This window comes from Triticum urartu, chromosome 6 (genome assembly GCF_003073215.2).
Source record: "Triticum urartu cultivar G1812 chromosome 6, Tu2.1, whole genome shotgun sequence".
NCBI lineage: Eukaryota > Viridiplantae > Streptophyta > Magnoliopsida > Poales > Poaceae > Triticum > Triticum urartu.
The window spans coordinates 201,964,812-202,036,900 of NC_053027.1; positions in this window are offsets into that span (position 1 = coordinate 201,964,812).

The following is a 72,089-nucleotide window of genomic DNA, read 5'->3' on the forward strand; positions in this document are numbered from 1 at the left end:
TTATCATAACATACTTTGTAAAAATTTCAAGATTTTATCACGTTTTGACTTTCCAGAAGAATCCAGACAATGATAAAAAACTTTATGTTTTCAAACAACAACATATGGACTTGCAAAATAAGCATGGTAAAGGATATACTTGACATTTTTATTGAAATAAAAGATACAAAACACTATTCTAAATAAAAACAAGGAAATTCTAACAAAATAAAATGACGCTCCAAGCAAAACACATATCATTTAACGAATGATAATATAGCTCCATGTGAGGTTACCGATAATGTTGAAGACGAAAGAGGGGATGCCTTCTGGGGCATCCCCAAGCTTAGTTGTTTGGGTATTCCTTGAATATTACCTTGGGTGCCTTGGGCATCCCCAAGCTTAGGTTCTTGCCACTCCTTATTCTTCTCATATCCACATCTCACCCAAAACTTGAAAACTTCAATCACAAAAAACTTAACGGAACTTCATGAGATAGGTTAGTATGATAAAGACAAATCATTCACTTTGGTAATGTCAACGACAAGATTCATAATTGTTCTCACAAAATACCTACTTTATATTATCATTTACACAACTTATATTGAGCAATATAAGCCATAGAAACTAGAAAACAAGCAAACTATGCATTGAAAACCGAATCTGTAAAAAATAGAACATTCTGAAATGATCTGGACAATGACCATACTTATGTTACTCCAAAAAATTGTGAAAAATTATGACATCATAGGAAATTTGTATATAAATCATCTGTTAAAAATACATAATTTTATCTAGTTCTAGTGAATTTAAACAATTTTGTTACTAGAATCAAAAGTTTCTGTTTTTGCACAGAATCAAGTCAACTATTATCCACACTAACCCAAAGGCTTTACTTGGAACTTTATTGAAACAAAAGCTATAAAACATGATTACTACAGTAAATTAATCACATGAACACACAAAAATAGTAGGTAAAAGTGTTGGGTTGTCTTCCAACAAGCGCTTTTCTTTAATGCCTTTTTAGCCAGGCATGATGATTTCAATGATGCTCACATAAAAGTAAAGAATTGAAACATAACAAGAGCATCATGAAGCATATGACTAGCACATTTTATTCTAACCCACTTCCTATGCATAGGGATTTTGTGAGTAAACAAATTATGGGAGGAAGAATCAACTAGCGTAGGAAGGCAAAACAAGCATGACTTCAAAACTTTCAACACATAGAGAGGAAACTTGATATTAGTGAGATATGTAAAAGCATATGTTCCTCTCTCACAATAATTTTCAGTAGCATAATGAGTGAATTCAACAATATAGTTATCACATAAAGCATTCTTTTCATGATCCACATGCATAAATTTTTTATTACTCTCCACATAAACAAATTTATTCCCATGAATAGTAGTGGAAGCAAACTCAACAAAATAACTATCATGTGGTATTTGATTGGCATAATCAATTTGAGCATTAAAGTCATGATGACAAGTTTCATGGATATCATTACTATTTATAGTATACATATCATCACAATAATCATCATAGATAGCAACTTTTTTATCATCGTCAATTGAAAGCTCTTCCAAAATAGTGGATTCATCATTAAGTAAAGTCATGACCTCACCAAATCCAATTTTATCAATATTGTAATAAGATTCAACACCCTCCAAAATGGTGGGATCATTATTACCTAGAGTTGACACTCTTCCAACCCCACTTTCATTAATATAATCATCATAAATAGGAGGCATGCTATCATCATAATAAATTTTCTCATCAAAACTTGGGGGACTAAAAATACCATCTTCATCAAACATTGCATCCCCAAGCTTATGACTTTGCATATCATTAACATCATGGATATTCAAAGAATTCATAATAACAACATTACAATCATGCTTATCATTCAAAGTTTTTATGCCAAACATTTTATTGAATTCTTCTTCTATCAATTGAGCACAATTTTCCGATCCATCATTTTCAAGAAAGACATGATAAAGATGAATCATATGAGGCAACCTCAATTCCCTTTTTTGTAGTTTTATTCTATAAACCAAACTAGTGATAAAACAAGAAACTAAAAGATTCAATTGCAAGATCTAAAGATATACCATCAAGCACCCACGTCCTCGGCAGCAGCAGCAGAAAAGAGCTTGATGTCTACTACGCAACTTTATTATTGTAGACTTGTGTTGGGACTCCAAGCGTAGAGTTTTGTAGGATAGTAGCAATTTTCCCTCAAGTGTATGACCTAAGGTTTATCAATCCGTGGGAGGCATAGGATGAAGATGGTATCTCTCAAACACCCTACAACCAAATAACAAAGAGTCTCTTGTGTCCCCAACACACCAAATACAATGTTAAATTGTATAGGTGCACTAGTTCAGTAAGAGATGGTGATACAAGTGTAGTAATGATAGTAGATGTTGATTTTTGTAATAGGAACAATAAAAAACAGCAAGGTAGCAAGTAACAAAAGTGAGCAAAAACGGTATTACAATGGTTGAAAATGAGGCCTAGGGTTCATACTTTCACTAGTGCAATCTCTCAACAATTCTAATATAATTGGACCATATAACCATCCCTCAACGTGCGATGAAGAATCACTCCAAAGTTCTTATCTAGCAGAGAACATAAAATGGAATTGTTTGTAGGGTATGAAACCACCTCAAAGTTATCCTTTTCGATTAATCTATCGAGCTATTCCTATAAGTGTCACAAACAGCCCAAGAGTTCGTACTAAAATAACACCATATGATGCACATAAACCAACTCTAATGTCACCTAGATACTCCAATGTCACCATGAGTATCTGTGAGTTGATTATACAAAATGCATCAAACAACTTCAGATTCATAATACTCAATCCAACACAAAGAACTTCAAAGAGTGCCCCGAGATTTCTACCAGAAAAACAAAGACGAAAACGTGCATCAACCCCTATGCATAGATTAACCCAATGTCACTTCGAGAATCCACGAGTTGAGTGCCAAGACATACATCAAGTGCTCTCAAATCCATAAAAATATTCAATCCGGTAATAATGAAATCTCAAAGATAAAACTTAATTCATCGCAACAAGATAGAGAGGGAGAAACACCATATGATCCAACTATATTAACAAAGCTCATGATACATCAAGATCGTGCCAAATCAAGAACATGAGAGAGAGAGAGAGAGATTAAACAAAATGCTACTGGTACAAACCCTCAGCCCCGAGGGTGGACTACTCCCTCCTCATCATGGTGGCCGCTGGGATGATGAAGATGGCCTCCGGTGATGATTTCCCCCTCCGACAGGGTGCCGGAATAGGGTCTAGATTGTTTTTTGTGGCTACAGAGGCTTGCGGCAGCGGAACTTCTGATCTTGGGTTATTTCTGGGGGTTTCTGTATTTATAGGATTTTTTGGCATCGGTATCACGTTGAGATGGGCCTCAAGGGGCCCACTACCCACCAGGGCACGCCAGAGGGGGGTGGCGTGCCCTGGTGCCTAGTAGATAGCAGGGGGGCCCTCCTGTGGTTCTTTGCTCCAATATTCTTCATTTGTTCCATAAAAAATCTCCAAAAAGTTTTGTCCAATTCTGAGAACTTTTATTTCTACACAAAAAACAACACCATGGTAGTTCTGCTGAAAGCAGCGTCGGTCCGGGCTAGTTCCATTCAAATCATACCAAAACCATATAAATTTTTTGTAAACACGACATGAATACTTCATAAATTATATATACATTGGAGAAATATCAGAGGGTAAGGGCTACGCGAATCCACTGAGGGCTCCACCCATGAAGGTGAAGGAAATATGCCCTAGAGGCAATAATAAATTTGTTATTTTATGTTTCCTTATATCATGATAAATGTTTATTATTCATGCAAGAATTGTATTAACAAAAAACTTGATACATGTGTGGATACATAGACAAAACATCGTGTCCCTAGTAAGCCTCTACTAGACTAGCTCGTTAATCAAAGATGGTTAAATTTCCTAACCATAGACATGTGTTGTCATTTGATGAACGGAATCACATCGACAAGACCCATCCGTTAGCTTAGCATATTGATCGTTCAGTTTTATTGCCATAGCTTTCTTCATGTCAAATACATATTCCTTCCACTATTAGATTATGCAACTCCCGGATACCGGAGGAATACCTTGTGTGCTATAAAACATCACAACATAACTGGGTGATTATAAAGATGCTTTACAGGTATCTCCGAAGGTGTTTGTTCAGTTGGCATAGATCGATATTAGGATTTGTCACTCCGAGTATCGGAGAGGTATCTCTGGGCCCTCTCGGTAATGCACATCACAAGAATCCTTCCAAGCAAAGTGACTAATGAGTTAGTTACAATATGGTGTATTACGTAACGAGTAAAGAGACTTGTCGGTAACGAGATTGAACTAGGTATGTGGATACCGATGATCGAATCTCGGGCAAGTAACATACCGATGGACAAAGGGAATAACGTATGTTGTCATAAATGGTTCGACCCATAAAGACCTTCATAGAATATGTATGGGCCAATATGAGAATCTAGGTTCCGCTATTGGTTATTGACCGGAGAGGTGTCTCAGTCATGTCTACATAGTTCTCGAACTCGTAGGGTCCGCATGCTTAATGTTCGATGACGATTTAGTATTATATGAGTTATGTGATTTGGTGACCGAGTGTTGTTCGGAGTCCCGGATGAGATCACGAACCTAACAAGGAGTCTCTAAATGGTTGAGAGGTAAAGATTTATATATAGGACGATAGTATTCGGACACCGGAAGTGTTCCCGAGGGTATCAGGTACATATCGGGTCACCGGAAGGGGTTCTGGGCACCCCCAACAAAGATATGGGTCTTATGGGCCAAGAGAGGGACAGACGAGCCCACAAGGGGCTGGTGCGCCCCCATATAGGCCGAAATAGGAGGAGAAGGAAAGAGGGGAAGGGAAAAGGGAAGGGGAGGATTCGGCCTCCCCCCTCTCTTTCCTTTCCCCTCTGGTTAATAAGGAAGGGGGGCAAATTGGGGAGGATCCCAAGTAGGTTTCCTCCTACTTGGGGTGCCCCCTTGGCCGCCTCTCCTCCCCTCCAACCTATATATATGTGGGGGCACCGCTAGAACACACACCAACAATTGTTAGCCGTGTGCGGCGCCCCCCTCCACAGTTTATGCTTCCGGTCATATCTTCGTAGTGCTTAGGCGAAGCCCTGTGTCGATCACTTCACCATCACCTTCACCATGTCGTCATGCTGACGGAACTCTCCCTCGACACTTTGCTGTATCAAGAGTTCGTGGGACATCATCGAGCTGAACGTGTGCAGAACTCGGAGGTGTCCTACGTTCGGTTCTTGATCGATCGGAATGAGAAGAAGTTCGACTACATCAACCACGTTGTCAAACGCTTTCGCTTACGGTCTACGCGGGTACGTGACACACTCTCCCCCTCTCATTGCTATGCATCTCCTAGATATATCTTGCGCGAGTGTAGGAATTTTTTTGAAATTGCATGCTACGCTTATCAACGGTGGCATCCGAGCCAGGTCTATGCATAGATGATATGCACGAGTAGAACACAAAGAGTTGTGGGCGGTGATCATGATATTGCTTACCACCAACGTCTTATTTTGATTCGGCGGTATTGTTGGATGAAGCGGCCCGGACCAACCTTACATGACCACGTTCATGAGACTGGTTCCACCGACAGACATGCAACTAGTTTTGCATAAAGGTGGCTGGCGGGTGTCTATTTCTCCAACTTTAGTTGAATCGAATTTGACTGTGGCCGGTCCTTGTTGAAGGTTAAAACAACAAACTTGATAAATCACCATTGTGGTTTTGATGCATAGGTAAGAACGGTTCTTGCTAGAAGCCCGTAGCAGCCATGTAAAACTTGCAAAAACTAAGTAGATGATGTCTAACTTGTTTTTGCAGGGCATGTTGTGATGTGATATGGTCAAGACATGATATGGTATACGTTATTGTATGATATGATCATGTTTTGTAAAAGTTACTACAACCGGCAGGAGCCTTATGGTTGTATATTTATTGTATGAAATGCAAACGCCATGTAATTACTTTACTTTCTCACTATGCATTAGCGATAGTTGTAGAAGCAATAGTTGGCGAGACGACCACGACGCTATGATGCAGATCAAGGTGTCAAGCCAGTGACGATGGAGATCATGAAGATGCTTTGGAGATGGAGATCAAAAGCATAAGATGATGATGGCCATATCATGCCACATATTTTGATTGCATGTGATGTTTATCTTTTATGCATCTTATTTTGCTTAGTACGGCGGTAGCATTATAAGATGATCCCTTAACTAAATTTCAAGGTATAAGTGTTCTCCCTGAGTATGCACTGTTGCGACAGTTCATCGTGCTGACACAACACGGGATGATCGGGTGTGATAGGCTCTACGTTCACATACAACGGGTGTAAGACAGTTTTGCACATGCGGAATACTCGGGTTAAACTTGATGAGCCTGGCATGTACAGACATGTCCTCGGAACACTGGAGACCGAAAGGTCGAACGTGAATCATATAGTAGATATGATAAACATAGAGATGTTCACCATTGATGACTACTCCATCTCATGTGATGATCGAACATGGTTTAGTTGATTTGGATCACGCATCATTTAGATGACTTTAGGGATGTCTATCTAAGTGGGAGTTCTTAAGTAATTTGATTTTGAACTTAATTTATCATAAACTTAGTCCTGATAGTATTTGCATGTCTATGTTGTAGATCAATAGCTCGCATATAGCTCCCCTGTTTTATTTTTGATATATTCCTAGAGAAAACTAAGTTGAAAGATGATAGTAGCAACGATGCGGACTGGGTCCGTGATCTGAGGATTATCCTCATTGCTGCACAGAAGAATTATGTCCTTGATGCATCGTTAGGTGACAGACCTATTGCAGGAGCAGATGCAGATATTATGAACGTTTGACAAGATCGATATGATGACTACTTGATAGTTTAGTGCGCCACGCTTTACGGCTTAGAACCGGGACTTCAAAAAAGTTTTGAACGCCATGGAGCATATCAGATGTTCCAAGAGCTAAAATTGGTATTTCAAACTCATGCCCCTGTCAAGAGGTATGAGACCTCTGACAAGTACTTTGCCTACAAAGATGGAGGAGAATAGCTCAACTAGTGAGCATGTGCTCAGAACGTCTAGGTACTACAATCACTTGAATCAAGTGGGAGTAAATCTTCCAGATAAGATAGTGATTGATAGAGTTCTCTAGTCACTATCACCAAGTTACTAGAACTTCGTGATGAACTATAATATGCAAGGGATGACGAAAACGATTCTTGGGTTCTTCACGATGCTGAAATCAGCGAAGGTAGAAATCAAGAAAGTGCATCAAGTGTTGATGGTTAACAAGACCACTACTTTCAAGAAAAAGGGCAAAGCAAAAGAAAGGGAACTTCAAGAAGAATGACAAGCAAGTTGCCACTCCCATGAAGAAGCCCAAAAGGTAGACCTAAGCCTGAAACTGAGTGCTTATACTGCAAAGGGAATGGTCACTGGAGGTGGAACTACCCCAGATACTTGGTGGATAAGAAGGATGACAAGGTGAACAAAAGTATATTTGATATACATGTTATTTATGTGTACTTTATTAGTGTCCATAAGTAACCCTAGAGTATTTGATACCGGTTCAGTTGCTAAGACTAGTAACTCGAAACAGGAGTTGCAAAATGAACAGAGACTATTTAAAGGCGAGGTGACAATGTGTGTTGGAAGTGATTCCAAGGTTGATAAGATCACCATTGCACACTCCCTCTACCTTCGGGATTAGTGTTGGACCTAAATAAATGTTATTTGGTGTTTGAGTTGAGCATGAATATGATTGGATCATGTTTAATGTGATACGGTTATTCATTTAAGTCAGAGAATAATTATTGTTCTTTTTTCATGAATAAAACCTTCTATGGTCATACACCCAATGTAAATGGTTTATTGAATCTTGATTGTGGTGATACACATATTCATAATATTGATGCCAAAAGATGCAAAGTTGATAATGATAGTGCAACATATTTGTGGCACTGCTGTTTAGGTCATATTGGTGTAAAGTGCATGAAGAAAATCCATGCAGATGGGCTTCTGGAATAACTTGATTATGAATTATTTGATACTTGTGAACCATGCCTCATGGGCAAGATGACTAAAACTCTGTTCTCCGGAACAATGGAGCGAGCTACTGACTTACTTGAAATAATACATATTGATGTATGCGGTCCGATGAGTGTTGAGGCTCGCGGCGGGTATCGTTATTTTCTGACCTTCACAGATGATTTGAGAAGATATGGGTATATCTACTTAATAAAACACAAGTCTGAAACATTTGAAAAGTTTAAAGAATTTCGGAGTGAAGTGGAGAATCATCGTAACAAGAAAATAAAGTTTCTACAAGCTGACCGCGGAGGCGAATATTTGAGTTACGAGTTTGGCCTTCATTTAAACCAGTGTGGAATAGTTTCACAACTCACGCCACTTGGAACACCACAGCGTAATGGTGTGTCCAAACGTCATAACCGTACTTTATTAGATATGGTGCGATCTATGATGTCTCTTACCGATTTACCACTATCATTTTGGGGTTATGCATTAGCGATAGCTGCATTCACGTTAAAAAGGGCACCATCTAAATCCATTGAGATGACACCGTATGAACTATGGTTTGGCAAGAAACCTAAGATGTCGTTTCTTAAAGTTTGGGTTGTGATGCTTATGTGAAAAAGCTTCAGCCTGATAAGCTCGAACCCAAATTGGAGAAGTGTGTCTTCATAGGATACCCAAAAGAAATTGTTGGGTACACCTTCTACCACAGATCCGAAGGCAAGATCTTTGTTGCTAAGAATGGATCCTTTCTAGAGAAGGAGTTTCTCTCAAAAGAAGTGAGTGGAAGGAAAGTAGAACTTGATGAAGTAATTGTACCTTCTCTCAAATTGGATAGTAGCTCATCACAGAAAACCGTTCTAGTGATGCCTACACCAACTAGAGAGGAAGCTAATGATAATAATCATGAAACTTCAGATCAAGTTACCACCGAACCTCGTAGGTCAAATAGAGCATGTTCCGTACCAAAGTGGTACGGTAATCCTATTCTGGAGGTCATGTTACTAGACCATGACGAACCTACGAACTATGAGGAAGCGATGATGAGCCCAGATTCTGCAAAATGGCTTGAGGCCATGAAATCTGAGATAGGAGCCATGTATGAGAACAAAGTGTGGACTTTGGTTGACTTGCCCGATGATCGGCGAGCCATAAATAATAAAAGGATCTTCAAGAGGAAGACGAACACTGATGGTAGTGTTACTATCTACAAAGCTTGACTTGTCGCAAAAGTTTTTCGACAAGTTTAAGGTGTTGACTACGAAGAGATTTTCTCACTCGTAGCGATGCTTAAGTCTGTCCGAATCATGTTAGCAATTGCCGCATTTTATGAAATCTGGCACATGGATGTCAAAACTGCATTCCTTAATGAATTTCTTAAAGAAGAGTTGTATATGATGCAACCAAAAGGTTTTGTCGATCCTAAAGGTGCTAACAAAGTGTGCAAGCTCCAGTGATCCATTTATGGACTGGTGCAAGCATCTCGGAGTTGGAATATACGCTTTGATGAGGTGATCAAAGCATATGGTTTTATACAGACTTTTGGAGAAGCCTGTATTTACAAGAAAGTGAGTGGGAGCTATGTAGCATTTCTGATAGTATATGTGGATGACATATTGTTGTGATCGGAAATGATATAGAATTTCTGGGTAGCATAAAAGGATACTTGAATAAGAATTTTTGAATGAAAGACCTCAGTGAAACTACTTAAATATTGGGCATCAGGATCTATAGGGATAGATCGAGACGCTTAATAGGACTTTCACAAAGCACATACCTTGGCAATTTTTTGAAGAAGTTCAAAATAGATCAGTCAAAGAAAGGGTTCTTGTCTATGTTGCAAGGTGTGAAGTTGAGTAAGACTCAAAACTCGACCACGGAAGAAGATAGAGAGAGAATGAAAGTCATTCCCTATGCCTCAGCCATAGGTTCTATAAAGTATGACATGTTGTGTACCTGACCTATTGTGTACCTTGCCATGAGTTTGGCAAGGGGGTACAATAGTGATCCGGGAGTAGATCACTTGACAACGGTCAAAATTATCCTTAGGTACCTAAAGAGGACTAAGGAAATGTTTCTCGGTTATGGAGGTGACAAAGAGTTCATCGTAAAGAGTTATCTCAATGCAAGCTTTGACACTGATCTAGATGACTCTAAGTCTCAATCTAGATACATATTGAACGTAGGAGCAATTAGCTAGAGTAGCTCCATGCAGAGCATTATAGACATAGAAATTTGCAAAATACATACGGATCTGAATGTGGCAGACCTGTTGACTAAACTTCTCTCACAAGCAAAACATGATAACACCTTAATACTCTTTGGGTGTTAATCACATAGCGATGTGAACTAGATTATTGACTCTAGTAAACCCTTTGGGTGTTGGTCACATGGCGATGTGAACTATGGGTGTTAAATCACAGGGCGATGTGAACTAGATTATTGACTCTAGTGCAAGTGGGAGATTGAAGGAAATATGCCCTAGAGGGAATAATAAAGTTGTTATTTTATATTTCCTTATATCATGATAAAAGTTTATTATTCATGCTAGAATTGTATTAACCGGAAACTTGGTACATGTGTGGATACATAGACAAAACACTGTGTCCCTAATAAGCCTCTACTAGACTAGCTCGTTAATCAAAGATGGTTAAGTTTCCTAACCATATACGTGTGTTGTCATTTGATGAATGGGATCACATCATTAGGAGAATGATGTGATGGACAAGACCCATCCGTTAGCTTAGCATATTGATCGTTCAGTTTTATTATTGCTTTCTTCATGTCAAATACATATTCCTTCGACTATGAGATTATGCAACTCCCGGATACCGGAGGAATACCTTGTGTTCTATCAAACGTCACAACATAACTGGGTGATTATAAAGATGCTCTACAGGTATCTCTGAAGGTGTTTGTTGGGTTGGCATAGATCGAGATTAGGATTTGTTACTCCGAGTATCGGAGAGGTATCTCTGGGCCCTCTCGGTAATGCACATCATAAGAAGCCTTGCAAGCAAAGTGACTAATGAGTTAGTTACAATATGATGTATTATGGAACAAGTAAAGAGACTTGCCGGTAACGAGATTAAACTAGGTATGTGGATACCGACGATCAAATCTCGGGCAAGTAACATACTGATGGACAAAGGGAATAACGTATGTTGTCATAAACGGTTCGACCAATAAAGATCTTCACAGAATATGTAGGAGCCAATATGAGCATCCAGGTTCCGTTATTGGTTATTGACTAGAGAGATGTTTCGATCATGTCTACATAGTTCTCGAACCCGTAGGGTCTGCATGCTTAACGTTCGATAACGATTTAGTATTATATGAATTATGTGATTTGGTGACCAAATGTTGTTTGGAGTCTCGAATGAGATCACAGACCTGACGAGGAGTCTCAAAATGGTCGAGAGGTAAAGATTGATATATAGTACAATAGTATTCGGACACCGGAAGTGTTCTGGAGGGTATCAGGTACATATCGGGTCACCAGAAGGGGTTCCGGGCACCCCTGACAAAGATATGGGCCTTATGGGCCAAGAGAGGGACAGACCAGCCCACAAGGGGCTGGTGCGCCCCCATATAGGACGAAATAGGAGGAGAAGGAAAGAGGGGAAGGGAAAAGTGAAGGGGAGGATTCGGCCTCCCCTTCTTTCGCTCCCCCCTTTCTTTCCTTTCCCCTCCGGTTAATAAGGCAGGGGGCGAATTGGGGAGGACCCCAAGTAGGATTCCTCCTACTTGGGGCACCCCCTTGGCTGCCTCTCCTCCCCTCCAACCTATATATATGTGGGTGCACCGCTAGAACACACTCCAACAATTGTTAGCCGTGTGCGGCGCCCCCCTCCATAGTTTACGCCTCCGGTCATATCTGCGTGGTGCTTAGGTGAAGCCCTGCACGGATCACTTCACCATCACCGTCACGACGCCATCATGCTGACAGAACTCTCCCTCGACACTTTGCTGGATTTCCCGCAAAAAAAGACGCTTTGCTGGATCAAGAGTTCGAGGGACGTCATCGAGCTGAACATGTGCAGAACTCGGAGGTGTCGTACGTTTGGTTCTTGATCGGTCGGAACGAGAAGAAGTTTGACTACATCAACTGCGTTGTCAACGCTTCCGCTTTCGGTCTACGAGGGTAAGTGGACACACTCTCCCCCTTTCGTTGCTATGCATCTCCTAGATAGATCTTGCATGAGCGTAGGAATTTTTTTGAAATTGCATGCTACGCTTACCAACAGAAGGGTCCACGAAGAATCAACCTTGTCTATTCCACCATGGCTTACGGCCATGAAGGACTAGTCTCACTCGGGTAGATCTTCATGAAGTAGGCGATCTCCTGGCCCTTACAAACTCCTTGGTTCAGACTCCACATGAACTTGGAGGCTCCCTAGTAACACCTAACCAATCTAGGAGAGACCACTCTCCAAAAGGTAATAGATGTTGTTGTTGTTGATGATAAACTCCTTGCTCTTGTGCTTTGAAAGGTAGTCTCCTCAACACTAAATCACTGTCTCACATTTTTGGCTTGGGTAGGAGAGGGATTGGAGTGGAAAGCAACTTGGGGAGGCTAGAAATCAAGGTTCCAATGGTTGGATTGTAATCTCTTGATCTCAAATCATGAGTAGGTGGTTCTCTCTCAAAAAATGAATGGTGGAAGTGTAGTTTCGTTCTGATGGCTCTCTCTCAAATAGTAAGTGGGGGTGGAGGGGTATAAATGGTATTCACCAAGAATCCAACTGTTACAACCTTTTGACTCAACTCGGTGACACCGAAATGAAAATCTCGGTAAGATTGACCTGTGTAAAAGATTTGAACATTGGGCATCTCGGTGAGACCAAATGGAACAACTCGGTGGAACTGATGTGCAATGACCTAAGAGAGACCTCATTTTGGCAGTTCCGGTCAAACCAACCCGGTAATTCCGAAAAGGTGTGAAAGGGTTACAAAAGCTTGGTCACCTCATTTCGGTGGGACCGAACTGAAGGAAATATGCCCTAGAGGCAATAATAAAGTTGTTATTTATATTTCCTTATATCATGATAAATGTTTATTATTCATGCTAGAATTGTATTAACCGGAAACTTGATACATGTGTGAATACATAGACAAAACATAGTGTCCCTGGTATGCCTCCACTTGACTAGCTCGTTAATCAAAGATGGTTAAGTTTCCTGACCATAGACATGTGTTGTCATTTGATGAACGGGATCACATCATTAGGAGAATGATGTGATGGACAAGACCCATCCGTTAGCTTATCATAATGATCGTTAAGTTTTATTGCTATTGCTATCTTCATGACTTATACATATTCCTTTGACTATGAGATGATGCAACTCCCGAATACCAGAGAACACCTTGTGTGCTATCAAACGTCACAATGTGACTGGGTGATTATAAAGATGTTCTGCAGGAGTCTCTGAAGGTGTTTGTTGGGTTGGCATAGATCGAGATTAGGATTTGTCACTCCAAGTATCGGAGAGGTATCTCTGGGCCCTCTCGGTAATGCACATCACAATAAGCCTTGCAAGCAATGTGACTAATGAGTTAGTTGCGGGATGATGCATTACAGAACGAGTAAATAGACTTGCCGGTAACGAGATTGAACTAGGTATAAAGATACCGATGATCAAATCTCGGGCAAGTAACATACCGATGACAAAGGGAATAATGTATGTTGTCATTGCGGTTTGACCGATAAAGATCTTCGTAGTTATGTAGGAACCAATATGAGCATCCAGGTTCCACTGTTGGTTATTGACCGGAGATGTGTCTCGGTCATGTCTACATAGTTCTCGAGCCCATAGGGTCCGCACGCTTAACGTTCGGTGACGATTTGTATTATGAGTTATGTGTTTTGGTGACCGAAGTTTGTTCAGAGTCCCGGATGAGATCACGGACATGACGAGGAGTCTCAAAATGGTCAAGAGTTAAAGATTAATATATTGGACGATGGTATTCGTGTTGGGGAACGTAGTAATTTCAAAAAAAAATCCTACGCACACGCAAGATCATGGTGATGCATAGAAACAAGAGGGAATCGTATCGTCCACGTACCCTCGTAGACCGTAAGCGGAAGCGTTATGAGAATGCGGTTGATGTAGTCGAATGTCTTCACGATCCGACCGATCCAAGTACCGAACACACGGCACCTCCGAGTTCGGCACACGTTCAGCTCGATGACGTCCCATGAACTTCGATCCAGCAGAGCTTCACGGGAGAGTTCCCTCAGCACGACAGCATATTGATGGTGATGATGTTGCTACCGACGCAGGGCTTCGCCTAAGCACCGCTACGATATGATCGAGGTGGATTATGGTGGAGGGGGGCACCGCACACAGCTAAGGGATCAATGATCAACTTGTGTGTCTAGAGGTGCCCCCTGCCCCCGTATATAAAGGAGCAAGGGGGAGGCCGGCCGGCCCTCTATGGCGCGCCAGGAGGAGGAGTCCTCCTCCTAGTAGGAGTAGGACTCCCCTCTTTCCTACTCCTACTAGGAGGGGGAAAGGAAGGGGGAGAGGGAGAAGGAAATGGGGGCACCCCCCCCACTCTCCTAGTCCAATTCAGACCAGAGGGGGAGGGTGCGCAGTCTGCCCTAGGCTAGCCCTCTCTCTCTCCACTAAGGCCCATTATTTCTCCCGGGGGGGTTCCGGTAACCCTCCGACACTCCGGTTTTCTCCGAAATCACCTGGAACACTTCCGGTGTCCGAATATAGTCGTCCAATATATTGATCTTCACATCTCGACCATTTCGAGACTCCTCGTCATGTTCGTGATCATATCTGGGACTCCGAACAACCTTCAGTACATCAAAACACAAAAACTGATAATACCGATCATCACCGAACTATAAGCGTGCGGACCCTACGGGTTCGAGAACTATGTAGACATGATCGAGACACATCTCCGGTCAATAACCAATAGCAGAACCTGGATGTTCATATTGGCTCCCACATATTCTATGAAGATCTTTATCGGTCAAACCGCATAACAGCATACGTTGTTCCCTTTGTCATCGGTATGTTACTTGCCCGAGATTCGATCGTCGATATCTCAATACCTAGTTCGATCTCGTTACCGGCAAGTATCTTTGCTCGTTATGTAATGCGTCATCCTGCAACTAACTCATTAGTTACAATGCTTGCAAGTCTTATAGTGATGTGCATTACCGAGTGGGCCCAGAGATACCTCTCCGACAATCAGAGTGACAAATCCTAATCTTGATCTATGTCAACTCAACAAGTACCATTGGAGACACCTGTAGAGCACCTTTAAAATCACCCAGTTACGTTGTGACGTTTGGTAGCACACAAAGTGTTCCTTCGGTAATCGGGAGTTACATAATATCATAGTCATAGGAACATGTATAAGTCATGAAGAAAGCAATAGTAGTAAACTAAACGATCAAGTGCTAAGCTAACAGAATGGGCCAAGTCAATCACATCATTCTCCTAATGATGTGATCCCGTTAATCAAATGACAACTCATCTCTATGGTTAGGAAACTTAACAATCTTTGATTAATGAGCTAGTCAAGTAGAGGCATACTAGTGACACTCTGTTTGTCTATGTATTCACACATGTACTAAGTTTCCGGTAAATACAATTCTAGCATGAAAAATAAACATTTATCATGATATGAGGAAATAAATAATAACTTTATTATTGCCTCTAGGGCATATTTCCTTCAGTCTCCCACTTGCACTAGAGTCAATAATCTAGATTACACAGTAATGATTCTAACACCCATGGAGCCTTGGTGCTGATCATGTTTTGCTCGTGAGAGAGGCTTAGTCAAGGGTCTGCAACATTCAGATCCGTATGTATCTTGCAAATCTCTATATCTCCCATCTAGACTTGATCGAGGATGGAATTGAAGCATCTATTGATATGCTTGGTTCTCTTGTGAAATCTGGATTCCTTTGCCAAGGCAATTGCACCAGTATTGTCACAAAAGATTTTCATTGGACCCGATGCACTAGGTATGACACCTAGATCGGATATGAACTCCTTCATCCAGACTCCTTCATTTGCTGCTTCCGAAGCAGCAATGTACTCTGCTTCACACGTAGATCCTGCCACGACGCTTTGTTTAGAACTGCTCCAACTGACAGCTCCACCATTCAATATAAACACATATCCGGTTTGCGATTTAGAATCGTCCGCATTAGTGTCAAAGCTTGCATCGACATAACCATTTACGATGAGCTCTTTGTCACCTCCATAAACGAGAAACATATCCTTAGTCCTTTTCAGGTATTTCAGGATGTTCTTGACCGCTGTGCAGTGATCCACTCCTGGATTACTTTGGTACCTCCCTGCTAAACTAATAGCAAGGCACACATTAGGTCTGGTACACAACATTGCATACATGATAGAGCCTATGGCTGAAGCATAGGGAACATCTTTCATTTTCTCTCTATCTTCTACAGTGGTCAGGCATTGAGTCTTACTCAACTTCACACCTTGTAACACAGGTAAGAATCCTTTCTTTGCCTGATCCATTTTGAACTTCTTCAAAACTTTGTCAAGGTATGTGCTTTGTGAAAGTCCAATTAAGCGTCTTGATCTATCTCTATAGATCTTGATGCCCAATATGTAAGCAGCTTCACTGAGGTCTTTCATTGAAAAACTCTTATTCAAGTATCCTTTTATGCTATCCAAAAATTCTATATCATTTCCAATCAACAATATGTCATCCACATATAATATTAGAAATGCTACAGAGCTCCCACTCACTTTCTTGTAAATACAAGCTTCTCCAAAAGTCTATATAACACCATATGCTTTGATCACACTATCAAAACATTTATTCCAACTCCGAGAGGCTTGCACCAGTCCATAAATGGATCACTGGATCTTGCACACTTTGTTAGCACCCTTTGGATCGATACAACTCTTCTTCCAAAAATCCATTCTGGAATGCAGTCTTTACATCTGTAGGATCGAAAGTATGTCTAGAGGGGGGATTAGACTACTTGACAAAATAAAAATCTATCCTTTTCCCAATTTTAGTCTTTGGCAGATTTTAGCTATCTTAGCACAAGTCAAGCAATCTTAACACAATTCAAGCAAGCATGCAAAGAGTCTATGAGTAGCAGAAAGTAAAGCATGCAACTTGCAAGAATGTAAAGGGAAGGGTTTGGAGAATTCAAACGCAATTGGAGACACGGATGTTTTTGTCATGGTTCCGATAGGTGGTGCTATCGTACATCCACGTTGATGGAGACTTCAACCCACGGAGGGCAGGGGCGGATCTGGGCCCCAGGCCCGGGGCGTGGCAATTTTTTTTAGTTATTACCTAGCTATACTTTTCAATGGGCCCGGGGCCTAGCCCAACACACAACCAAGGCCCAGGCCAGCCTCTCCATCTTCGCACTTGCACACAGCCTCGCCCACACACACCTCGCAAGCAGGAACTGCACACGAGTTCCAGTGCGCAGCCGCCGCTGCCCGCTGGTGATTCCCCTCGGCTCCGGCGCTCCCAGGTCGTCCCAGGTCCCTCTGTTGCTCACATGCTCGCCGCTGGCCCACTCCGCCGCTCGCCGGCTCTCTCTGCATGCCAGCTCTGCTCCAGGCTCCGGCCTCCCCTGCCCTGGTCTCCGCCTGTCCGCCACACCCAGCCGCACTGTGTAGGGACTGCCGGCCTCAGGACTGGCCGCACCCTGACTGGCTGCACCACCGTGTATCCCCACACTAGTTCGGTAATATGTGGATATGCATTGTCCAACTGCCTTGCTGTTGTTCTTAAAATTTTGTAGATTGAACATTTTTAGATCTGCTTTGCTACTGCACTACTGCTTATCGTTGTTGCTGTTGTCAAACATTCAGTTTCACTTGAATTATATTCGAATGTGAATGTTGCTGTTGCTGCGGTTAATATTAATTTTATTTCATTTTGTTAAAATAAAATATGAAGAGATATTTTTCATCCATGGCCGCTACAGAACTGTCTACACCCAGAGATATTTTTGGTGTAATTGAGCCATATTTGAGGTAGCTATAGCCTGATGGACCTAAAGTTTTCCTGTTGCGACGGAAAAAAAATTGGACCCGGGGCTTGCTCCAATCCTGGATCCGCCACTGACGGAGGGTAACGGTTGCGCGAGTCCATGGAGGGCTCCACCCACGAAGGGTCCACGAAGAAGCAACCTTGTCTATCCCATCATGGCCATCGCCCACGAAGGACTTGCCTCACTAGCGGTAGATCTTCACGAAGTAGGCAATCTCCTTGCCCTTACAAACTCCTTGGTTCAACTCCACAATCTTTGTCGGAAGCTCCCAAGTGACACCTAGCCAATCTAGGAGACACCACTCTCCAAGAAGTAACAAATGGTGTGTTGATGATGAACTCCTTGCTCTTGTGCTTCAAATGATAGTCTCCCCAACACTCAACTCTCTCTCACAGGATATGGATTTGGTGGAAAGAGGATTTGAGTGGAAAGCTACTTGGGAAGGCTAGAGATCAAGATTCATATGGTAGGAATGGAATATCTTGGTCTCAACACATGAGTAGGTGGTTCTCTCTCAGAAAATGTGTATTGGAAGTGTAGGTATGTTCTGATGGCTCTCTCCACGAATGAAGAGTGGGTGGAGGGGTATATATAGCCTCCACACAAAAACTAACCGTTACACACAATTTCCCAATCTCGATGAGACCGAATTGAGAAACTCGGTCGGACCAATTTAGCAAACCTAGTGACCGTTAGGATTTTCGGTGGGACTGAGATGCAACTTGGTAGGACCGATATGGTTAGGGTTAGGGCATAACGTAATCTCGGTGTGACCGATTACACAAACTCGGTGGGACCGATTTTGGTAATAAGCTAACCAGAGAGTTGGTCAGGTAAACTCGGTGGGACCGATCGCTCAATTCGGTGGGACCGAAATGTTACAAAAGGAAAACAGAGAGTTTACATTGCAATCTCGGTGGGACCGATCGCTCATCTCGGTAGAACCGAAACGTTACGAAGGGAAACAAAGAGATAACAACCCCATCTCGGTGAGACCGAAATTCCTATCGGTGAGAACGATTTGCCTAGGGTTTGTGGTAGTGGCTATGACATCTAAACTCGGTGGCGCCGGATAGAAAGAATCGGTGGGTCCGAGTTTGACTTTTGATTTAGGTCATATGTGGATGTGGGAAGGTAGTTGAGGGTTTTGGAGCATATCACTAAGCACTATGAAGCAAGAACCTCATTAAACAACACCTCATCCCTCCTTGATAGTATTGGCTTTTCCTATAGACTCAATGTGATCTTGGATCACTAAAATATAAAATGTAGAGTCTTGAGATTGAGCCAATCTTTTTGTCCTTAGTATTTTGAGGGGTCCACTTTCCTCATCCATGCCATGCCATGCCATTCATTGAGCTTTTCCTGAAATATTAATCTTGGAATAGCATTAGCTCAATGAGCTATATGTTGTTGGGAATTACCAAAACCACCTAGGGATAGTTGCACTTTCAATCTCCCCCTTTTTGGTAATTGATGACAACATATAGATCAAAGCTTCGACAAATGATAGTAAGAGTGAAAAACATTGTCGCTTTGAAAAGTATGTGAAAAGCAAGAGCTCCCCCTAAATTTGTGCATAGTTTATGATTTGCTTTCGACTGCAAATGCACAGAGAGTTAGGCTCATGGGTTATTCTTCCATGTCACATACATCTTGGTGGAGCGCTCAAAATGATAATAATTAAATACATGCACTCATCACCAAGCAAAGTGAATGATCATATAGGGATAAAATGATAATGTCATCAAACAAGCATTAAAGTAGCATATGATCAAACACATGATCATCCAAGTATCACGCAGACAGAAAGTATCTCAAACAGGCAAAGCAAATAAAGTTCAACCACCAAAGCAAGAGAGAATAAAAAGCAACGCTCTCTCTCGAAGCCTATGATCTATACATTTTTCTCCCCCTTTGGCAACAAGTTGCCAAAAAGTTCCTAGAAAATGCATAGCACTAAATCGTCTCTCAGGCTTGGTCTTCAGGTGGTGGTGTCCGGATAACTCCAAGAACGAAGGCTTCAATCGAAGTAGATGGAGCTGATGGAGTAGGTGCTGGAGCTGGTGGCACTGAAGCTATGGCTGGTGCAGATGAAGTGGCTCTGGTGTCTGGAACAGGCACTGCAGCAGACCTCTGAGCTCTAGGCACTCTGGCAAATGCATCAGTGGTTGTCTTGCCCTTCCTCTCCTGCATATCATCTTGAAGTTGCACCACAACAGACTGGATCTCAGTTACCTTCACATCCAAGTCATAAAACTTTTGCTCCACGATCCTTTCCAGGCTCTCCTGGTTTTGAGTCAGGGTGGCCAGTCCCTTCTCAATCCTTAGAGTGGAGGCAATCAGGTAGCCAAGCTGATCTTGCTTGCTCTTCAGAAGATACTGAGATGCTTCTTCAGTAGTTGGCATCCTTGCAGCCTTTTCAGCCTTTGCCTTCTCCTTCTTGGCTTGTGCATGCACAGAAGATGGTTCATTTTCATCCATCACCACAGTGTTGTCCTCAAATTCTGGGTAGATGGGCAGGTGCTCCTTGTCCAGCAGATATGTGCCAGTGCCCATCTTGGAGTTGATCAGCTCCTGGATCTGTGGGGCATACCCACAACTCCTCTTCTGATCTGCAGTTGTCCTCTTTATGGTTTCAACTATAAGACTCATGACCTTTAAATTCTGTGGGACATCAAAGATGTGAAGCAAATTTATTTCATGGCCTCTAATCATCTTGTGATCACCTGACTTTGGCAAGAGAGCGTGCCTGAGGATCCAACTGATAGTTGGCAAGCCTGACAGAAGGTAATGAACAGATCCAAACTTGTGTATCTCAAGAGCAGCATCTGGGACCTCCTTGTACATGTGTGCCATGGTGTTGTGATCCTTCTTCTTGTTGGCATAGACATCAAAGTCATCTTCACTCTCTTTTGGAGCATTGATCAATTTCGCCCATTCAGCAACCGTTGACTGGTACCTCGTACCTTCAGACATCCAGACAATCCTTCCATCTAGGTAGAAGTGAGTTGTGGAGTAGAACTGCATGATGAGCTCATCATTCCATTTTGTGAGCTTCTGAGCCACAAACTCATCAACTCCACACGCCTTGAAGCTGTCATATACACCTGGATAGTGTTCATCATTCTCCCTGATGTACTCCCAGTCGACCCACCTCATGTCACACACTATGGGCTTCTTGTCAAGCAACACTGTCTCATAGAAATCCTGATGTTCTTTGGTATGGAACCTGTAGTCCACAGCAATTCTCCTTCTGGTGGCATATGGATCTGACTCTCTCCATAGCCTCAATCCTGAGTCCTTCCTGATCTTCATGTTCTCTACAACTGGATGAGCATCATTGTGATCTGCAATTTTTGGCTTTAGCTTCCTCAAGACATGTGACTCATCATCTTCTTCTTCCATTTCAGCTTCAGGCACTAGGGCCTTGTTCTTCTCCTCAGCAGGGATGTTCCTGGTGCTCCTCTTTGGTTTTGGCTTTGGAGCTGGAGCAGCAGCCTTAGGAGCAGTCTTAGGCTTAGATGGAACAGCCCCTGCCCTGATGGCATCACCCATAAGCTTCTAAGCTTTGGGTGCTGGTGCAGCATCTTCTTCCTCTTCCTCTTCAGAATCTCTCATGATTGAGGATCTCCCAAGCACTCTTTCAGTGGTCTTCTTGACCCTCTATTTCCTCTTCTTCCCTTCTGCAGCAGCTTCTTTGGGTTCAGATTCCAAAGGTACTTGAGTAGAGGCTCTATCTTTAGACATGGGAATTCTCTTTGCAGGCACTTTGGTCTTCATACCAGGCTTAGTGGCAGCAGCAGTGCTATATTCCTTCTTAACCACTTTCTTCTTGGAAGTGGCCTCATCCTCAACTGTCACATAGTCTTCTCCTCAGATTCAGAGTTTTCTTCTTTCTGGCCCTGGTGGCAGCTTTGGTAAGTTTCTTGTGCTCTGCTACCATCATTGAGCTGCTAGAGGGACTTAGTGCCCTCACTCAAGTGAACCTGCTCTGACTTGTTTGCTGTCACTCTGATTCAGATATCGCACACTGACAGCAAGCCCTGAATAGATTATATGAGGTAGAGTGGATGAGCATCACAAAATGCAGAGGTTTTTGCAAAGAATGAGTCAAAAACTTAGTTTTAGTTCACAGAAAGCATTACGATCAACTGATTTGTAAACTCGGTTATACGAGCAGCTGTTTGAACTAAACTAGTGAACTCGTCAGATGGGTCCCAGTTCGGTTGGCACCGAGACTGCTAGGTTTCATAAAGTCCTTAACTCGGTTCACACCGATTTGCATTCTCGTCAGACGAGAAATCACATGTGCAATGGCTGAGCGATCGTGTACGAGTCCACCAACTCGGTGGGTCGAGGATGGTTCGGGAAACCTAACCCTAAAATTCTCAATCACGACTAAACTACAGAGTTGTTTTCGACGGATAGAATGATCTCAATCATGCAGATACAATGGAGAAACACATGTGCTAGGATCAGATAAGGATAGCACAGTGATCGGTTCATACCCTAGTCGGCGATGAACTCGCTACGGCGCAACGGCGGGGTTGAATTCCGTTGACGGCGGCGGAGACCAGCGGCAGGAGGCGGCTAGCGACGGAACGATCCGGAGACCCTGAGCAGAGCGGCTAAGCGCGGTCGAAGGAGGTTCGGAAAATTTTCCAAATTTGGACCCGTGGATATATAGCCCGACCTGTCGGTGTGACGAGTTAACACTCGGTGGCACCGAGATGCATACTGCAAGCAGTTACTGCAACTCGGTGTGACCGAAAGTCAATCAGTGCACCGAGATTGAAAACCTAGATCGACCTAGTGATCTCGGATGACCGAATGGGTGAATCGGTCAGACCGAAACGCACAAGAAGTTGAAGTTTAAGTCTAGACGATCGGGACCTCCGAGTGCTCCTCCACAGAGTAGTGGTTCGATCTGACTTGATCAAATTTTGTGATGCTGCATTGAATAGAGTTTGAGACGAGAAAAGCATAGATAGCTAGAGAAGTTCTAGGCATTTTGCTCATCCACTTGGCCAAAGAAAAGGAACCATCAATCAAAAACAACAGTGATGTCTCGATGAGGAATTATGCACCAATATTCTCACACAATAAATTGGACAAATGAAATATGTGCAAAGCATGCACAACAATTAAGCATATCAAGCAATAGCGAATGACTAGGTCACATATATGAGTATATGACTTAGGAGTCAAATGAGACATTTGATCATAGGTCATACTCATCGTTTAGCACAAGTGGGGTTACACTTTTACATAGCATTTGTGTTCACACCATTAGAGTTGCTTTTACTCAATTTTTAGAGTAAAGCTCCCCCTAGATGTGAGATCCCCTAAGAGGATGAACTAACTTGGGTTTTGTCAATGATGACTTCATGTAGTTTTAAAGATGTGGATGCTCTATTGATGTAGATCATTTGAGCTATCCTTTGAGTAGTTTGCACCTTCAATACCTACACGTGTAGTCCCACAAGGAACCAACATGGATATCCATACATAGAGTGATGCACACACAAGATGATGTCTATTGAAAGCTTTAGGTTACATGTCCTTGTCTTACCAACAAGAGGTTTGTGACTCCTTTGAACTAGTGCAAGATGCGGAAGTTGATTGCACTTGTCTGCCAAAATGATAAGAGTGAAATATGTTGGCGGAATCACCCTCAAGAACTCTCTAGTCTTCTTCCTCGGATCACACCATCTTGATGGGAATCCTTCGGAGTTGTAGTTGTACTTGATGAAGTGAACTTGATGTAGTCTTGGGAACCCACTGACCAAGGCCTTAGGCTTCTTCAAATGCATCAATTCCTCTTGAAGCTTGTCCTTGCCTTTTTGCTTGGTCTTGTGTGAAGGTCATCTGACTTTGTCCCTTTGAAATGAAGTAGGATCATACTTCTCTGTGAGAACAAACTTGTCTTGGGGTATTGATCTCTTCCCACCAACTCCATTGGCATTGAACTTTCGTTCGAAACAATCCTGATTCTTCTGGTGCCTTCCTCCTGCGTACAATTTCCTCAATTGCTTACTCCCGGCAAGGCTCTTGTAAACACCTTTCTCTATAATTCCCTTCAATAAGCTATTTTCTTGCTCAAGTGTAACTTGGCTAAGAGAATCATTAGTGGAATCAAGAGAACTACTAGAAGCAACAATATTGGATTTAGCATGATCATTGTTACTACTAGAGGAAGAATCTTCTTGTTCTTGTTACTAGACTTGACTTGAGGCATGTAAGTGGATAAGAGTAAACGCTTGGCAATGTAAGAAGAACTTTTCTTGCGAAGATCATCATTGATTGCCTTTAAGAACTCATGCTCTTGCTCAAGATTGAGCTTCTCAAAACGTAATTTCTCATGAGTCCTTAAAAGTTCTCGGTGATCTCCTAAGATAGTTTCATGAGCTAACTTAAGAGTGTTTAGTTCTTTAGTTAGAGACTCAATCTTCTCCTTATCATTGTCATCATTTCATCATAGTATTCATCCACTCTTAGTTGTCAACAAATAAATCTTAATCTACCTAACAAGTCATCTTCATCACTATTGAATCAACATACCTCGGGGTGTGATACCTTTGGAACTTTGGCATGAAGCATCTTCCAATTCCTTCATGGTGATCAAATATGTCGTAGGGAGGTTGGTTGACACCAGTGCTAGACCGGCAACACCTCATCTGAGTTATATTCGGAGTCGGAGTGATAGCTTCTCTCGGAGTCATTGTCGGAGTCGGAGCGGATACCCATTCACCAAACATGGGCTTGATGTCTTTGTTTTGTGTAGCTCCTTTGATGACTTGGCCTTCCTTCCGAATCCTGCTTCTCCGTGAGTCTTCATTCATAATCGATCATCCCTACTCTTCTCTCCCTTGATGTGATTCTTCTCTTCTACTTCTTCTTTGGGAGATCTTCTCTTCTCTTGGGGAGCCGTACACTCATTGAGTAGTGTCTGTCTTCACAATTGTAGCAGTTCACTCTCGACTAGAAAGATCTTTGTAATGTAGGACCTTGACTTGAACTTCTCTTTTGCTTCTATCTTGTAAGAATTGTTGAGTTCTTCCATTAAGCTCCATTCTTCATTGAAGTTTGTTTTCACTTGATGATGTGGGGCTTCGCATGGCTTTGTAACCACCACTTGATTTGTTTGAAGTCTCCTTATCCTTGAGTGACATCTCATGAGCAACATTCTTCCATGACTTCCGTTGGCTGAGATCTTTGTAATTTGCATCATTTGATCAATGTGCATATGTTATCGTATTTTCCATCCAGGCTCTTAGGATCTCTTGATGATGAATTTGGCCGGTCATCTCTTCACTTCCTAAGCCGGCATCTCATTGTGATAAAGCAAGCTAGAGTACATTCAGGCGACACCTTCACATCCTTCATTTTGACCTTGTCAAGTTGACTTGAAGCACATCAAACTGGATTCCTTGACGGAGTTGGTACCTTCGTGCATATCAACCAAAGTATCCCAAATTTCCTTTTGCATTCTCAAGACGGGCTGATTTTGTTTTCTTCGGGCACAATCCGTTGAAGATGATACCACAAGCTTGAGCATTGTATTGTAGCATCTTCAACTCATCTGCGTAGCTCACGATCGATATCCTCCCCATCAAGAATTCACTTGCAAACAACACACACAATAGCCAAACGGCAGGGTATGCCAAAGAAAATATGCATTTCATCTTTATGCTTCAACTAGCAAAATTAGTACCATCAAAAGTAAGACTCTACGGTGGTAATTTCCCTCGCCTAGACGCCATACTCTCCTAGGTTGTGAAACCAAGGCTATGACCACCAAAAGCTATGGAAATCAAAGCAAATGGAGACCAAGGCTCTGATACCACTTGTAGGATCAAAAGTATGTCTAGAGGGGGGATTAGACTACTTGACCAAATAAAAATCTATCCTTTTCCCAATTTTAGTCTTTGGCAGATTTTAGCTATCTTAGCACAAGTTTAACAAACACAATACATATCAAGTAAGCATACAAAGAGTATATGAGCAGCGGAAAGTAAAGCATGCAACTTGCAAGAATGTAAAGGGAAGGGTTTGGAGAATTCAAACACAATTGGTGACACGGATGTTTTTGTCATGGTTCTGATAGGTGGTGCTATCGTACATCCACGTTGATGGAGACTTCAACCCACGGAGGGTAACGGTTGTGCGAGTCCATGGAGGGCTCCACCCACGAAGGGTCCACAAAGAAGCAACCTTGTCTATCCCATCATGGCCATCGCCCACGAAGGACTTGCCTCACTAGCGGTAGATCTTCACGAAGTAGGCGATCTCCTTGCCCTTACAAACTCCTTGGTTCAACTCCACAATCTTTGTTGGAGGCTCCCAAGTGACACCTAGACAATCTAGGAGACACCACTCTCCAAGAAGTAACAAATGGTGTGTTGATGATGAACTCCTTGCTCTTGTGCTTCAAATGATAGTCTCCCCAACACTCAACTCTCTCTCACAGGATATGGATTTGGTGGAAAGAGGATTTGAGTGGAAAGCTACTTGGGAAGGCTAGAGATCAAGATTCATATGGTAGGAATGGAATATCTTGGTCTCAACACATGAGTAGGTGGTTCTCTCTCAGAAAATGTGTATTGGAAGTGTAGGTATGTTCTGATGGCTCTCTCCACGAATGAAGAGTGGGTGGAGGGGTATATATAGCCTCCACACAAAAACTAACCGTTACACACAATTTCCCAATCTCGATGAGACCGAATTGAGAAACTCGGTCGGACCAATTTAGCAAACCTAGTGACCGTTAGGATTTTCGGTGGGACTGAGATGCAACTTGGTAGGACCGATATGGTTAGGGTTTGGGCATAACGTAATCTCGGTGAGACCGATTACACAAACTCGGTGAGACCGATTTTGGTAATAAGCTAACCAGAGAGTTGGTCAGGTAAACTCGGTGGGACCGATCGCTCAATTCGGTGGGACCGAAATGTTACAAAAGGAAAACAGAGAGTTTACATTGCAATCTCGGTGGGACCGATCGCTCATCTCGGTAGAACCGAAACGTTACGAAGGGAAACAAAGAGATAACAACCCCATCTCGGTGAGACCGAAATTCCTATCGGTGAGAACGATTTGCCTAGGGTTTGTGGTAGTGGCTATGACATCTAAACTCGGTGGCGCCGGATAGAAAGAATCGGTGGGTCCGAGTTTGACTTTTGATTTAGGTCATATGTGGATGTGGGAAGGTAGTTGAGGGTTTTGGAGCATATCACTAAGCACTATGAAGCAAGAACCTCATTAAACAACACCTCATCCCTCCTTGATAGTATTGGCTTTTCCTATAGACTCAATGTGATCTTGGATCACTAAAATATAAAATGTAGAGTCTTGAGCTTGAGCCAATCTTTTGTCCTTAGTATTTTGAGGGGTCCACTTTCCTCATTCATGCCATGCCATGCCATTCATTGAGCTTTTCCTGAAATATTAATCTTGGAATAGCATTAGCTCAATGAGCTATATGTTGTTGGGAATTACCAAAACCACCTAGGGATAGTTGCACTTTCAATCTCCCCCTTTTTGGTAATTGATGACAACATATAGATCAAAGCTTCGACAAATGATAGTAAGAGTGAAAAACATTGTCGCTTTGAAAAGTATGTGAAAAGCAAGAGCTCCCCCTAAATTTGTGCATAGTTTATGATTTGCTTTCGACTGCAAATGCACAGAGAGTTAGGCTCATGGGTTATTCTTCCATGTCACATACATCTTGGTGGAGCGCTCAAAATGATAATAATTAAATACATGCACTCATCACCAAGCAAAGTGAATGATCATATAGGGATAAAATGATAATGTCATCAAACAAGCATTAAAGTAGCATATGATCAAACACATGATCATCCAAGTATCACGCAGACAGAAAGTATCTCAAACAGGCAAAGCAAATAAAGTTCAACCACCAAAGCAAGAGAGAATAAAAAGCAACGCTCTCTCTCGAAGCCTATGATCTATACATTTTTCTCCCCCTTTGGCAACAAGTTGCCAAAAAGTTCCTAGAAAATGCATAGCACTAAATAGTCTCTCAGGCTTGGTCTTCAGGTGGTGGTGTCCGGATAACTCCAAGAACGAAGGCTTCAATCGAAGTAGATGGAGCTGATGGAGTAGGTGCTGGAGCTGGTGGCACTGAAGCTATGGCTGGTGCAGATGAAGTGGCTCTGGTGTCTGGAACAGGCACTGGAGCAGACCTCTGAGCTCTAGGCACTCTGTCAAATGCATCAGTGGTTGTCTTGCCCTTCCTCTCCTGCATATCATCTTGAAGTTGCACCACAACAGACTGGATCTCAGTTACCTTCACATCCAAGTCATAAAACTTTTGCTCCACGATCCTTTCCAGGCTCTCCTGGTTTTGAGTCAGGGTGGCCAGTCCCTTCTCAATCCTTAGAGTGGAGGCAATCAGGTATCCAAGCTGATCTTGCTTGCTCTTCAGAAGATACTAAGATGCTTCTTCAGTAGTTGGCATCCTTGCAGCCTTTTCAGCCTTTGCCTTCTCCTTCTTGGCTTGTGCATGCACAGAAGATGGTTCATTTTCATCCATCACCACAGTGTTGTCCTCAAATTCTGGGTAGATGGGCAGGTGCTCCTTGTCCAGCAGATATGTGCCAGTGCCCATCTTGGAGTTGATCAGCTCCTGGATCTGTGGGGCATACCCACAACTCCTCTTCTGATCTGCAGCTGTCCTCTTTATGGTTTCAACTATAAGACTCATGACCTTTAACTTCTGTGGGATATCAAAGATGTGAAGCAAATTTATTTCATGGCCTCTAATCATCTTGTGATCACCTGACTTTGGCAAGAGAGCGTGCCTGAGGATCCAACTGATAGTTGGCAAGCCTGACAGAAGGTAATGAACAGATCCAAACTTGTGTATCTCAAGAGCAGCATCTGGGACCTCCTTGTACATGTGTGCCATGGTGTTGTGATCCTTCTTCTTGTTGGCATAGACATCAAAGTCATCTTCACTCTCTTTTGGAGCATTGATCAATTTCGCCCATTCAGCAACCGTTGACTGGTACATCGTACCTTCAGACATCCAGACAATCCTTCCATCTAGGTAGAAGTGAGTTGTGGAGTAGAACTGCATGATGAGCTCATCATTCCATTTTGTGAGCTTCTGAGCCACAAACTCATCAACTCCACACGCCTTGAAGCTGTCATATACACCTGGATAGTGTTCATCATTCTCCCTGATGTACTCCCAGTCGACCCACCTCATGTCACACACTATGGGCTTCTTGTCAAGCAACACTGTCTCATAGAAATCCTGATGTTCTTTGGTATGGAACCTGTAGTCCACAGCAATTCTCCTTCTGGTGGCATATGGATCTGACTCTCTCCATAGCCTCAATCCTGAGTCCTTCCTGATCTTCATGTTCTCTACAACTGGATGAGCATCATTGTGATCTGCAATTTTTGGCTTTAGCTTCCTCAAGACATGTGACTCATCATCTTCTTCTTCCATTTCAGCTTCAGGCACTAGGGCCTTGTTCTTCTCCTCAGCAGGTATGTTCCTGGTGCTCCTCTTTGGTTTTGGCTTTGGAGCTGGAGCAGCAGCCTTAGGAGCAGTCTTAGGCTTAGATGGAACAGCCCCTGCCCTGATGGCATCACCCATAAGCTTCTGAGCTTTGGGTGCTGGTGCAGCATCTTCTTCCTCTTCCTCTTCAGAATCTCTCATGATTGAGGATCTCCCAAGCACTCTTTCAGTGGTCTTCTTGACCCTCTATTTCCTCTTCTTCCCTTCTGCAGCAGCTTCTTTGGGTTCAGATTCCAAAGGTACTTGAGTAGAGGCTCTATCTTTAGACATGGGAATTCTCTTTGCAGGCACTTTGGTCTTCATACCAGGCTTAGTGGCAGCAGCAGTGCTATATTCCTTCTTAACCACTTTCTTCTTGGAAGTGGCCTCATCCTCAACTGTCACATAGTCTTCATCCTCAGATTCAGAAGTTTTCTTCTTTCTGGCCCTGGTGGCAGCTTTGGGTAAGTTTCTTGGGGTGCTCCTGCTACCATCATCTGAGCTGCTAGAGGGACTAGTGCCCTCACTCAAGTGAACCTGCTCCTCTGACTTGTTTTGGCTGTCACTCTGATCAGACATATCGCAAACACTGACAGCAGACCCTGTGAATAGATTATAGATGAGGTAGAGTGGATGAGCATCACAAAATGCAGAGGTTTTTGCAAAAGAATGAGTCAAAAACTTAGTTTTAGTTTTCCACAGAAAGCATTACGGATCAACTGATTTGTAAACTCGGTGATACCGAAGCAGCTGTTGGAACCTAAACTAGTGAACTCGGTCAGATGGGGTCCCAGTTCGGTGGCACCGAGACTGCTAGGGTTTCATAAAGTCCTGAACTCGGTCACACCGATTTGCAATTCTCGGTCAGACCGAGAATCACATGTGCAATGGCCTGAGCCGAATCGGTGGTACCGAGTTCCACAACTCGGTGGGTCCGAGATGGTTTCGGCGGAAACCTAACCCTAAATTCTCAATTCACGACTAAACTACAGAGTGTTTTCGACGGATAGAATGATCTCAATCATGGCAAGATACATGGAGAACACAATGTGCTAGGAATCAGATAAGGATAGCACAGTGATCGAGTTCATACCCTAGTTCGGCGATGAACTCGCTACGGCGGCAACGGCGGGGTTGATTCCCGTTGACGGCGGCGGAGACCAGCGGCAGGAGGCGGCTAGCGACGAGGAAGACGATCCGGAGACCCTGGAGGCAGAGCGGGCTAAGCGCGGGTCGAGGAGGTTCGGAAAGTTTTCCAAAATTTGACCCGTGGATATATATAGCCCGACCCTGTCGGTGTGACCGAGTGGAACAACTCGGTGGCACCGAGATGCATAACTGCAAGCAGTTACTGCAACTCGGTGTGACCGAAAAGTTCAAATCAGTTGCACCGAGATTGAAAACCTAGATCGACCTAGTGATCTCGGTATGACCGAAATGGGTGAATCGGTCAGACCGAAACGCACAAAGAAGTTTTGGAAGTTTAAGTCTATGACGAATCGGGGACTCCGAGTGCTCCTCACACAGAGTGGTTCGAATCTGACTTGATCAAATTTTGTGATGCTGCATGAATAGAGTTTGAGACGAGAAAAGCATAGATAGCTAGAGAAGGTTCTTAGGCATTCTTGTCCATCCACTTGGCCAAAAGAAAAGGAAACCAATCAATCAAAACAACAAGTGGATGTCCTCGAATGAGAAAATTATGCAACCAATATGCTCACACAATAAATTGACAAATGAAATATGTGGCAAAGCATGCACAAACAATTCTAGCATCTATCAAGCAATTAGCGATGACTAGGTCACATATATATGAGTATATTGACTTAGGAGTCAAATGAGAACATTTGATCATAGGTCATACTCATCGTTTAAGCACAAGTGGGGTTACCACTTTTACATAAAGCATTGTTGTGTTCACACCATTAGAGTTGCTTTTACTCAATTTTTAGAGTAAAGCTCCCCCTAGATGTGAGATCCCCCCTAAGAGGGATGAACTAACCTTGGGTTTTGTCAATGATGACTTCATGTAGGTGTTAAAGATGTGGATGCTCTATGTTGATGTAGATCATTTGGAGCTATCCTTTGGAGTGAGTTGCACTTTCAATACCTACACGGGTTAGTCCCACAAGGAACAAACATGGATATCCATAGACATAGAGTGATGCACACACAAGATGATGTCTATGAAAGCTTTAGGTTACCATGTCCCTTGTCTTACCAACAAGAGGGTTTGTGACTCCTTGAACTAGTGCAAGATGCGGAAGTTGATTGCACTTGTTCTTGCCAAAATGATAAGAGTGAAATATGTTGGCGGAGTCACCCTCAAGAACTCTCTAGTTCTTCTTCTTCGGGATCCACACCATCTTGATGGGAATCCTCGGAGTTGTAGTTGTACTTGATGAAGTGGAACTTGATGTAGTCTTGGGAACCCACTTGACCAAGGCCTTAGGAGCTTCTTCAAATGCATCAATTTCCTCTTGAAGCTTGTCCTTGCCTTTTTGCTTGTGGTCTTGTGGTGGAAGATCATCTTGAACTTGTGTCCCTTTGAATGAAGTAGGATCATACTTCTCTTGTTGAGGAACAAACTTTGTCTTGGGGTATTGATCTTCTTCCCACCCAACTCCATTGGCATTGAACTTTCGTTCGAAACCAATCCCTTGATTCTTCTGGTGCCTTCCTTCCTTGCGTACAATTTCCTCGAATTGCTTACTCCCGGCAAGGCTCTTGTAAACACCTTTCTCTATAATTCCCTTCAATAAGCTATTTTCTTGCTCAAGTGTAACTTTGCTAAGAGAATCATTAGTGGAATCAAGAGAACTACTAGAAGCAACAACATTGGAATTAGCATGATCATTGTTACTACTAGAGGAAGAATCTTTCTTGTTCTTGTTACTAGACTTGACTTGAGGCATGTAAGTGGATAAGAGTAAACGCTTGGCAATGTAAGAAGAACTTTTCTTGCGAAGATCATCATTGATTGCCTTTAAGAACTCATGCTCTTGCTCAAGGTTGAGCTTTTCAAAACGTAATTTCTCATGAGTCCTTAAAAGTTCTCGATGATCTCCTAAGATAGTTTCATGAGCTAACTTAAGAGTGTTTAGTTCTTTAGTTAGAGACTCAATCTTCTCCTTATCATTGTCATTCATTTCATCATAGTATTCATCACTATAGTTGTCAACAAATAAATCTTCATCACCTAACAAGTCATCTTCATCACTATTGAAATCAACATACTCGGGGTGTGATACCTTTGGAACTTTGGCCATGAAGCATCTTCCAATTCCTTCATTTGGTGAATCAAATATGTCGTAGGAGTTGGTTGACACAAGTGCTAGACCGGCAACACCTTCATCTTGAGTATATTCGGAGTCGGAGTGATAGCTTCTCTCGGAGTCATTGTCGGAGTCGGAGCCGGATACCCATTCACCAACATGGGCTTGATGTCTTTGTTTTGTGTAGCTCCTTGATGACTTGTCCTTCCTTTCCGAATCCTTGCTTCTCCGTGAGGGTCTTCATTCATATCGATCATCCCTACTCCTTCTCTCCCTTGATGGTGATTCTTCTCTTCTACTTCTTCTTTTGGGAGAATCTTCTCTTCTCTTGTGGGGAGCCGTACACTCATTGGAGTAGTGTCTGGTCTTCCACAATTGTAGCAGTTTCACTCTCGACTAGAAGATCTTTTGTAATTGTAGGACCTTGACTTGGAACTTCTCTCTTTGCTTCTATTCTTGTAGAATTTGTTGAAGTTCTTCACCATTAAGCTCAATTCTTCATTGAAGGTTTGTTTCTCACTTGATGATGTGGGGGCTTCGCATGAGGCTTTGTAACCACCACTTGATTTGTTTTGAAGTTCCTCCTTATCCTTGAGTGACATCTCATGAGCAACAATTCTTCCAATGACTTCCGTTGGCTTGAGATCTTTGTAATTTGGCATCATTTTGATCAATGTGCATATGTTATCGTATTTTCCATCCAAGGCTCTTAGGATCTTCTTGATGATGAATTTGCCGGTCATCTCTTCACTTCCTAAGCCGGCAATCTCATTTGTGATAAAAGCAAGCCTAGAGTACATTTCAGCGACACCTTCACCATCCTTCATTTTGGACTTGTCAAGTTGACTTTGAAGCACATCAAACTTGGATTCCTTGACGGAGTTGGTACCTTCGTGCATATCAACCAAAGTATCCCAAATTTCCTTTGCATTCTCAAGACGGCTGATTTTGTTGAATTCTTCGGGGCACAATCCGTTGAAGATGATACCACAAGCTTGAGCATTGTATTGTAGCATCTTCAACTCATCTGCGGTAGCTTCACGATTCGATTATCTCCCATCAAAGAATTCACCTTGCAAGCCAACACACACAATAGCCCAAACGGCAGGGTTATGTCCAAGAATATGCATTTTCATCTTATGCTTCCAACTAGCAAAATTAGTACCATCAAAGTAAGGACCTCTACGGTGGTAATTTCCCTCGCTAGACGCCATACTCTCCTAGGTTGTGAAACCAAGGCTATGACCACCAAAAGCTATGGAAATCAAAGCAAATGGAGACCAAGGCTCTGATACCACTTGTAGGATCAAAAGTATGTCTAGAGGGGGGATTAGACTACTTGAACAAATAAAAATCTATCCTTTTCCCAATTTTAGTCTTTGGCAGATTTTAGCTATCTTAGCACAAGTCAAGCAATCTTAACACAATTCAAGCAAGCATGCAAAGAGTCTATGAGCAGCGGAAAGTAAAGCATGCAACTTGCAAGAATTTAAAGGGAAGGGTTTGGAGAATTCAAACACAATTGGTGGCACGGATGTTTTTGTCGTGGTTCTGATAGGTGGTCCTATCGTACATCCACGTTGATGGAGACTTCAACCCACGGAGGGTAACGGTTGTGCGAGTCCATGGAGGGCCCCACCCACGAAGGGTCCACGAAGAAGCAACCTTGTCTATCCCATCATGGCCATCGCCCACGAAGGACTTGCCTCACTAGCAGTAGATCTTCACGAAGTAGGCGATCTCCTTGCCCTTACAAACTCCTTGGTTCAACTCCACTATCTATGTTGGAGGCTACCAAGTGACACCTAGCCAATCTAGGAGACACCACTCTCCAAGAAGTAACAAATGGTGTGTTGATGATGAACTCCTTGCTCTTGTGCTTCAAATGATAGTCTCCCCAACACTCAACTCTCTCTCACAGAATATGGATTTGGTGGAAAGAGGATTTGAGTGGAAAGCAACTTGGGCAGGCTAGAGATCAAGATTCATATGGTAGGAATGGAATATCTTGGTCACAACACATGAGTAGGTGGTTCTCTCTCAGAAAATGTGTATTGGAAGTGTAGGTATGTTCTGATGGCTCTCTCCACAAATGAAGAGTGGATGGAGGGGTATATATAGCCCCCACACAAAAACTAACCGTTACACACCATTTCCCAATCTCGGTGAGACCGAATTGAGAAACTCGGTCGGACCAATTTAGCAAACCTAGTGACCGTTAGGATTTTCGGTGGGACTGAGATGCAACTCGGTAGGACCGATATGGTTAGGGTTAGGGCATAACATAATCTCGGTGTGACCGATTACACAAACTCGGTGGGACCGATTTTGGTAATAAGCTAACCAGAGAGTTGGTCAGGTAAACTCGGTGGGACCGATCGCTCATTTCGGTGGGACCGAAATGTTACAAAAGGAAAACAGAGAGTTTACATTGCAATCTCGGTGGGACCGATCGCTCATCTCGGTAGGACCGAAACGTTACGAAGGGAAACAGAGAGATTAAAATCCCATCTCGGTGAGACCGAAATCCCTATCGGTGAGACCGATTTGCCTAGGGTTTGCGGCAGTGGCTATGCCATCTGAACTCGGTGGCGCCGGATAGAAAGAATCGGTGGGTCCGAGTTTGACTTTTGATTTAGGTCATATGTGGATGTGGGAAGGTAGTTGAGGGTTTTGGAGCATATCACTAAGCACTATGAAGCAAGAACCTCATTAAACAACACCTCATCCCTCCTTGATAGTATTGGCTTTTCCTATAGACTCAATGTGATCTTGGATCACTAAAATATAAAATGTAGAGTCTTGAGCTTGAGCCAATCTTTTGTCCTTAGTATTTTGAGGGGTCCACTTTCCTCATTCATGCCATGCCATGCCATTCATTGAGCTTTTCCTGAAATATTAATCTTGGAATAGCATTAGCTCAATGAGCTATATGTTGTTGGGAATTACCAAAACCACCTAGGGATAGTTGCACTTTCAATCTCCCCCTTTTTGGTAATTGATGACAACATATAGATCAAAGCTTCGACAAATGATAGTAAGAGTGAAAAACATTGTCGCTTTGAAAAGTATGTGAAAAGCAAGAGCTCCCCCTAAATTTGTGCATAGTTTATGATTTGCTTTCGACTGCAAATGCACAGAGAGTTAGGCTCATGGGTTATTCTTCCATGTCACATACATCTTGGTGGAGCGCTCAAAATGATAATAATTAAATACATGCACTCATCACCAAGCAAAGTGAATGATCATATAGGGATAAAATGATAATGTCATCAAACAAGCATTAAAGTAGCATATGATCAAACACATGATCATCCAAGTATCACGCAGACAGAAAGTATCTCAAACAGGCAAAGCAAATAAAGTTCAACCACCAAAGCAAGAGAGAATAAAAAGCAACGCTCTCTCTCGAAGCCTATGATCTATACATTTTTCTCCCCCTTTGGCAACAAGTTGCCAAAAAGTTCCTAGAAAATGCATAGCACTAAATAGTCTCTCAGGCTTGGTCTTCAGGTGGTGGTGTCCGGATAACTCCAAGAACGAAGGCTTCAATCGAAGTAGATGGAGCTGATGGAGTAGGTGCTGGAGCTGGTGGCACTGAAGCTATGGCTGGTGCAGATGAAGTGGCTCTGGTGTCTGGAACAGGCACTGGAGCAGACCTCTGAGCTCTAGGCACTCTGTCAAATGCATCAGTGGTTGTCTTGCCCTTCCTCTCCTGCATATCATCTTGAAGTTGCACCACAACAGACTGGATCTCAGTTACCTTCACATCCAAGTCATAAAACTTTTGCTCCACGATCCTTTCCAGGCTCTCCTGGTTTTGAGTCAGGGTGGCCAGTCCCTTCTCAATCCTTAGAGTGGAGGCAATCAGGTATCCAAGCTGATCTTGCTTGCTCTTCAGAAGATACTAAGATGCTTCTTCAGTAGTTGGCATCCTTGCAGCCTTTTCAGCCTTTGCCTTCTCCTTCTTGGCTTGTGCATGCACAGAAGATGGTTCATTTTCATCCATCACCACAGTGTTGTCCTCAAATTCTGGGTAGATGGGCAGGTGCTCCTTGTCCAGCAGATATGTGCCAGTGCCCATCTTGGAGTTGATCAGCTCCTGGATCTGTGGGGCATACCCACAACTCCTCTTCTGATCTGCAGCTGTCCTCTTTATGGTTTCAACTATAAGACTCATGACCTTTAACTTCTGTGGGATATCAAAGATGTGAAGCAAATTTATTTCATGGCCTCTAATCATCTTGTGATCACCTGACTTTGGCAAGAGAGCGTGCCTGAGGATCCAACTGATAGTTGGCAAGCCTGACAGAAGGTAATGAACAGATCCAAACTTGTGTATCTCAAGAGCAGCATCTGGGACCTCCTTGTACATGTGTGCCATGGTGTTGTGATCCTTCTTCTTGTTGGCATAGACATCAAAGTCATCTTCACTCTCTTTTGGAGCATTGATCAATTTCGCCCATTCAGCAACCGTTGACTGGTACATCGTACCTTCAGACATCCAGACAATCCTTCCATCTAGGTAGAAGTGAGTTGTGGAGTAGAACTGCATGATGAGCTCATCATTCCATTTTGTGAGCTTCTGAGCCACAAACTCATCAACTCCACACGCCTTGAAGCTGTCATATACACCTGGATAGTGTTCATCATTCTCCCTGATGTACTCCCAGTCGACCCACCTCATGTCACACACTATGGGCTTCTTGTCAAGCAACACTGTCTCATAGAAATCCTGATGTTCTTTGGTATGGAACCTGTAGTCCACAGCAATTCTCCTTCTGGTGGCATATGGATCTGACTCTCTCCATAGCCTCAATCCTGAGTCCTTCCTGATCTTCATGTTCTCTACAACTGGATGAGCATCATTGTGATCTGCAATTTTTGGCTTTAGCTTCCTCAAGACATGTGACTCATCATCTTCTTCTTCCATTTCAGCTTCAGGCACTAGGGCCTTGTTCTTCTCCTCAGCAGGTATGTTCCTGGTGCTCCTCTTTGGTTTTGGCTTTGGAGCTGGAGCAGCAGCCTTAGGAGCAGTCTTAGGCTTAGATGGAACAGCCCCTGCCCTGATGGCATCACCCATAAGCTTCTGAGCTTTGGGTGCTGGTGCAGCATCTTCTTCCTCTTCCTCTTCAGAATCTCTCATGATTGAGGATCTCCCAAGCACTCTTTCAGTGGTCTTCTTGACCCTCTATTTCCTCTTCTTCCCTTCTGCAGCAGCTTCTTTGGGTTCAGATTCCAAAGGTACTTGAGTAGAGGCTCTATCTTTAGACATGGGAATTCTCTTTGCAGGCACTTTGGTCTTCATACCAGGCTTAGTGGCAGCAGCAGTGCTATATTCCTTCTTAACCACTTTCTTCTTGGAAGTGGCCTCATCCTCAACTGTCACATAGTCTTCATCCTCAGATTCAGAAGTTTTCTTCTTTCTGGCCCTGGTGGCAGCTTCGGGTAAGTTGCTTGGGGTGCTCCTGCTACCATCATCTGAGCTGCTAGAGGGACTAGTGCCCTCACTCAAGTGAAACTGCTCCTCTGACTTGTTTTGGCTGTCACTCTGATCAGACATATCGCAAACACTGACAGCAGACCCTGTGAATAGATTATAGATGAGGTAGAGTGGATGAGCATCACAAAATGCAGAGGTTTTTGCAAAAGAATGAGTCAAAAACTTAGTTTTAGTTTTCCACAGAAAGCATTTCGGATCAACCGATTTGTAAACTCGGTGATACCGAAGCAGCTGTTGGAACCTAAACTAGTGAACTCGGTCAGATGGAGTCACAGTTCGGTGGCACCGAGACTGCTAGGGTTTCATAAAGTTCTGAACTGGGTCACACCGATTTGCAATTCTCGGTCAGACCGAGAATCACATGTGCAATGGCCTGAGCCGAATCGGTGGTACCGAGTTCCACAACTCGGTGGGTCCGAGATGGTTTCGGCGGAAACCTAACCCTAAATTCTCAATTCACGACTAAACTACGGAGTGTTTTCGATGGATAGAATGATCTCAATCGTGGCAAGATACATGGAGAACACAATGTGCTAGGAATCAGATAAGGATAGCACAGTGATCGAGTTCATACCCTAGTTCGGCGATGAACTCGCTACGGCGGCAACGGCAGGGTTGATTCCCTTTGACGGCGGCGGAGACCAGCGGCAGGAGGCGGCTAGCGACGAGGAAGACGATCCGGAGACCCTAGAGGTAGAGCGGGCTAAGCGCGGGTCGAGGAGGTTCGGAAAGTTTTCCAAAATTTGACCCGTGGATATATATAGCCCGACCATGTCGGTGTGACCGAGTGGAACAACTCGGTGGCACCGAGATGCATAACTGCAAGCAGTTACTGCAACTCGGTGTGACCAAAAAGTTCAAATCGGTTGCACCAAGATTGAAAACCTAGATCGACTTAGTGACCTCGGTATGACCGAAATGGGTGAATCGGTCAGACCGAAACGCACAAAGAAGTTTTGGAAGTTTAAGTCAATGACGAATCGGGGACACCGAGTGCTCCTCACACAGAGTGGTTCGAATCTGACTTCATCAAATTTTGTGATGCTGCATGAATAGAGTTTGAGACGAGAAAAGCATAGATAGCTACAGAAGGTTCTTAGGCATTCTTGTCCATCCACTTGGCCAAAAGAAAAGGAAACCAATCAATCAAAACAACAAGTGGATGCCCTCGAATGAGAAAATTATGCAACCAACATGCTCACACAATAAAATGACAAATGAAATATGTGGCAAATCATGCACAAACAATTCTAGCATCTATCAAGCAATTGGCGATGACTAGGTCATCTATATATGAGTATATTGACTTAGGAGTCAAATGAGAACATCTGATCATAGGTCATACTCATTGTTTAAGCACAAGTGGGGTTACCACTTTTACATAAAGCATTGTTGTTGTAAGGGCATATTTATGCCTAAGGTGTTTTGGTGATTGATGACAACGCGTTTGCGGACTAATCGTGTGCCTTGAGTATCCCAGACTTTTCATCACTAGGCACAAGACGGTTGGGTGCCCCTCGAAGACTGTTGAAGAAGGCGTCTTTTCTACGTTTCTTTTTGGTGGATTTGAGTCATAGGAAAGCCGTACTATTAAGAGGGGGTCCGCGTCGGAAAGGTTTGGGTGGAATCATCACGTACGCGTCTCTTTCTAGTCCCCTCCTTTTCCCTGGAGCTTCCTCTGCTTTCTCGCCTCCTTGGTTCTGGCTGCTGAGTTGGCTCGCGGTAGTACTACTCCTAGGAGAGCGGTAGTACCATAGGCATCAGCGGTAGTACTGTGCGATGGTGCGGTAGTACCGCAGGTGCCCACGGTAGTACCGCTCCCCTGGAGCTGCACTACCGTTGCCCACCAGGCTAGTACCGCTCCTTCGCGGCAGTAGGGGCGGATGTAATTTTTTACATCCGCACCTACCGCGGTAGTACCGCTTTCGCTCCGTGGTAGTACCGTGCTATGTTGTCAGGCAGTAGTACCGCCCCTCGGCAGTACTACTATGTCGGGTTTTTGCTTCTTCTGTTTTTTGCGGAAGTAGGCACGGATGTTTCCTCCCCCTGGCTAGGGGATTTCTGCCTTGCGGTATGGCGGCGCGGTAGTACCGCGCTCGCGGAAGTACCGCCCTCAGCTCCTGCGCGTCAAATCTGACCTTGCTGTTGCTGGGGTTGCGGCAGTACCGCGGGCCTGTGCGGTAGTACCGCATGACCGTGCGGTAGTACCGCTTGGAAGCAAGCGGTAGTACCACGTGGCCCTGCGTAGTACCACTGGCCTGGTGCGGTAGTACCGCTGGTCGCGGGCTGGTAGGTGGATAACGGTTGGATCTTTGTCCTACACTATTTAAGGGGTCCCCTTCTTCCCCGTTGACTCATCTCTTCCAACCCAAAGCTCCATTGTTGCTCCAAGCTTCATTTTCGCCCGATCTCACTCCCTAGCCAATCAAACTTGTTGATTTGCTCGGGAGTGGTTGAGAAGGCCTCGATCCACACTTCCACCAAGAGAAATTTGATTCCCCCCACTAATCCCTTGCGGATATTGTTACTCTTGGGTGTTTGAGAATCCTAGACGGTTGAGGTCACCGTGGAGCCATAGTCCATTGTGGTGAAGCTTCGTGGTGTCGTTGGGAGCCTCCAATTGAGTTGTGGAGATTGCCCCAACCTTGTTTGTAAAGGTTCGGTCGCCGCCTCCAAGGGCACCAATAGTGGAATCACGGCATCTCGCATTGTGTGAGGGCGTGAGGAGAATATGGTGGCCCTAGTGGCTTCTTGGGGAGCATTGTGCCTCCACACCACTCCAACGGAGATGTACTTCCTCTCAAAGGGAAGGAACTTCGGCAACACATCCTCGTCTCCACCATCTCCACTCTTGGTTATCTCATGCCTTTACTTGTGCAAGCTTATTTGTATCATATCTCTTGCTTGCTTGTGTTCCTATCCTTGTTGCATCATATAGGTTGCTCACCTAGTTGCATATCTAGACAACCTACTTTGATGCAAAGTTTAAATTGTTCAAGAAAAGCTAAAAATTGTTAGTTGCCTATTCACCCCCCCTCTAGTCAACCATATCTATCCTTTCAATTGGTATCAGAGCCTCGTCTCTCTATTAAGGACTTTACCGTCCGAAGAGTATGGTTGATACCGTAGACGGTGTGGAGGAACACTCCGGTGTGAATCCGACCGTCTACGGCGATGGGGGAACCTCGGTCTCTCGTGAGGAGTTCAATGTGGCCTTGGAGACATTGAAAACCTCCATGACGACCGAGGTTGAAAGCATGTTTACTAAATTCCTTGAGGGGCTTAAACTATCAACCGCACCATTGAAAGTGGATGATCCCACCGACAAGGTGACGGATGCTATCTCCGACAAGGGGGAAGCTAGTAGTGAAAAGGCTCCTTCTTCTAGTGGTAAAAATGGCACCGGCATCTTTGCTCATGTGGAACCACCACTTGTTTATGGTGGACCGGTTCCTTCCACCCATTTGAATCATGCCGGTCCTCCCCCTAAGATTGTGAAAAATGAGGACTTTGATTCTTGGGTTTACCGCTTTAAACGTCATTTTAAATCAATGGTGAACAAATCTTGAGAAGAATTGAAGAAGTTTCTATCCCGCATGATCCAAGCAACTTCACTCCTCGAGAAGCCGCGGATAATCAATTCAATGAGAATGCTCTCTTCATCATTCAAGATGCAATCCCACCCGAAGACCTACCTCATCTTCGGCCCTTCGCCTTGGCCAAAGACGCATGGCTTTGTGTTGTCTCTCTCTACCGGGGAAGCGCAAGCATTCAACGCTCCAACTATGAAGTGGTGCAAGATGAGGCCGATGAGTTTGCAATGAAAGAAGATGAAGAACCTCGTGAGCTTTATCGGAGAGTAACCAAACTCGCGGTCTCACTCCGAGATCACGGGAGCAAGGACACGGATGACAATTGGATCAAGCGCAAATTCCTCAAGGCAATGATGCCCTACCACAAGGCCATGTCCTCCGTCATTCGTCAAAGACCGGACTTCCACACTTTGACCTCAAGCGAAGTGTTGGATGAGTTTGTGGCCATGAACATTTTGGACAAGACCGCCGACAATGCGGTGCTTGTTCTCAAAGGGCAAAGAAGCCCAACCTTGCATTGAAGGCCAAGCTATCCGTTGAAGAAGAAGAAGAGGAAGAAGAGGAGAGCAACCCCGAGGATACAAAGTATGCATATTATGAACACATGGCACTTGCTTGAAGGCAATTTTGGAGCAAGAAAAACTCGAGGCCAAACTTTAACAAGAACAACTCAAGTGGTACGAAGAGCAAGCAACGTGTAAGGACTTGCTACAATTGTGGCACGTGAGTCATTTTGTTGCGGAGTGCTCATGACCCACAAGTATAGGGGATCTATCATAGTCCTTTCGATAAGTAAGAGTGTCGAACCCAACAAGGAGCAGAAGGAAATGATAAGCGGTTTTCAGCAAGGTATTCTCTACAAGTACTGAAATAAGTGGTAACAGATAGTTTTGTGATAAGATAAATTGTAACGAGCAACAAGTAAAAAAAGTAAATAAAGTGCAGCAAGGTGGCCCAATCCTTTTTGTAGCAAAGGACAAGCCGGAACAAACACTTATAATAGGAAAAGCGCTCCCGAGGACACATGGGAATATCGTCAAGCTAGTTTTCATCACGTTCATATGATTCGCGTTCAATACTTTGGTAATTTGATATTTGGGTGGACCAGTGCTTGGGTGTTGTGTTCTTACTTGAACAAGCATCCCACTTATGATTAACCTCTATTGCAAGCATCCGCAACTACACAAAATTATTAAGGTAAACCTAACCATAGCATGAAACATATGGATCCAAATCAGCCCCTTACGAAGCAACGCATAAACTAGGGTTTAAGCTTCTGTCACTCTAGCAACCCATCATCTACTTATTACTTCCCAATGCCTTCCTCTAGGCCCAAATAATGGTGAAGTGTTATGTAGTCGACGTTCACATAACACCACTAGAGGCTAGACAACATACATCTTTATCAAAATATCAAACGAATACCAAATTCACATGACTACTAATAGCAAGACTTCTCCCTTGTCCTCAGGAACAAACGTAATTACTCACAAAGCATATTCATGTTCATAATCAGAGGGGTAATAATATGCATATAGGATCTGAACATATGATCTTCCACCAAATAAACCAACTAGCATCAACTACAAGGAGTAATCAACACTACTAGCAACCTACTAGCACCAATCCCGGACTTTGAGACAAGAATTGGATACAAGAGATGAACTAGGGTTTGGAGATGAGATGGTGCTGGTGAAGATGTTGATGGAGATTGCCCTCTCCTGATGAGAGGAGCGTTGGTGATGATGATGATTTCCATCTCCGGGAGGGAAGTATCCCCGGCAGAACAGCTCTGTCGGAGCTCTAGATTGGATCCGCCAAGGTTTCACCTCGTGGCGGCGGAGTCTCGTCCCGAAAGGTTGCTTCTGGTTTTTTTTTCTCATCGAAAGACTTCATATAGGAGAGGATGGACGTCGGAGAGCCACCAGGGGGCCCACGAGGTAGGGGGCGCGCCCTAGGGGGGGCGCCCCCCACCCTCGTGAGCAGGGTGTGGGTCCCCTGGCCTTCATCTTTGGCGAGGATTTTTCTTTATTTATTTTAAGACGTTCTATGGAGTTTTAGGACTTTTGGAGTTGCGCAGAATAGGTCTCTAATATTTGCTCCTTTTCTAGCCTAGAATTCCAGCTGCCGGCGTTCTCCCTCCTTATGTAAACCTTGTAAAATAAAAGAGAATAGCCATAAGTATTGTGACATAAAGTGAAATAACAGCCCATAATGCAATAAATATCGATATAAAAGCATGATGCAAAATGGACGTATCAACTCCCCCAAGCTTAGACCTCGCTTGTCCTCAAGCGAAAAGCCGATAACAATAAATATGTCCTCATGTTTAGAGGTAGAGGCGTCGATAAAAATAAAATACGGACATGAAGGCATCATGATTATTCTCATAACAGCAACATATATAGATTTTGTCATATGATTACTTATGTTCAAGTGATGATCTATTCACAATGCAAAAGTATAAATCATAAACCTTATTGGGCTCCGACAAACCATAATCTCAGTCATTGAAGCAATTGCAATTTATCATAACATCAGAAAGAGTCTATGTCAGAGCTAAAAAGCAAGTCCACATACTCAACTATCATTTAGTCCTCCATAAGTGCTAACACTCATGCAATACTTGTGGTTACGGAGTTTTAATCGGACACAGAGAAAGATAGGGGCTTATAGTTTTGCCCCACAACCTTTTACCTCAAGGGTAATGTCAACAATAATGGTTCATGCTCCCCTACATCCAATTAGATATATATATCATGTTCTTTCCAACATGCTGAGCTTGCCGAAGGGTAAAATGAAAAAGAAAAGGTGAAGATCACCATGACTCTTGCATAAGGTAGAAGATAATGATAAAGGATAGGCCCTTCGCAGAGGGAAGCAGAGGTTGCCATGCGCTTTTATGGTTGGATGCATAAAATCTCAATGCGAAAGAACGTCACTTTATATTGCCCCTTGTGATATAAACCTTTATTATGCAGTCCGTCGCTTTTATTACTTCCACATCACAAGATCGTATAAAGCTTATTTCTCCCACACCAATCAATCATACATATTTAGAGCAATTTTTATTGCTTTGCACCGATGACAACTTACTTGAAGGATCTTACTCAATCCATAGGTAGATATGGTGGACTCTCATGGCAAAACTGGTTTAAGGGTATTTGGAAGCACAAGTAGTATTTCTACTTGGTGCTGAGAATTTGGCTAGCATGAGGGGGAAAGGCAAGCTCAACAAGTTAGAGGATCCATGACAACATACTTTATCTCAGATATAAGAAAGACATAACTCATTACGTTGTCTTCCTTGTCCAACATCAACTCTTTAGCATGTCATATTTTAATGAGTGCTCCCAATCATAAAAGATGTCAATGATAATATATCTATATGTGAAAACCTCTCTTTCCTTATTACTTCCTATTAATTGCAACAATGACCAAAGCTATGTCTGCCAACTCCCAACAACTTTTAGTCATCATACTCTTTCTATGTGAAGTCATAACTCTCAATAAGATCAATATGAACTTTTTGTTTTTTTATTCTTTTCTTCTTTCTTTTATTCACCCAAGATCATGGCAAAATAATCAAGCCCTTGACTCAACACTAATCTTTATTATATATAGCTCATGGACTCGATTACAAAGAGAGATCAAAAAGCAAAAATCAAAACTAGATCATGCCATAAACTTTATTCTACTAGATCAAGATACTACTAATAGGATCGAACTAAGAAAAACGATAAAGATAGGAGTTGTGATGGTGATATGATACCGGGGCACCTCCCCCAAGCTTGGCAGTTGCCAAGGCGAGTGCCCATACCCATGTGATTATATCTCCTTTGTCGGTGAAGAAGGTGGAGGTGACAGATAATCGCACATCGAGCGTAAGAGGTCCTCCAGCTTGCGAATAATGCCCTTGAGTGCGACAATATGCTCCTTCAACAAAATATTTTCTTGTGTGAGATACTTGTTTTGTATACGAGCTAACTCAATCATCTTGAAAGCTTCGATCTCAGTTGGGGTAAGAAGGTTATGATCAAGTTGAAGGATGTCTTTTGCTGCCGGAGCTTGATCCTCCGTGGCCTTCTTGATCCTTTCATCCTTATTGACCCTCGTGGGTTCTTCCCTCTTCAGATCTATCTTCATTATCCAAGCATCGTTGTCACCATAGTTGGAGAAGGGAGACGACATGATGCCTAGCCTGGAAAACCCTGACAGAAAATAGCTCGAAACAAGAACAGAGGAGGTTTGCGTGATACGGGAGTCAAAACCTTCGGGAGGTTATATAATGAATTTTTACTGACCAAAATACGTATCGTGCAAGAAAACAGAGTCCGGAAGGCACACGAGGTGCTCGCGAGGTAGGGGGCATGCCCAGGGGGGTAGGGCGCGCCCACCACCCTCGTGGGGCCCTCGTGTCCTTCCCGGACTGCTACTTATTTTTCTATTTTTCTAAATATTCCAAAACAGAGAAATATTGCCTTAAAAATTGTTTTGGAGTCGGTTTACTTACCGTACCACATACCTATTCCTTTTCGGAGTCTGAAACATTCCGGAAAGTGTCCCTTATGTATTCCTCCGGGGTTACGGTTTCAATAATATTGGTTTCAACATTTATGGGATTACCTGAGATATAATGTTTAATTCTTTGACCATTTACCACCTTCGGATTTGTGCCCTCGAAGTTGTTGATTTTTATGGCACCGGAACGATAGACCTCTTTGATAACATAGGGGCCTTCCCATTTAGAGAGAAGTTTTCCTGCAAAAAATCTTAAATGAGAGTTGTATAGCAATACATAATCACCTACGTTAAACTCATGCTTTTGTATCCTTTTGTCATGCCATCTTTTAACTTTTTCTTTAAACAACTTGGCATTTTCATAAGCTTGGGTTCTCCATTCATCAAGTGAGCTAATATCAAATAACCTCTTCTCACCGGCAAGTTTGAAATCATAGTTGATCTCTTTAATAGCCCAATATGCCTTATGTTCTAGTTCGAGAGGTAAGTGACATGCTTTTCCATAAACCATTTTATACGGAGAGATACCCATAGGATTTTTGTATGCAGTTCTATATGCCCATAATGCATCATCAAGTTTCTTAGACCAATTCTTTCTAGACCTATTAATAGTCTTTTGCAAAATTAATTTGAGCTCTCTATTGCTCAACTCTACTTGACCACTAGACTGTGGGTGATAAGGAGATGCAATTCTATGATTAACATCATATTTAGCAAGCATTTTACGGAAGGCGCCATGAATAAAGTGTGAACCACCATCAGTCATTAAATATCTAGGGACTCCAAACCTCGGAAAAATAACTTCTTTAAGCATTTTAATAGAAGTGTTATGATCAACACTACTAGTTGGAATAGCTTCTACCCACTTAGTAACGTAATCAACAGCAACTAGAATATGTGTGTATCCATTAGAGGCAGGAAAAGGTCCCATATAATCAAAGCCCCAAACATCAAACGGTTCAATAACAAGGGAATAATTCATAGGCATTTCTTGACGTCTACTAATATTACCAATTCTTTGACATTCATCACAAGACAAGACAAACTTACGGGCATCCTTGAAGAGAGTAGGCCAATAAAAACCAGATTGCAGTACCTTATGTGCAGTTCTATCTCCAGCGTGGTGTCCTCCATAAGACTCGGAATGACACTTGCGTAGGATCTGTTCCTGTTCATGCTCAGGTACACAACGTCTAATAACACCATCTACTCCTTTATAAAGATGTGGGTCATCCCAAAAGTAATGTCTCAAGTCATAGAAAAACTTTTTCTTTTGCTGGTATGTGAAGCTAGGTGGTATAAACTTAGCAACAATATAATTAGCATAATCAGCATACCATGGAGTACTACGAGAAGTACTTATAACATTTAATTGTTCATCAGGAAAGCTATCATTAATAGGCAGTGGGTCATCAAGAATATTTTCTAACCTAGACAAGTTGTCTGCAACGGGGTTCTCAGCTCCCTTTCTATCAACAATATGCAAATCAAATTCTTGTAGCAAGAGAACCCATCTAATAAGTCTAGGTTTAGCATCTTTCTTTTCCATAAGGTATTTAATAGCAGCATGATCAGTTTGAATAGTTACTTTAGAATCAACAATATAAGATCTGAACTTATCACAAGCAAATACAACTGCTAAAAGCTCTTTTTCAGTAGTAGCATAATTTCTTTGAGCATTGTCTAGAGTCTTACTAGCGTAATGAATAACATTTAATTTCTTATCAACTCTTTGCCCTAGAATAGCACCTACAGCATAATCACTAGCATCACACATAATTTCAAAGGGTAAATTCCAATCAGGTGGCTGAACAACAGGTGCAGAGACTAATGCTTTCTTAAGTATTTAAAATGCTTCTACACAATCATCATCAAAGACAAATGGTATATCTTTTTGCAATAAATTAGACAGAGGCCGAGAAATTTTTGAGAAGTCCTTAATGAACCTCCTATAAAATCCAGCGTGACCAAGGAAACTTCTTATACCTTTAATGTCCTTGGGACATGGCATCTTTTCAATAGCATCAACCTTGGCTTTATCAACTTCAATACCTCTTTCAGAAACTTTGTGCCCCAAGACAATACCTTCATTAACCATAAATTGGCACTTTTCCCAATTCAAGACAAGATTAGTTTCTTCACATCTCTGCAAAACTCGATCAAGATTGCTCAAGCAATCATCAAAAGAAGAACCATAGATGGAAAATTCGTCCATGAAAATCTCACAAATCTTTTCACAAAAGTCAGAGAATATAGCCATCATGCATCCTTGAAAGGTAGAAGGTGCATTACATAAACCAAAAGGCATACGTCTATAAGAAAAAGTACCAAAAGGGCATGTAAAAGTAGTCTTAGATTGATCTCTAGCCGACACAGGTATTTGAGAGAAACCAGAATAACCATCTAGAAAGCAATAGTGTGTATGTTTGCATAATATTTCTAGCATTTGATCAATAAAAGGTAAGGGGTAATGATCTTTCTTAGTAGCTTTATTTAATTTGCGGAAATCAATTACCATCCTATAACCTGTGATAATTCTTTGTGGAATCAATTCATCTTTATCATTAGGAACAACAGTAATATCTCCCTTCTTAGGGACACAATGGACAGGACTTACCCACTCACTATCAGCAACAGGATAGATTATACCTGCCTCCATAAGCTTAAGTATTTCTTTTCTTACCACTTCTTTCATTTTAGGATTCAGACGTTGCTGAGGATCACGAAGTGGTTTGGCATCTGCTTCCAAATTTATTTTATGTTGACATAGAGTGGGACTAATGCCCTTAAGATCATCAAGAGTATATCCAATAGCAGCACGATGCTTCTTCAGAGTTTTCAATAATCTTTCTTCTTCATGCTCTGAAAGGTTAGCACTAATAATAATAGGATATATCTTATTTTCATCAAGATAAGCATATTTAAGATTATCAGGTAACGGTTTAAGCTCAAACACGGGATCACCCTTGGGTGGAGGAGGATCTCCTAAAATTTCAACAGGCAAATTGTGTTGCAGAATAGGTTCCTGTTTACAGAATACTTCATCTATTTCTCTTCTTTCATTCCTGAACATATCATTTTCATGGTCTAGCAAATAGTGTTCTAAAGGATCACTAGGAGGTACAGAAATAGAAGCAAGACCAATAATTTCATCCTCACTAGGAAATTCTTCATCACGATGTTGTTTACTAAATTTAGAAAAAATAAACTCATGAACCAAATCATCCAAGCCAATAGTAACAACATTCTTTTCACAATCTATCCTAGCATTAACAGTGTTCAAGAAGGATCTACCAAATATAATGGGACAAAAGCTATCTTGCGGAGAAGTAAGAACAAGAAAATCAGCAGGATATTTAGTTTTCCCACACAAGACTTCAACATCTCTAACAATTCCAATTGGTGAAATAGTATCTCTATTGGCAAGTTTAATTGTGACATCAATACCTTCTAACTCAGCAGGTGCAATTTCATTCTTAATTTCTTCGTATAAATATGCGGTATAACACTAGCACTCGCACCCATATCACATAAGCCATGATAACAATGGTCTCCTATTTTAGCAGAAATAACAAGCACGCCTACCACAGGTCTATGTTTATCTTTAGCACAAGGTTTAGCAATTCTAGCAGTTTCACCTTCAAACTGAATAACATGCCCATCAATATTATCAGATAACAGATCTTTAACAATAGCAATATTAGGTTCTACTTTAACTTTCTTAGGAGGTGTATAAGTTCTAATATTGCTTTTACGAACAACAGTTGAAGCTTTAGCATGATCCTTTACTCTAACAGCAAAAGGTGGTTTCTCAACATAAGAAGTAGGAACAATAGGATCATTATAAGTGACAGTCTTTTCTTCAACTTTAATAGGTGCAGCTACTTTTACTTCTATGGGAGGATGATATTTAAACCACTTCTCCTTAGGGAGATCAACATAAGTAGCAAAAGATTCACAGAAAGAAGCTACTATCTTAGAGTCAAGTCCATATTTAGTGCTAAACTTACGGAAAATATCGGTGTCCATAAAAGATTTAACACAATCAAACTTAGGTGTCATACCTGACTCCTTACCTTCGTCGAGGTCCCAATCTTTAGAGTTGCGTTTAATTCTATCCAATAAAGTCCATCTAAATTCAATAGTCTTCACCATAAAAGAGCCAGCACAAGAAGTATCGAGCATGGTGCGATTGTTTTTAGAAAGCCGAGCATATAAATTTTGAATAATCATTTCTCTTGAGAGCTCATGATTGGGGCATGAATATAACATTGATTTAAGCCTCCCCCAAGATTGAGCGATGCTTTCTCCTTCGCGAGGCCAGAAATTATATATATAATTGCGATCACGGTGAACAAGATGCATAGGGTAATACTTTTGATGAAATTCCAACTTCAATCTTTTATAGTCCCATGATCTCGTATCATCACATAGCCTATACCATATCAATGCGTCTCCCTTCAAAGATAAAGGGAAGACCTTCTTCTTAGCAACATCATCGGGTATACTTGCAAGCTTAAATAATCCACAAACTTCATCCACATATATTAAGTGCTCACCAGGATGCTTTGTTCCATCTCCTGTAAAAGGGTTAGCTAGCAGTTTTTCCATCATACCCGAAGGAAATTCAGAAGGAGTTTCATCTTCAATAGGTTCAGTAGGTTGAGGAGAAACTCTTGGCTCTACTGGACGGGGTGAAGATACCCGAACAAGCTCCTCAGAGAATTACTTTCCATAGTAACAAGTGATAGTAAATTTCAGCACAATATATAAATTTTTCCTTACCAAATTCCACCTACCAAAGGCGCTACACTCCCCGGCAACGGCGCCAGAAAAGAGTCTTGATGACCCACAAGTATAGGGGATCTATCGTAGTCCTTTTGATAAGTAAGAGTGTCGAACCCAACGAGGAGCAGAAGGAAATGATAAACGGTTTTCAGCAAGGTATTCTCTGCAAGTACTGAAATAAGTGGTAACAGATAGTTTTGTGATAAGATAAATTGTAACGAGCAACAAGTAACAAAAGTAAATAAAGTGCAGCAAGGTGGCCCAATCCTTTTTGTAGCAAAGGACAAGCCGGAACAAACTCTTATAATAGGAAAAGCGCTCCCGAGGACACATGGGAATATCATCAAGCTAGTTTTCGTCACGTTCATATGATTCGCGTTCGATACTTTGATAATTTGATATGTGGGTGGACCAGTGCTTGGGTGCTGTTCTTACTTGAACAAGCATCCCACTTATGATTAACCTCTATTGCAAGCATCCGCAACTACAACAAAATTATTAAGGTAAACCTAATCATAGCATGAAACATATGGATCCAAATCAGCCCCTTACGAAGCAACGCATAAAATAGGGTTTAAGCTTCTGTCACTCTAGCAACCCATCATCTACTTATTACTTCCCAATGCCTTCCTCTAGGCCCAAATAATGGTGAAGTGTTATGTAGTCGACGTTCACATAACACCACTAGAGGCTAGACAACATACATCTTATCAAAATATCAAACGAATACCAAATTCACATGACTACTAATAGCAAGACTTCTCCCTTGTCCTCAGGAACAAACGTAATTACTCACAAAGCATATTCATGTTCATAATCAGAGGGGTAATAATATGCATATAGGATCTGAACATATGATCTTCCACCAATAAACCAACTAGCATCAACTACAAGGAGTAATCAACACTACTAGCAACCTACTAGCACCAATCCCGGACTTTGAGACAAGAATTGGATACAAGAGATGAACTAGGGTTTGGAGATGAGATGGTGCTGGTGAAGATGTTGATGGAGATTGCCCTCTCCTGATGAGAGGAGCGTTGGTGATGACGATGGTGATGATTTCCCCCTCCGGGAGGGAAGTATCCCCGGCAGAACAGCTCTATCGGAGCTCTAGATTGGATCTGCCAAGGTTCCACCTCGTGGCAGCGGAGTCTCGTCCCGAAAGGTTGCTTCTGGTTTTTTCTCATCGAAAGACTTCATATAGGAGAAGATGGATGTCGGAGAGCCACCAGGGGGCCCATGAGGTAGGGGGCGCACCCTAGGGGGGGCGCCCCCCACCCTCGTGAGCAGGGTGTGGGCCCACTGGCCTTCATCTTTGGCAAGGATTTTTCTTTATTTATTTTAAGACGTTCCGTGGAGTTTCAGGACTTTTTGAGTTGCGCAGAATAGGTCTCTAATATTTGCTCCTTTTCCAGCCCAGAATTCCAGCTGCCGGCATTCTCCCTCCTTATGTAAACCTTGTAAAATAAGAGAGAATAGCCATAAGTATTGTGACATAAAGTGAAATAACAGCCCATAATGCAATAAATATCGATATAAAAGCATGATACAAAATGGACGTATCAAGTGCCCGTATGAGAAGCGGGAAGACAATGGTGGCAAGCTCATCCGAAAGGACAAGGCCAAGTCGTTCCCCAACAAGAGCAACTTCACCAAGAAGACTCCTCCCAAGGCATTGGTGGTACAAGAAAAGTACAATGAGGATGATGACGATGATGAAGGTGATGAGTCGGTTGCCATGGCCTCCGTTGCCATTGCGACGACTCCACGGGTGTCTCTCTTCGACTCACCCAATGAGAGCATCACCGCCAAGTGCCTCATGGCTAAAGCCACCAACAAGGTAACCCCCAACGTCAAAACTACCATCATTAATCATCCTTCTCCGACGGATAGCATTAATGAACTTGAGGGAGCTAATGTGGAGGCAAATGAGTTTGAGGCCTTTATGGGCAAACTTAAGGGAAAATCCAAGAAGTACTTTGTTGCTCTCTTGGAACAACTTGCTGAAGCCAATGACATGATCGAGGCTCACGAAGATACCATCACTAAGATGGAAGGGCATAGTCGTGACTATGATGATGAGATTTCGGGTCTTTCCAATGCTCTTGAGGAAGAGCGTGGTCTTCGTTTGGCTCTTGAGGAGTCACACAACGTTGATCATGCTAAATTAAAGAAAGATTATGATCATGTCCTCATGGTTTCTCATGTGCTAAACTCCGAGAAGGCCGAACTTGAGGTTGATCTTGCTAGACTCAAAGAGGAGTTTGATCTACTTGACAAGGCTCACAAGGTCTTGAAGGGTGCTCATGCTAGCCTCAAAGAGTCTCATGAACAACTTCAAGTAAAGCTAACCAAGGAAAAAAGGCACTTTTCCTCGTATGATGTTATTTGATAATGCAAATGCTACTAACCCATGTTGTGAGCATGTGCATCTTGTTGAGGAGAACGCTAAGCTAAAGGGGCAACTTGAGAGAGGTCTTGCGACTTGCATACAAGGCAAGAAGAACCTCAACGACCTCTTGATCAACCAAAAGGGAGTTGTGGCCAAGGAAGGGGTTGGGTACGTGCCCGAGTCCAAGAACAAGAAGAAGAATGACAAGACCAAACGACCTCCTCCTCTCATGCAAACCTTTGTGAAGGAGGAAGAGAGTGCCTCCAAGGATAAGAGGAAGAACAATGCGAAGGGTGGCATTGTCAAAAAGGGCAATGCCACTCCTCGCATCAAAGCCGGCGACTTTAATCCTTCTTATGTGTTATGTCATGCTAGTGATGGGCATGTCTATGCCAAATTCATTGGTTCTCCTCATGAATACATTGAATGGTCTATTTGGGTTCCAAAGACCCTTGTTACTAACATCAAAGGACCCATTACAAAATGGTTACCTAAAACCAAGCATTAATCTCTTGTAGGTGTTTGCTTCCGGTGGGGGATCATGGTTGCTCGATAGCGGAGCTACAAATCATATGACCGGAAGCAAGGACTTGGTGGTGGACGTGCACAAGATTCCATCTATGCCCACCAATGTCGAGTGGGGTGACGCCTCATCCTCTAAGGTATTGGGACTTGTCAAGGTGGTCATCTCTCATGATCTCACGATCGAGAAGGTCATGCTTGTTGAGTCCCTTGCATACAATTTACTTTCCGTTCGTCAACTTGCAATCATGGGCTTTGCCACTTTCTTTGATATCGATACCGTGGCCCTCTTGTGGAGCAAGACTCTTAAAGTAGCCTTTGTTGGGCATGTCGAGAATGGTCTATATGTGATTAACTTTTCGGAGCGACCCACTAAGACCGCGACATGCCTAATGGCTAAAGTTGATGTGGGATGGCTTTGGCATCACCGTCTAGCCCATGTCAATATGATATCTTTGCAAAGTCTTCTCAAGGGGGACCATGTCCGTGGACTAACGAATGTTAGTTCTGCTAAAGATCGTGCTTGCAGTGCTTGTATCAAAGGAAAGCTACATGAGAAGGCTCACCCTCCCACGACTATCATTTACTCAAAGAGGCCTTTGGATCTCCTTCACATGGATCTCTTTGGGCCTCCATCCTTCGATAGTCTTGGGGGTAGGAAGTATTGCTTGGTGATTGTGGATGACTACTCAAGATACACTTGGGTGTATTTCTTCAAGAGGAAGAGCGATACCCAACAAACCGTCATTGACTTTGCGAATGAAGCACAACGTCAACACAATGCAAAGATCTTGACAATAAGAAGCGACAACGACACCGAGTTCAAGAACTACACCTTGGATGAGTTTCTTAGTGATGAGGGGATCAAGCATCAATATTCCGCACCTTACACCCCTCAACAAAACGTGTTGTGGAGAGGAAGAACCGGACGTTGATGGATGCGGCAAGGACCATGATGGCAGAGTTCAAGTCTCCGTACAACTTTTGGGCCGAATCCATCAATACCGCGTGTCATGCATCCAATCGGCTCTACCTCCGCAAGGGCTTGAACAAGACTCCATATGAGATACTTGTCGGTAACAAGCCCAACCTCAAGTACTTTCGGGTGTTCGGGTGTAAGTGTTTCATTCTCAAGAAAGGTGTTCGGTTGCCAAAATTTGAGGCTAGAGCTTATGAGGGCATATTTGTTGGTTATGCTACAAACTCTCATGCTTACCGTGTCCTCAATAAATCCACGGGACTTATTGAGGAGACATGTAACGTGAAGTTTGATGAGAATAACGGCTCCCAAGTGGAGCAAAGTGGCACTTGTGATGTAGATGATGAAATTCCTCCTCAAGCCATAAGAAGAATGGGTGTTGGCTTTATCCTACCCATTGAGGAACCCCCTGTGACCGAAGGAGAAGGACAATGCTCCACTTAAGTGGAGCCATCACCAACCCAAGGCCCACACACTTCCGAAGAACAACATGAAATCCCTCATCCTCAAGAACATGACCAAGGGCAAGATCATGCTCAAGACGGTGTTGACACATCAAGTGATGCCCAAGGTCAAGTTCTCTCCTCCGAGCAAGTTCAAGAACAATAACAAGCTCAAGACGACGCTCAAGATAATCAAGTGACCACTCCTCGTCTCACCCCCGAGGAGGAATTGGAGCGTCGTGCCGCCAAGGTTGCTTCCAAGCTCTCCGCCAAGGATCATCTCATGACGAATGTGCTTGGAAGCTTAAGAAAGTGGGTAAGCACTCGTAGACAATTAGCAACTATTGTGAGCATCACGCGTTTGTCTCTTGTGTCGAACCCCACAAGGTCTATGAGGCACTAGAAGATCCGGATTGGCTCAATGCCATGCATGAAGAACTCAACAACTTTGAGCGCAACAAAGTGTGGAGATTGGTGCCAAGACTGACAGGGAACCACAATGTCATTGGAACCAAGTGGATATTTAAGAACAAGCAAGATGCCCATGGGATTATCATTCGCAGCGAGGCTCGTTTGGTAGCACAAGGCTACTCCCAAGTCGAGGGTATCGACTACGGTGAAACCTTTGCTCCCGTTGCTCGTCTTGAATCTATTCGCATGTTGATTGCATATGCTTCTCATCATAACTTTAAGTTACAACAAATGGATGTGAAGAGTGCTTTTCTTAATGGTCCCATTAATGAATTGGTTTATGTCAAGCAACCCCCCGGGTTCGAGGATCCCTACTTTCCCGATCATGTGTATCAACTCGATAAGGCACTCTATGGCCTTAAACAAGCCCCACGTGCGTGGTATGACCACATTACCGAGTTGTTACAAGACCGTGGTTTTGAAGTTGGGCTAATCGACCCCACTCTTTTTACTAAGAAAGTCAAAGGGGAGTTGTTTGTGTGCCAATTATATGTTGATGATATTATCTTTGGTTCCCGTAACAAAGCTTTCAACGAGGAATTTGCCATTCTCATGACCTCAAAGTTCGAGATGTCTTCCATGGGAGAATTGAAGTTCTTTCTAGGGTTCGAAGTGAAGCAAAGAAGAGAAGGAACCTTCATCAACCAAGCCAAATATACTCAAGACATGCTCAAGAGATTCAAGCTAAGTGATGTCAAGCCGGCTTCCACTCCAATGCCCACCAAGTGCCAACTTGACATAGATCCCAATGGTAAAGCGGAGGATCAAAAGGTATATCGCTCCATGATAGGCTCATTGATCTACCTTTGTGCATATAGACCGGATATCATGTTGAGTGTGGGAATTTGTGCACGGTTTCAAGCCGCACCTAAGGAAAGTCACTATGTAGCGGTCAAACGAATCTTTCAATATTTGGCTCATACCCCAAACTTTGGCTTATGGTATCCAAGAGGAGCAAACTTCAAGCTTGTAGGGTATTCGGATTCCGATTGGGCGGGAGACAAAGTGGATAGGAAGTCCACTTCCAGAGGGTGCCAATTCCTTGGTTGCTCTTTGGTAAGTTGGTCTTCCAAAAAGCAAAGTTGTGTGTCTCTCTCGTCCACCGAAGCGGAGTATGTGGCGGCCGGTAGTTGTTGTGCACAACTCTTATGGATGAGGCAAACTTTAAAGGATTACGGTGTCATTCGTGACAAAGTGCCTCTTTGGTGTGACAATGAAAGTGCCATCAAGATCTCTCTCAACCCGGTGCAACACTTCAAGACGAAGCACATTGAGATCCGGTATCACTTCATCCGGGATCACATTAGGCGAGGAGAGATCGAGCTCAACTATGTCAACAATCATGACAACCTTGCACATATTTTCACGAAGCCCTTGGATGAAGCAAGATTTCGCGAGTTAAGACATGAGCTAAATATCATTGATTCGAGCAATGTTGCTTGAACCCTTGCACACCACACCACACTCAACTTGTTGTCTTGTTTAGATGTAGGCATGGACATAGGGGGAGTGTTATTCTCTCAATGAACTCTCCCTCCCCCCATTATGCATAAATTGATCAAGTCTTTCACATTAGTCATGTTTGATGGTACTTGTGCTTCGAAGACGAGGTTTGGTCATGGACCCAAGGATAATTCTTCGTGGTGCCATACCAATTGACTCAAACATAGGTGGCTACGGCCACCGCCCTCTCTTTGGGGAGGTGGTGTCTCGTGGTTGTTTTGTTTTGTCGTTTGCCTTTCTGCCTTTGTGTGTAGCGTGGTCTTGTGGTGTCGTGTTGCCTCGGAGTGTTCGTGCAAAGACCTCATTTTTCGTGTGCTTGAAACATGCATCTTCTTGAGCCCATGGTACTACCGCAGCTTGCCGCGGTACTACCGCTTTGAGAGGCACGGTACTACCGCGCCAGAGCGCGGTACTACCGCTCAGGCGCGGTACTTCCGCCGAGCAGTACTACCGCGATGAGGCACGGTACTACCGCGCCGTCGAGTGAGCGTGGGGGTTATGACTCGGGCAGGGGAGTTACAACTCCCCATACCCATTCACTCGTCTCTCTCCCCACATCTCTCTCTCTCTTGCTCAAGAACGGCGCCGGAGGTCCTCGCCGGATCTCCGTCTCCGGCCACTCTCCTCGGATTCCGACCGGTGGGATCATTCCCCACCACTTCCTCTTGCCATGGACCAAGGTTTTTCCCCAAATCCCCCTTTTTCTTGGTTGTTCTCTCGCTTCTAGGTTTTTGGGGAGATGCTTTTTGTTCTTGAGATTTTAGGCCAAATCTGTGCAAGAGTAGGTTGTAGGAGAGTCGTGTTGCGTAGGAATCATACTTGATATGTTGTCTTGTGGTAGATTTGTCCAACCATAGTACCGCCGCGATTTCGCGGGCTTTTCTCAGATTTGAACTAGTTCGGATCTGACACGGTGCGGTACTACCGTGTCTCATGTGCGGTACTACGGCTCGTGCGGTACTACCGCCCATCAGGTGTGGTACTACCACGCTAGCTCATGCGGTACTACCACCCATCAGACGCGGTACTACCGCGCTTGCTGAGGCACTAAGCTCGTACTACCGCTCATAGACACAGTACTACCGTGACCTTACACGGTACTACCGCAACTAAAAGCAGTACTACGATCTTAGTTCCACAGCACATGGCAGTACTACCATAGGGGTCAAATCTCTCTCTAGGCAATTATCTTGTGTGCTCTCTGCATGTTTCTTTTGCTTTGTTGTGGTCTTTCCATTGATCCTTCTGGCTTGTCGTGGGTGTTTTGCATTTTGTGTCTCAAGTGGTGGCTCTCGCCGTTCCAATCCAAGTCGTGACACTGGCTCCAAGAGTCTGCGCAACCCCCAAGATGAAGCCCCAGAGGGCTCCAATGCCCCCAAGCGCAATGTCAAGACCACTGCCAGCAAGCAAAAGGAACCTGCTAAGGGCATGGACGATATTTCAGTATCTGAGTATGTCGAACACCGGAAGAACAATCCCTATGTGAATCCTCGGGCTACCCTCAGAGGCACCGAGTTGTTCTGGACCAAGCAACAGGTCCTCATCTATCTGGATGTGATCAAGAACAAGCAGAATACCTTCGTGGATGTCAAGTGGATAGACATGAATCACATGCGGAAGGACAAGTTTCGTGACTATTTTGGAGAGGCTCTGGACTTGGTGGAGCAGTTTGCTATTGAGCCGGTGATCTCCTTTCACCGTGACTATGACCCTGAGCTTATCTATCAGTTCTTTGCCTCAGTTTAGTTTCATCCCGGGGATGAGCGGAGGATGACCTGGATGACCAACGGCTGTCAGCTGTCTGCTACATGGAAGGAGTTCATGGATCTGCTTCACATTCTTGATGACGGACTTCTCACCCCCGTTGGTGTTCGCCCCCACGCCAACTCTGAGTCTGCCAACAAGAACCTGCTTCAGCCATTCCTTGTTGAGAAGGTGCTCCCCAATGGCAAGTCAACTTGGGTGCTGAACTCCTTTCTGGATATCATGCATTGCATCTTCCGCAACACTCTGTTCCCACGCATTGGCGACAAGGACAAGGTTCATTCTTATCTAGTGGACATGTTGCTCCTGTGTGCAGAGGCACATTCTTCTCAGACTCAGCCACTTGATGTCTCACACATCATGTGGTGTGGGCTTCGGCTTGCGGTGTTCACTCGCAAGGTACCTATCTATGGACCGTACCTGTTTCTGTTGCTCTCCACAGCTTGGGAGAAGATGTCCCTGGTGATGAGTTCCTTGCTCCAGACTGGATTCGCCATGAGTCCATCAGCCTCCGCGTCAAGCCCAACTAGGCCAACACCACTACCCGTGCTGAGGCCTCTTCTGCTAGGAGGGCTGTTGGTGAGGAGGAGGCTGCTGCTGAGAATATTGCTGAGGATCGTGCTGCTAGGTCTACCACACCTTCCTCTGAGCCGTCATGGGCCAAGAAGTTAAAGGACAAGATGAAGACTCTCTTCTGCATGCAGGTAAAGGGACAGTACAGGACTCACGTGGCAGACAAGGAGAGTCGCCGCCGTGACAAGAAGGTTAAGAGGCTCTTTGGAGAGGATGTGTTTGGAGGTTCTGAGGATGTCATCACACCTGAGGCTGCCTGGATGACGAAGCAGGGATACAAGTGGACCAGTTCAGAGGAAGACATCGAGGAGCCCGTCCCCGCCGCTGAGTCTGATGAGGAGCATGAGGAGCAGTGGGACGACTTCTCTGCCTGAGCCACCCCGTGTGTGTAGGTGTCCTCTCTGCCTTTTCGGCGTCTCGATGCCAAAGGGGGAGAGAGTGTAGGGATTTGCGTTGTGTCGTTCTTGGTGTGTTTGTTTGCTTTATCGTTTGAACCTCGTTTGCTTTTGTTTGGTTTGTGCCTTCGAGACCTATCCTACATATGGTGTAAGACATATGCACTCTATCTATCTTAGTTAACTTATGTTTGTGCTATCTTGTCTAGTGATAGCCTTCCTATTACTAGATATGCCTTGTCTCTATAATATAGGGGGAGCTTTGATCCTAGTATGTGTGCCGTGCAGTCCAAAGCACTCATCTAGGTGGCACACATCTAGGGGGAGCCCGTCTATATTCTAGAGAGGAGGGGTTTGCGGTTGCTTAATATTTTTTCCTTGTGCAAATCCCGTATTGTCATCAATCCACCAAAAAGGGGGAGATTGTAAGGGCACATTTATCCCTAAGGTGTTTTGGTGATTGATGACAACGCATTTGTGGACTAATCGTGTGCCTTGAGTATCCCGAACTTTTCATCGCTAGGCACAAGACGGTTGGGTGCCCCTCGAAGACTGTTGAAGACGGCGTCTTTTCTACGTTTCTTTTTGGTGGATTTGAGTCGTAGGAAAGTCGTACTATTAAGAGGGGGTCCGCGTCGGAAAGGTTTTGGTGGAATCATCACGTACACGTCTCTTTCTAGTCCCCTCATTTTCCCCTGGAGCTTCCTCCGCTTTCTCGCCTCCTTAGTTCTGGCTACTGAGTTGGCTCGCGGTAGTACTGCTCCCAGGAGAGCGGTATTACCGTAGGCACCAGCGGTAGTACCGTGCGGTGGCGCGGTAGTACCACAGGTGCCCACGGTAGTACCGCTCCCCTGGAGCTGCACTACCGTTGCCCACCAGGCTAGTACCGCTCCTTCGCAGTAGTAGGGGCGGATGTAATTTTTTACATCCGCACCTACCGTGGTAGTACTGCTTTCGCTCCGCGGTAGTACCGTGCTATGTTGTCAGGCAGTAGTACCGCCCCTCAGCAGTACTACTGTGTCGGGTTTTTGCTTCTTCCGTTTCTTTGCGGAAGTAGGCACGGATGTTTCCTCCCCCCTGGCTAGGGGATTTCTTCCTTGTGGTAGTATCGCATGGCGGCGCGGTAGTAGCGCGCTCGCGGAAGTACCTCCCTCAGCTCCTGCGCGTCAGATCGAACCTTGCTGTTGCTGGGGTTGCAGCAGTACCGCGGGCCTGTATGGTAGTACCGCATGACCGTGCGGTAGTACCACTTGGAAGCAAGCGGTAGTACCGCGCGTCCCTGCGGTAGTACCGCTGGCCTGGTGCGGTAGTACCGCTGGCCGCGGGCTGGTAGGTGGATAACGGTTGGATCTTTGTCCTACACTATTTAAGGGGTCCCCTTCTTCCTCGTTGACTCATCTCTTCCAACTCAAAGCTCCATTGTTGCTCCAAGCTTCATTTTCGCCCGATCTCACTCCCTAGCCAATCAAACTTGTTGATTTGCTCGAGAGTGGTTGAGAAGGCCTCGATCCACACTTCCACCAAGAGAAATTTGATTTCCCCCACTAATCCCTTGCGGATATTGTTACTCTTGGGTGTTTGAGCATCCTAGACGGTTGAGGTCACCGCGGAGACATAGTCCATTGTGGTGAAGCTTCGTGGTGTCGTTGGGAGCCTCCAATTGAGTTGTGGAGATTGCCCCAACCTTGTTTGTAAAGGTTCGGTCGCCACCTCCAAGGGCACAAATAGTGGAATCACGACATCTCGCATTGTGTGAGGGTGTGAGGAGAATACAGTGGCCCTAGTGGCTTCTTGGGGAGCATTGTGCCTCCACACCGCTCCAACAGAGACGTACTTCCTCTCAAAGGGAAGGAACTTCGGCAACACATCCTCGTCTCCACCGTCTCCACTCTTGGTTATCTCGTGCCTTTACTTGTGCAAGCTTATTTGTATCATATCTCTTGCTTGCTTGTGTTCCTATCCTTGTTGCATCATATAGGTTGCTCACCTAGTTGCATATCTAGACAACCTACTTTGATGCAAAGTTTAAATTGTTAAAGAAAAGCTAAAAATTGTTAGTTTCCTATTCACCCCCCCCCTCTAGTCAACCATATCGATCCTTTCAGTTATGTTCACACCATTAGAGTTGCTTTAACTCAATTTTTAGAGTAAAGCTCCCCCTAGATGTGAGATCCCCCTAAGAGTGATGAACTAACCTTGGGTTTTGTCGATGATGACTTCATGTAGGTGTTGAAGATGTGGATGCTCTATGTTGATGTAGATCATTTGGAGCTATCCTTTGGAGTGAGTTGCACTTTCAATACCTACACGGGTTAGTCCCACAAGGAACAAACAAGGATATCCATAGACATAGAGTGATGCACACACAAGATGATGTCTATGAAAGCTTTAGGTTAACTTAAGAGGGTTTGTGACTCCTTTAACTAGTGCAAGATGTGGAAGTTATTTGCACTTGTTCTTGCCAAAATGATAAGAGTGAAATATGTTGGCGGAGTCACCCTCAAGAACTCTCTAGTTCTTATTCTTCGGGATCCACACCATCTTGATGTGAATCCTCGGAGTTGTAGTTGTACTTGATGAAGTGGAACTTGATGTAGTCTTGGGAACCCACTTGACCAAGGCCTTAGGACCTTCTTCAAATGCATCAATTTCCTCTTGAAGCTTGTCCTTGCCTTTTTGCTTGTGGTCTCGTGGTGGAATATCATCTTGAACTTGTGTCCCTTTGAATGAATTGGGATCATACTTCTCTTGTTGAGGAACAAACTTTGTCTTGGGGTATTGATCTTCTTCCCACTCAACTCCATTGGCATTGAACTTTCGTTCGAAACCAATACCTTGATTCTTCCGGTGCCTTCCTTGCTTGCGTACAATTTCCTTGAATTGCTTACTCCCGGCAAGGCTCTTGTGAACACCTTTCTCTATAATTCCCTTCAATAAGCTATTTTCTTGCTCAAGTGTAACTTGTCTAAGAGAATCATTAGTGGAATCAAGAGAACTACTAGAAGCAACAACATTGGAATTAGCATGATCATTGTTACTACTAGAGGAAGAATCTTTCTTGTTCTTGTTACTAGACTTGACTTGAGGCATGTAAGTGGATAAGAGTAAACGCTTGGCAATGTAAGAAGAACTTTTCTTGCGAAGATCATCATTGATTGCCTTTAAGAACTCATGCTCTTGCTCAAGGTTGAGCTTTTCAAAACATAATTTCTCATGAGTCCTTAAAAGTTCTCGATGATCTCCTAAGATAGTTTCATGAGCTAACTTAAGAGTGTATAGTTCTTTAGTTAGAGACTCAATCTTCTCCTTATCATTGTCATTCGTTTCATCGTAGTATTCATCACTATAGTTGTCAACAAATAAATCATCATCACCTAACAAGTCATCTTCATCACTATTGAAATCAACATACTCGGGGTGTGATACCTTTGGACCTTTGGCCATGACGCATCTTCCAATTCCTTCATTTGGTGAATGAAATATGTCGTAGGAGTTGGTTGACACAAGTGCTAGACCGGCAACACCTTCATCTTGAGTATATTCGGAGTCGGAGTGATAGATTCTCTCGGAGTCATTGTCGGAGTCGAAGCCGGATACCCATTCACCAACATGAGCTTGATGTCTTCGTTTTGTGTAGCTCCTTGATGACTTGTCCTTCCTTTCCGAATCCTTGCTTCTCCGAGAGGGTCTTTGTTCATATTGATCATCCCTACTCCTTCTCCCCCTTGATGGTGATTCTTCTCTTCTACTTCTTCTTTTGGGAGAATCTTCTCTTCTCTTGTGGGGAGCCGTACACTCATTGGAGTAGTGTCCGGGTCTTCCACAATTGTAGCAGTTTCGCTCTCGACTAGAAGATCTTTTGTCATTGTAGGACCTTGACTTGGAACTTCTCTCTTTGCTTCTATTCTTGTAGAATTTGTTGAAGTTCTTCACCATTAAGCTCAATTCTTCATTGAAGGTTTGTTTCTCACTTGATGACGTGGTGTGACACCCCAAAATTTTGGCCTTGTTTTATTAAATTAAAATTTTTGCCAGGAATTAAAACTTTGATTTTTTGGACTCCCTTTTGATTTTTTAAACATTTCCTTTCTTATTATCATTGAGTTGTTCCCTAAAATGAAAACCTTTCAAATATGTTATTGGACTTGTTTAACCTCTCAAGAAAAACTTTTCTTTTATCAGTATAACTAATTACCTAATTAATTTGCTTGATCTTTATTTTCTTGAAAAATGGTTTTCCAAGGTTATATGGCCATAATTGAACTACAACCATTTGATAAATTCACCTAAAATTCCAACCAAAATTTGGAGATGTCATGTGATGTTTTTAAATCACTTTTATACAAAAATATCTTTTATTCATGTAATATTTTGAGCTCTGCATCAATTTTTCTTCTCTAGTCCAGAGTGCAATTTTGCACTACAACCCTTTTAAATATTTCTTTCTGGCCTCCACCAAAATTATGGGATGATGGTAGCAGCATATGATTCAACTTTATGCAAAAACCCAGTGATGTTATTTGAAAATTTTGAGTGAATCAACCTCTTTTCCATTCTGGTCCAGCCTTGTGATTTCTACTGCAACCCTATTTATTTTTGCTCCAGTAACCTTGTGCCTTCTCCTACTTGTAGACAGCCCTACCAAACCCCTAAGTCCAGGAGCATGCACCCATTTGAATATTTTTGGTTCACGAAATAATGTCATTTATTTCCTGTCCAGAATTGTAGTTTTGCAAAACTTGCACTAACAAGTTTGTGCTTTCCACCAACTAACCTCACCACCCTCTTATTCATCTAAAGAGACCCCACTCTGGAAGTCTTGGCCACTCCAAGAAATGCCTAGGTGCCTGTGGCATTTTGTCAAACACCTTGCATGCATAAACATTTTTGACATGACATTTGTCATTACACTGTGACCTTGCACCTCTGATCAAACTATCATGTCCACTAGACTCCCAGTTACTCCTAACCTAGGTCTGCTAAGTGCCAGCCTCACCTGTGACCTGTAGCATGCCACGGCATTGTATCGAACACCTTCCGTGCGTGCACTGGACACGCCCAGAGCGCGCGTATTGCACGATCCGCGCCCGAGCCGACACGCTGGCCCCCCTGGTTTTGGCTCGCTCTGCAGAGCCACGCCACTTGCTCCCTTCTCACCACAACACGCCAAGAGCCCTCGCCACGTCCCCGGCAGGCCAGGAGCTAGCCGCCACGGCCGCCCGACAGCCCCTGATCATGTCGGCGTCGCCGAGCCTCTCCCGCTCGCCACCTGGCCCCTGGAACAGCGCGAGCTCATCCACAAGCGTGTCCACTAGCTCTCGTCGCCTCCACGTCGCCCTGCAAGCTACAGAACGTCGGTTCGCCGGTGAACTTATCCCCAGCCGCCGTGGAACTGCCTCGACTCGCCTATTTAAGGAGCCCCGAGCTCGTATCCGCACGCAGGAGTCCCAAGCCATCTCCCTAGGACCCCCATTGGCAGCCAATCGACCCAGGAGGTCTCCTTCCCCATCTCCGGCAACCGCAGCCGCCGCCACTGCCCCGGCCATTCTGGCACCACCAGGGCCTCCCCCTCTCCGTTCTCTTCACCAGGAACCTTCTCTTCCTCCCATGAACCCATCCCCCTACTCGATTTTGATCGGGAACCACCGTAGCCCCCAAACCACTCTGCTCCCGAAGCCCCCTCCGCCGCGAAGCTCACCGTCGATGACTCTTTCCACCCCCGTCTACCCAGCGACCACCGGAAGGACCGCCTCGGTCTCGCGGATCCATCCAGACCCTCTGGAACCCGCGGGGAGCCGCCGTTCGCCGGCGACGATCGCCGTTGCCTCGCCTCCGTTCGGGCAGAGGAAGAGGAGGGAGGGATAGACCAGTCAAACCTGACCAGTGGGCCAGGCGGGCCCACTGCCAGTGACTCGCGCGCCGTCCACGCTAGAGTAAGTGGAAGCGTATAACCAAAATACTCTTTCGACGTGTACGTATATTCGAAACGTTTTTCTTTTTCTGTTTTAATTTTAAATAACAGATTTGACCAGAACTTTGACTATCTATAACTCTTTGAATATAACTCCAAATGAATTGATTCTTTTTCCTACATCTCTCAAATTTTGTCTAGTTTATTTTAAGATTTATTTGAAAATTTTCCAAACAACTTTTTTGCACTGTTTTTGAAATATGTGTTATTTGCATATTTTTGAAAATAGGATTTTGGAAGAGAAGAAAGCTTTCAAAAGATTTGGAGTGCACCCTGCCCTTCCACACCTTGAAGGCAAGCATTCTGAACCCTGGCATAATATTTTTGGTGTGTTAGTTGACTCGTTTATAACACCATCTCATTTCGGAGAACTCGTTATTTTATGTGGCGATGTGATCATTTGCATGAAGGCATATTAGTGATTTCCTTGATGTTGGAAATGAATATACTTGTGATGGTAATCGTCCTCATGTGCCTTGCATGCATGCCGGAAAGAAATCCGGGAAAGCCTCTGCCTTGGGTAGGCGTGAGCTTATCGCCGGTCTCCGTCGGGACGGTTATGTCCGGTATGGCATGGTAAGGTATATTGAGTGGTGATTTTGTTGGTTGAAATATATTTGTTATACATGTCATGCAGGGAATTTATAAACCTCCTGAGTCGACCATAGATCGAGTCTTGTTCCAGTAACCCCCATACTTGTTTTGTACTACCACTTGTCCCTGCTGCAGGTAGGGTACGGTTCAGTAAGTCGTCAACCCCTTTCAAGCACACACCGTACAGAGAGGCCATGGTGGAAGATATCGGTTGTAGCCGGTAGGCAGGCCACCTGGTCCGGGGGCATGGGTGTTTCTGGTTGGGACCGAGAGGGGAGGCCACCCCTTAGAGCGCGCGATATAAATTTGATCCCATGCTACGCGAGGTTGTAGCCTCCCCACTTAGAGTTTTGCTTAACAAGTGTCGTGGGTGATTCCAGACACCGATGAGTTAAGCTGGTGTGTGCAAGTTAGGCATGTTTTCAACTAAAAGGCCGTAGACGGAATTAGTCCCGATGGACTAAAGGAATCCGTTACTCGTGGGTAAAGAGTACACCCTCTGCAGAGATTAAACCTATTCGAATAGCCGTGTCCATGGTTAAGGATTACAGTCTGGGATGGGTCAAGTGTTGGTCTTAGTGTCGGTCTTCGGAGGAGATATTGTTAAACCAAACTTGGATACCGACTAGTTACTTGTGAGGACCATGATTATTATTTTGTGATGGACTAACCCGTTGCATTATTTGTATTATCGAGTATCCCTGGGACGGTTCTACCTCCTGGATATTCATTGTGATTATTTATTTTATAAGCCCTTTATGTGGTGTCGCTGAGACGCCCGACTGTGGCATTTCTCTTATAAGCCCTTTATGTGGTGTCGCCCAGACGCCCGACTGTGGCATTTCTTTTAAAGCCCTTTATGTGGTGTCGCTCAGACGCCCGACTGTGGCATTTCTCTTATAAGCCCTTTATGTGGTGTCGCTCAGACGCCCGACTGTGGCATTGCTTGTTATTTATTTATTTTATAAGCCCTTTATGTGGTGTCTCTCAGACGCCCGACTGTGGCATTTCTCTTATAAGCCCTTTATGTGGAGTCGCTCAGACGCCCGACTGTGGCATTTCTTTTAAAGCCCTTTATGTGGTGTCGCTTAGACGCCCGACTGTGGCATTTCTTTTAAAGCCCTTTATGTGGTGTCGCTCAGACGCCCGACTGCGGCATTTTATTCCCACTCCATTACTGCTTATTCATGTTGCATGAAAATAACCTGCTTGCATGCATAAAAGATGTTTTATTTATGACTGACGATGTGATCATAGAATTTTTCCAGTGCATGATTATCAATTATATTATCCCAGTGTTCATAATGTTTGCGAGTACATTCAAAAGTACTCACTGGCTTGTCCCTCGCTATTGTCTTGGCCAGATTTCTGCATGGAGAGGAGCGTTGCGGTAACAGCCCCGGAAACTAAGCAACGATGATAGCAGCCTCGCGAAGATAGGAGTTGACCTGGTCAGCTGTTCCTGTGGGAAATGGAGTCCCATAGACACTGATGTCTCACAAACCGCTTCCGCCATCAACCACTAGAAACCAATTGTTGTACTCACAGACCCGAATGGTCTTGTACTACACATTTTGTATTTTTGCTTGGAACTTCTGTATCAAGTTGGTGCCTCATCAGTTAACAGTAATCCTGGGGCTGGTGAGCACAACGGCCATTTTCTGGAAATTTATACCCGAAAAATCGGTCGTGACATGTGGGGGCTTCGCATGAGGCTTTGTAAGCACAACTTGATTTGTTGTGAAGTTCCTCCTTATCCTTGAGTGACATCTCATGAGCAACAATTCTTCCAATGACTTCCGTTGGCTTGAGATCTTTGTAATTTGGCATCATTTCGATCAATGTGCATATGGTATCATATTTTCCATCCAAGGCTCTTAGGATCTTCTTGATGATGAATTTGCCGGTCTTCTCTTCACTTCCTAAGCCGGCAATCTCATTTGTGATAAAAGCAAGCCTAGAGTACATTTCAGCGACACCTTCACCATCCTTCATTTTGGACTTGTCAAGTTGACTTTGAAGCACATCCAACTTGGATTCCTTGACGGAGTCGGTACCTTCGTGCATATCAACCAAAGTATCCCAAATTTCCTTTGCATTCTCAAGACGGCTGATTTTGTTGAATTCTTCGGGGCACAATCCGTTGAAGATGATATCACAAGCTTGAGCATTGTATTGTAGCATCTTCAACTCATCCACGGTAGCTTCCCGATTCGGTTATCTCCCATCAAAGAATTCACCTTGCAAGCCAACACACACAATAGCCCAAACGGTAGGGTTATGTCCAAGAATATGCATTTTCATCTTATGCTTCCAACTAGCAAAATTAGTACCATCAAAGTAAGGACCTCTACGGTGGTAATTTCCCTCACTAGACGCCATACTCTCCTAGGTTGTGAAACCAAGGCTATGACCACCAAAAGCTATGGAAATCAAAGCAAATGGAGACCAAGGCTCTGATACCACTTGTAGGATCAAAAGTATGTCTAGAGGGGGGATTAGACTACTTGACCAAATAAAAATCTATCCTTTTCCCAATTTTAGTCTTTGGCAGATTTTAGCTATCTTAGCACAAGTCAAGCAATCTTAACACAATTCAAGCAAGCATGCAAAGAGTCTATGAGCAGCGGAAAGTAAAGCATGCAACTTGCAAGAATGTAAAGGGAAGGGTTTGGAGAATTCAAACACAATTGGTGACACGGATGTTTTTGTCATGGTTCTGATAGGTGGTGCTATCGTACATCCACGTTGATGGAGACTTCAACCCACGGAGGGTAACGGTTGTGCGAGTCCATGGAGGGCTCCACCCACGAAGGGTCCACAAAGAAGCAACCTTGTCTATCCCATCATGGCCATCGCCCACGAAGGACTTGCCTCACTAGCGGTAGATCTTCACGAAGTAGGCGATCTCCTTGCCCTTACAAACTCCTTGGTTCAACTCCACAATCTTTGTTGGAGGCTCCCAAGTGACACCTAGCCAATCTAGGAGACACCACTCTCCAAGAAGTAACAAATGGTGTGTTGATGATGAACTCCTTGCTCTTGTGCTTCAAATGATAGTCTCCCCAACACTCAACTCTCTCTCACAGGATATGGATTTGGTGGAAAGAGGATTTGAATGGAAAGCAACTTGGGAAGGCTAGAGATCAAGATTCATATGGTAGGAATGGAATATCTTGGTCCTAACACATGAGTAGGTGGTTCTCTCTGAGAAAATGTGTATTGGAAGTGTAGGTATGTTCTGATGGCTCTCTCCACGAATGAAGAGTGGGTGGAGGGGTATATATGGCCTCCACACAAAACTAACTGTTACACACAATTTACCAATCTCGGTGAGACCGAATTGAGAAACTCGGTCGGACCGATTTAGCAAACCTAGTGACCGTTAGGATTTTCAGTGGGACTGAGATGCAACTCGGTAGGACCGATATGGTTAGGGTTAGGGCATAACGTAATCTCGGTGTGACCGATTACACAAACTCGGTGGGACCGATTTTGGTAATAAGCTAACCAGAGAGTTGGTCAGGTAAACTCGGTGGGACCGATCGCTCATTTTGGTGGGACCGATCGCTCATTTCGGTGGGACCGAAATGTTACAAAAGGGAAACAGAGAGTTTACATTGCAATCTCGGTGGGACCGATCGTCATCTCGGTAGGACCGAAACGTTACGAAGGGAAATAGAGAGATTACAACCCCATCTCGGTGAGACCGAAATCCCTATCGGTGAGACCGATTTGCCTAGGGTTTGTGGCAGTGGCTATGACATTTGAACTCAGTGGCGCCAGATAGAAAGAATCGGTGGGGCCGAGTTTGACTTTTGGTTTAGGTCATATGTGGATGTGGGAAGGTAGTTGAGGGTTTTGGAGCATATCACTAAGCACTATGAAGCAAGAACCTCATTAGACAACACCTCATCCCTCCTTGATAGTATTGGCTTTTCCTATAGACTCAATGTGATCTTGGATCACTAAAATATAAAATGTAGAGTCTTGAGCTTGAGCAAATCTTTTTGTCCTTAGTATTTTGAGGGGTCCACTTTCCTCATCCATGCCATGCCATTCATTGAGCTTTTCCTGAAATATTAATCTTGGAATAGCATTAGCTCAATGAGCTATATGTTGTTGGGAATTACCAAAACCACCTAGGGATAGTTGCACTTTCAACATCCATCGGCCAAATTTCATAATCATAAAATGCGGCAATAGCTAACATGATTCGGACGGACATAAGCATCGCTACAGGTGAGAAGGTCTCATCGTAGTCAACTCCTTGAGCTTGTCAAAAACCTTTCGCAACAAGTCGAGCTTTGTAGACAGTAAAATTATCATCAGCGTCTGTGTCGGTGTCAAAACCGGCGGATCTCGGGTAGGGGGTCCCGAACTGTGCGTCTAAGGCAGATGGTAACAGGAGGCGAGGGACACGATGTTTACCCAGGTTCTGGCCCTCTCGATGGAGGTAATACCCTATTTCCTGCTTGATTGATCTTGATGATATGAGTATTACAAGAGTTGATCTACCACGAGATCGTAGAGGCTAAACCCTAGAAGCTAGCCTATGGTCTCATTGTTGTCGTCCTACAGACTAAACCCTCCAGTTTATATAGACACCGGAGGGGGCTAGGGTTACACAGAGTCGGTTACAAGGAAGAAGATCTACATATCCGTATTGCCAAGCTTGCCTTCCACGCCAAGGAGAGTCCCATCCGGACACGGGAAGAACTCTTCAATCTTGTATCTTCATAGTCCAACAGTCTGGCCAAAGGATATAGCCCGGCTGTCCGGAGACCCCCTAATCCAGGACTCCCTCAGTAGCCCCTGAACCAGCCTTCAATGACGATGAGTCCGGCGCGCAGATTTGTCTTCGGCATTGCAAGGCGGGTTCTTCCTCCGAATACTCCATAGAAGATTTTGAACACAAGGATAGTGTCCGGCTCTGCAAAACAAGTTCCACATACCACCGTAGAGAGAATAATATTTCCACAAATCTAATCTGCTGACATGTTTAGCAACATGACATCATGTCATGGCCCGGTCATTATTCGAACCGTTTTTCTCAACCAGCACTGCACATATCGTGAGGCGGTTTTCTTGACACGTCTTGTCGAAGCAGAGATCGTGTCCCCTTATCACG